The 72,089-nt window shown below is 39.0% G+C and overlaps 2 protein-coding genes across 2 annotated transcripts; one reads left to right on the top strand and one right to left on the bottom strand.

Annotated features, from left to right (window-relative positions):
* Positions 1-22,614: 22,614 nt before the first annotated feature.
* Positions 22,615-24,504, bottom strand: LOC150015240 (polypyrimidine tract-binding protein 1-like). Its single transcript, XM_090271720.1, is given in 3 exon segments — positions 22,615-23,410; positions 23,413-23,493; positions 23,572-24,504. Coding segments are annotated over 3 exon segments (1,590 nt in total). The 5' UTR covers positions 24,464-24,504; the 3' UTR covers positions 22,615-22,793.
* A 29,240-nt stretch (positions 24,505-53,744) lies between these two features.
* Positions 53,745-66,756, top strand: LOC150015239 (guanylate-binding protein 6-like). The gene is made up of 10 exons (XM_090269706.1): positions 53,745-54,357; positions 55,139-55,266; positions 57,068-57,177; positions 57,381-57,577; positions 59,219-59,464; positions 60,194-60,474; positions 61,176-61,388; positions 62,325-62,427; positions 62,747-62,940; positions 63,936-66,756. The coding sequence occupies exons 1-10, from the start codon at positions 54,171-54,173 to the stop codon at positions 64,161-64,163; spliced, it is 1,887 nt and encodes a 628-aa protein (XP_090125832.1). The 5' UTR covers positions 53,745-54,170; the 3' UTR covers positions 64,164-66,756.
* Positions 66,757-72,089: the final 5,333 nt, after the last annotated feature.

Genomic DNA, 72,089 nt, shown 5'->3' with positions numbered 1-72,089 from the left:
TGGCTCAAAAGGGGAAACGGATCAAGGTTCCAGTGGGAGAACTAAGCGACAAGGAGATAGCCAACCTAACAGATGAGGAGACAGACAACCTAACAAATGCAGAATTCAAAGCACTGGTGATAAATATGCTCACAGGCTTGACAGATATGCTTGAGTATGGCAAACGCATAAGAGAAGAAGTGAAGGCTATGCTAAGTGAAATGAAGGAAAATCCACACAAAATCAATGATGAAGGGAAGGAAACTGGGGTTCAAAGCAATGATTTGGAACATAAGGAAGAAAAAAACAGTCAACCAGTGCAGAATGAGGAAGCAAGAATTGAAAAAAAAAAAAAGTATGTCCCAAATTTTGCGAAGGAGATTGACATACAGGTCCAGGAGGCACAGAGGGTCCTGGGCGAGCTGGATCCAGAGAGGACCACAGCAGAACGCATCATGACTGAGATGCCAAAGGTAAAACATAAAGGGAGAGTCCTGGGGGCAGTAAGAGAGAGGTGGAGAGTTGCCTACAGCGGGGTGCCTATAGGACTATCAGCTGATTGCTCAGAGGACACTTTGCAGGCAGGAAGGGACTGGCAAGCAGTATTCAATGTGATGAAAGGCAACCTACAACCACGATTACTCTATCCAGCAAAACTATCATTTGGAACAGACGGGCAGATGAAGTGCTTCCCAGACGAGGTAAAACTAAAGGAGTTCATCATCACTAAGCCATTATAATATGAAATGTCAAAGGGACTTACTTAAGAAAAAAAAGATCAATCTATGAACATTTAAATGACAACAAACTCACAATTATCAACAACTGAATCTAAAAAATAAAAACAAAGTCCAACTAAGCAAACCAGAATAGGAACAGAATCATAGTATGGGGATCATTTGGAGGGTTACCAGCTGGGACGGGGGAGGGGGAGAATTGGGGAAATGGTGCAGGGATTAAGAAGCATAATTGGTCGGTACAAAACAGACAGGGGTATGTTAAGAATAGTATAGGAAAGTGTGAAGCTAAAGAACTTATATGCATGACCCATGGACATGAACTAAGAGGGGTGGGATTCTTGGAGGGAAGGGGGCTACTGAGCAGAGGAGAGCAAAGGGGGAAAAGTTGGGGCTACTGTAACAACATAATCAATAAAATATACTTTAAAGAAAAAGAAAAAAAAATGGAGATGGCCAACTATTAGATGCAGAGTTCAGAACACGGTGATAAGGATGCTCAGAGAACAGATTGAGTACTTCAAAAAATAAAGGAAGCAATGAAGGTTACACAAAGTGAAATAAAGAAAAATGTACTGGGAACCAACAGTTAAGGGAAGGAAGCCAGGATTCAAATCAATGATTTGGAACAAAAGAAAGAAAGAAACATTTAACCAGAAAAAAAAAGAAGTAAGAATATAAAAAAGTGAGGTTATGTTTAGGAACCTCTGGGACAACTTTAAACGTACAAACATCCTAATCATAAGGGTGCCAGAAGAAGAGGTAAAGGAAATTGAAAAGTTATTTGAAAAAATAATGAAAGAAAACTTCCCTGATTTGGCAAAGGAAATAGACATATATGTCCAGGAAGCACAGAGTGTCCCAAACAAGTTAGACCCAAAGAGGACCACATTAAGACACATCATAATTAAAATGCCAGGGGTTAAATATAAAGAGAATTTTAAAAGCAGCAAGAGAAAAGAAGAGAGTTACCTACTCTTAAGGAGTTCCCATAGACTATCAGCTGATTTCTTAAAAGAAACTTCGAAGGTGAGAAGCGACTGGCAAGAAGTATTCAAGGTGATGAAAAGCAAGGACCTGCAACCTAAATTACTCTATCCAGCAAAGCTACCACTTAGAATGGAATGGCAGATAAAGTGCTTCCAAGACAAGGTAAAGCAAAGGAATTCATCATCACCAAGCCATTCTTACATGAAATGTTAAAGGGACTTATTTAAGAAAAAGAAGATCAAAACTATGAACACTAAAATGACAACAAACTCACAACTATCAACACCTGAATCTAAAAAATAAAAACACAATCCAACTAAGCAAACCAGAATAGGAACAGAATCAGAGGTTTAGGGATCATTTGGAGAGTTATCAGCTGGAAGGGAGAAGAGGGAGAAATTGGGGAAATGGTGCAGGATTTAAGAAGTATAATTGGTCAGAAAAAATAGTCAAGGGGATGTTGAGAATAGTATAGAAAAGGGTGAAGCCAAAGAGCTTACATGTATGACACATGGACATGAACTAAGGGGGGAATTTCTGGAGAAAAAGGGGGCGCTGGTTGGAGGCAGGCAAAGGGAGAAAATTGGGACAACGGTAGCAGCGTAATCAATAAAATATACTTAAAAAATAAAGAATTCTATTCTTTTTCTCATTAAGAAATAAAAATAAAAGATTACTTCTCAGTTTTTAGTCCTACAACCAACTCATTCGAAGTGGTAACCTAATTATTATGAATTAACCTGTTTTATGTGTTTCTCAATGCATGACACATAAGCAGAAATTTAAGGAATCCCAATAAGTATGTTGACAAAATCATAATCTTATAGAAGATTATAAAATTAATACACTCTAATTTTCACAAAAATTTCAATTATCCTGACATTGTGGTATATGGAACAACATACAGCTATTAGGAATAAATTATATCATCATATAGGTAAAGATATCTGATGTGATTTGTAATCATAATGAAAGACAAAGTTCCTAAGTTTGGTTTAATGATCTGCTATTGCTGTCTTGAAATTATTAATAATTTTATCTTGAAACTTCTGTTTTTTTAAAGTATATTTTATTGATTATATTGTTACAATAGTTCCAATCCTCTCCCCCTTGCTCCCCTCTGCCCAGTACCACCACGCGCCCACCCTGAAACTTGTGTTTTTTAATTGAAGTGAGAAGGGATAATGAGTACATACATAAGCAGAGGAGAAAGGCACAATATGCGTATTTAATTTTAACTTTGTACTATTGATTTCTAGTTTAATTCTGTGTGGTGAGATAATATGCTCTCTGTGACTGCAATTTTTGTAATTGGTGATATTTTGTATGGCCCAGCAAGTTTTCAAAAAAAAGAAGAAAAAAGAAAAAAGGCTAACTGTAGTTGTTTGGTGCAGTGTTTCATATATCAATTAAATTATTATTGTGTTGATAAAAACTTCTCGACTTACTGATATTTTTGTCTGATGATTCTAGTTAACGAGAGAGGCATGCTAAAATTTTCCACTAAGCTTACAGACTTATGTACTTCTCCTTGAAGACTGATCAATTTTGCTGTACATTTTTTTTGGCTATATTATTGTTAGACACATACAAATTTAGAATTATTATAATTTCGTGGTGAATTAAACATTTTAAAAAATAAATGTACTCTTTTTAGAAATGTTTTTTTTTCTCTTAAAGCCTATTTTTGATATTAGTAGAGCTATATCAGTATTATTTTGATTGGAGTACTTACAGTATATCATTTTTTCCATCATTTTAATTTCAACTTTACTTTTATATTTTAAAATGTATCTATTATGAAGAAAATAATGTGCTTTTTTTTGGTAAAATTTTATTATCCAGTCTTGCAATCTTTCTTTTTTATTTGAAGCACTTAATCCATTTACATTTTATATAATTAATAATATATTTATATTAAAGTCTTCTGTCTTATTATTTACTTTTCATTTTTCCATCTATACTATGTTTTTATTTTCTCCTGTCTTACCACTTTTGGGGATTGTTTTTTAAAAATATTCATTTAGCTCTACAGACTGCTGATTAATAATTATTTTACTATTCTTCTAATAATAATCTAGAAATTATCATGTGCATAAAGTACAAAATAACACTTTTTCCTATCAGTGGTCAATTCAAAGAACAGAATGTTTGAACTCCATTTACATTTTCTCACAATTTAAATGTATTTTTGTTATGATTTTGATTTTTTATGTAATATAAACTTAGAGATACTATTTAAATTTTTACATTTTTAATTGTGGTAAAATACACACAAAACTTACCATTTCACTCATTTTTAAGTGTACAGTTCAGTGATATGAAGTGAGAATTTTTCATCTGTCATCTGTGCAAATACCATTTCTGCTTCATTCTCTCATTCTTTTCTCCTGAAACTCCAATCAAGCATATGTCAAACATCACTTCTTTATCTCATATAATTTAATATATTTGTCATTTTTTTGCTCCTCTATGATTTATTCTGGCTTTTTTCTTATGATCTATTGTCCTCCTTACAAATTCTCTTTTCAGCAGTAGTACAAGGTATTCTAATCTGCCTCTAACTTATCCATTGAGTTCTAAATTCTAGTGATTTTATATTAGCTTTAAATTATAGAATTTCCATCTAATTCTTTCTTTTTCTTTTGACCATTTTTAATGTGTACAGTTCAGTATATTTACATTGTTGTACAGCCATCACTACCATCCATCTCCAGAAGTTTTTCACAGTCCCAAACTGAAACTTTATACCCATTAAACAATGACTCCTTATTCTCCCTTTTCTCCAGACCCTGGCAACCACCATTTCACGTCCTGTTTTGGATTTTGACTACTTAGGTATCTCCTGTAAGTGAAATCACACAATACTTGTCCTTTTGTGACTGGCTTATTTCACTTAGCACAATGTATTTAGGGTTCATCTATGAAGTACCATGTGTCAGAATTTCCTCCCTTTTTAGAGTTCCTGCAAAATAAAAATGATTCTAGTCTTTGCAAACTTCAATTAAAAATTTTTTTCTTAATCATATTAATTACTTTTAAAAAGTACATATTTGACCATTATCTCTATCTCCTGTGGGTCTCTTTCTTTAAATTTGGTGTTTCTTTATCTTATCTCATTTGGTTTGTTACTTTTGATTGAGTATTGGACATTGGAAATTCTATTAGAAAATTATAGAGATCGTTAGAGGTTTAGGATGATGTCATATTCTTCTAGAGAGGGCTGGTGTTCACAAACCCAGATATCTAATCAGGAACTGATGTATTCAGACCCTGCAAGGTCTGTCCCTTTCTGATGCTTCCTTACTCCTATTGCAGGGTCCTTTGGGATTCCAGCGAGAAGACAATGGACTATCAGTATCCTCAATCTTTAGCAGTTCCCAAACCACAATTTTGTCCCAAAATCCTGGCTCAACTTTTCAGTCCCTCACTTGTCTCCAAGGGAACTGGCAGATGTCCGTAGGGCAGTCATTTTCAGTGTGCTACAAGAATTTTTAAAACATGCAATACCTATTTAATCAGGGGCACTGACCTCTTTTCTCTTAGTCAAATAAAAAAATGAAAACAGTCAACACAACAATAGCCATCCGGTGTGGATGACCTGTCTTAAACCATAAATATATAGGTCATATAATAGAGTTACATCTTAGTGGTCACATTGCATAATAAGGTCACATCTAATTGGCTAATTCTTGGTACCAGAAATCCTTATATACCAGCATATGCACCTCATTGTTTAAAGTCACTGGAGCAAAAAGGGTAGATAATTACTTTTATTATTTCTTTTGTAAATCAATAAAAATTATATTTATTTTTTGTCAGATTGGGAAGAAATATATTTTTTAGTGTGCCACAGAATTTTAGTAATTAGTTTATGTGTGCCATGGGATGAAAATGGTTGAAAATCACTGTCTTGGGGAAAAGTAGCCCTGGTTGCCTGCTTTAACTCTGCATTTATTTCTCCCAGAATTTGGTCACGTAATCTTTCTCTACCTTTTTAGTGCCCTGATGCCTTGAGACACATGTTTACGTGATTTTTTCCCACTTTTTTTTATTTTTCTCAGTGAGAGGGTAATCTGATTATTTTGTCATTGCTGGAAGTAGAAGGGAGGACTTTAATTGAATGTTTAAAATGTGGTATGTTCTGCATAAAGTAACACGTCTTTATAACAAAAGATGTAATTCTGATTTTGAGTAAGAGAAGACTAATGAACAAATTAATAAATGTGAGGGGGTTTCACATTTTATTCCTATGAAAAGTTTAGTTAATTAAATGCCTGTGCCATGCTTGTAATACTTTGTAAATAAATGTATTTTAATTTTACTGATATGTTTGAGTTGTTTCTATTCTATCCGGAGTTCAAGGCTTGACACAAAGGCCATTCTACCCTGAAAACTTTTTGATGTTTCAAGGCAAAGTAGTTGCCTCCTTTTTATGACCTCCCTATTAATTTATATAGCTGTAAACTTACACTGTCATGTTCTATCTTATCTAAATCTATTTTTTCCCACTATATAATTTAAGCTCTTGGGAAGAAAAAAATTGTCTCACTAAAATATATAGGCTCCAAAACACCTCACATAATATTTTGCATATAATGGTACTTAATATATATTTGCAGAATAAATAGAGTGATAAATAAATAAATAAAGATTCTGGAGGGCAGTAAAAGGAATGTTGATTAAAATAAAAAGAGCTAGGTTTGTGTGCTATCTCTGAATTGGGTAAGTGTTCTTTAAATGTTTTCAGTGTCCTCATTTATAATATTGGAATAAATGTCTATGGGATTTTGAGGTTTCAGAGCACACTTAATCTTTTTATTTATTTATTTTTTTGTTTATTGGTTTTAGAGAAAGAGGAAGGGGAGGAAGGGAGGGAGTTAGGAGGAGGAGGAGAGAGGGAGAGATTAGTTGTTCCACTTTTTAATATATTCATTGGTCGATTCTTGTATGTGCTCTGATCTAAGATGGGACCCACAACCTGGATGTACCTGGAGGATACTCTAACCAACTGAACTACCCAGCCAGGGCAGATCATAATTTATCTTAATGAGCATCATAGAAAGTGTACAAATATTATGCCACAATTTATATTTTAAAAACTGTGGGAAAGAGAAAGATATGCTTATAAAGGCATAAAATATCTTCCAAAGAATACACAAGAAACTCTAGACAAGGGAACTTGGTGGTAGGGGGATAGAATAGAAATTTGACTTTGAATATTATACTCATTTGAATTTTAAACCATATGAATATTTAACTATTATAAGTAAAAGAAACACAATTTAAGAAAAAAGATATTGCTATTTCATTTTGTATCAGAGAACCTGGTTCAGTAAAAACACTTTTTGTGCTGATAGTAATGATCAAGATCGAGAGCCTTATCTAAAAAATTTCATAGATAGAGGTTTAAATAATTTGTGAGTTAACTACTTTGATTTTATTTATTTATTTTATTTCTTTATTAGAAAGTTCTTACTTTTATTACTTGTACTCTAGCTCAGAGCCTGGACCATATAGTGATTATTCTTTCATTCATTACATAGTTTGAGTTGTTAGATTATTACATAATGAGATTTGGAAGGGTAAAAGTGCTGGAGATTACCAGAATGTGAGATTTCCTGCCATTTAATATAATTTAGAAAGGTTTCCTGAATACCCTCTTACAAATAGATTTTTTAGGTCATTCGGATGAGAGGCACGTACTCATGTATCCCTGGTGAGCAATCCTGTCCTCCTGGGATGACCTTGCAGCATTGGTAGGGATACATGTGAGTTAATTAAAAGAGATGGGACCCTCAAAGTCACGTCGCTCAGCTATCATCCTTGGTTTTAAATGGAGCAATGAATGTGCCATCCAAATGGCCTGCACCTCGAAAATTTCTGTAGAGGTTTTCCGACTCAATTTTCCAGCCATGTAAAGTATTTATTAATTATTCAGAAACCTTTCCTTGCTTTTGGCCTTATGTCCTGGTCATTTCCACTTCCACTAAATGACAAGAGAAGGCAGATAGTGATCTTGTTACGGCAGATTCAGCGAGAATAAACCACTCAGAGACAGTGGATAAGAAAAGCAAAGGGTTTATTGCCTGCAGCCGGGCCGAGACCAAGTCTCCAAAATGGCACTGACCCCGAATGGGGTTTAGGGCAGGGTTTATATAGGGTCTTTTCCTTAGGCGGGTAAACGACCCCAGCAGGAAGTGGGGGTGCAGCAGCTGCAGGTAGGTTTGTATGTGACATCCGGCAGCAACAGGGACAAAGTTTACGAGGTTATCTTCAGTTGTAGTTGGCTGCTTGGCCGGATTCTCTGCAGGACAGACAGCTCTGCAAAAAGGCCGGATTCTCTGCAAGAGAAATGCCTCAAAGAGGCAATCAATGCTAGCAGCAGATATTTACAAATTTTTACAGGCCTTAGGCAATGGGGCCCTTGGGGGATGATTAGAATTCCTTACAAGGAATGGTTGAAGCCCCTACAATCTGAAATCCAATCCCAGAAAATACTGCTCTCTTTAATTAGTTCTTGTTGAACTTGAATGGAGGAAGGCTTTAAAACTAATGCCTAGTGTGAGAATGGTGGTAGTTTTGGAGCTCATTCATCTATGTCCTTTCCAGGTTGGCAGGAATTTTTTAAAAAGTATATATGTATGTATGTATATATATATACATACATACATATATACATACATAGATGCATTCATACATATTTTTTTTTCAGATTTAATGTGTTTTATTGATTAAAATATTACATTTGTGCCAATTTCCCTTCCCTCTGCTCCCCTCCACCCGGTGGCCCCCCTCCCTCCAGTTGTCCCCCACTTTTAGATTATGTCCATTAGTTGTGCATACAGTTCCTCCCAACCTCTCTCCGTCTATTCCATTCCCTCCTACCTTGATCCCCAATTCCTATATCATCTCCCTCCCTTTCCCCATTCCCCCTCCCTGTTAACCTCCCCCCAATATGCTTCCCGTACCCACAGTTCCTTTTCCACTCTCGTTGCCTATTTAGTTTGCCTTTGTTTCATCTCCCTAGCTTCTGTTTTTTTAAACCAGTCCCTTTAACATCTCATATAACAGTGGTTTGGATCTAATGAACTCTTTCAGTTTTATTTTGTCCTGGAAACACTTTCTCTGTCCTTCTATTCTGAATGACAATTTCGCTGGATAGAGTATTCGTGGTTGTAGGTTTTGGATTTTCATTACTTTGAATATTTCTTGCCAGTCTCTTCTTGCCTGTAGGGTTTCCCTTGAGAAGTCAGCTGATAGTCTAATTGGGACCCCTTTGTACATAATTCTTTTCTTCTCTCTTGCTGCTTTTAAGATTCTCTCTTTATCTTTAATTTTTGACATTTTGATTATAATGTGTCTTGGAGTGGTTCTCCCTGGGTCCAGTCTCTTGGGAACTCTCCTTGCTTCCTGGACCTGCAAGTCTATTCCCTTCCCCAAGTCTGGGAAGTTCTCCTTTATTATATTTTCACTCAATTTTTCAAGTTCTAGTTCATCTTCCTCATTCTCTGGCAAACCAATGATTCTTATGTTGGGCCTTTTATAGCTGTCCCAGAGGTTTCTGATCCTCTCATTGTTGCTTCCCATTTCCTCTCGCTGCATTGGTTGACTGCTTGTTCCTTCTCCATATTCCAGTTTGTTGAAATGAACTCTGGATTTTTTTTTCTCACCATCTATCTCGTATGCGGTTTTGTTCCTTTCGTTATGAAAGTTTTTCGCTTCTTTCTTATCTTTTTCCTGCTCTTTTGTGAATTCTGTAAGCCACCTGATAACAATGGCCCAGAACTGAGCCTCTGACAGGTTTCTTATCTGTTCATCTGTCAGGTTCTCTATCTGCTGCCTGGTGAGTTGTGTCACCGGGATTTCTATAGTTGTCTGCCTCATTTTGACAGATGCGTTTTGTTTTCTTGGGCCGGCTGTAAGGGGCAGTGCCTGTGTATGCGTCACAAATCAGCGACCGGCGCCTGCCTGTCCGCGACCTATTTCGCAGCCCTGTGGTGCTTTCTTTGGGGGCGGGGGTCCAAGATGGATTCACACAGTTATTCAGCTAGGAGACCGGGATCCGTCCTCCCGCCCCCCTGGGCCTCACTGTTCAAGGCGATGCGGCGGCCGCTCTCCCCAGCGCCGGGGTCGCGCACCGCCGGGGGCTTGACCGCAGCCGGGATTCCTCGCCGCCCCGCCGCTGTCTCAGGTGCGACCGCAAACAGCACTGCCCTCTTTAACTCTTACCTGCCCAAATGGCACCGCTGGTTTATAACTTCATATGTTGGACTTCCGTGTAGTTTTATTTTCTGGAATTTCTAGTTATCCTTTGTTTTGAAGTAGTTGTATTCCTCTCTAGTTGTAGAGGGAGACCTAGCGTGTCCGTCTAAGCCTCCATCTTGGCCGGAAGTCCGCATTCATACATATTAATTTCACTGTCTCCAGTTGTTGTAAGATGATTTCCAACTTTTTAAAAAGCTTTTCTTATTTTCCTTTCAGATTCTCCAGCTTTAATAAATTCCGTTTTTGATGTTTTAAACTAAATAAACTAAAAAAGGCTTTGGGAGGAATATTTTCTGTTTATAATTTGTTTAGGTATCCCAGTTTCTCAATCATATCTCTCGAAAGACTTGGGTTTTTAAAATAAGCCTTTCAAAATCTGTTATATTACCCTGGAGAGGTAAATGGGATGTTTGTCCAGAGCCCTGCAATTTTCAAATTTGAAAACAAAAATAAGTCACTACTGGCATTGTCGTCGTCGTCGGCGGCGGCAGCCGTCCGTCTCGAGAGACGATGGTGTAGCTTCTTAAGAGTCTATCTGCACCGCCGAGAATGGTATCTGTCTCCTCCCGTGTTGAATCGACATCTTGTGATGACGCTGAAGCTACAGAGCCTGGACAGGGTAATATGGAGGGTCTGCTGTTGCCCATTGTATTAACAAAAAAATTTATAGCCACCACTGAGCTGAAAGTAATAAAAACTAATTTACTTTCAGCTTGATTAAAAAATCTAGTAAGTCTTATACATTCATGACTTTTAGTTCCGTTGCTCAGTGTAAAGTATAATATGAACCAGTTTTTTAGGTGTTTAATTGCATATTGCTTATGATTTGGGGTGGCTTATTACAGAGCAATAGGTGACTTAATAGGCAATAACAGCTATTCATGATTCTGCAATTTGGGCAGGGCTTGGTGGAGATGGTTTGACTTTGCTCCATGCTGGCTGGCGTGGTGATTCAATTGGACCTGGAAAATCTACAAGCTTCACTTACATGGCTGGTGCTTCACCTGGGTTGGCTGGATCAACTAGGGCTTGACTGGACTTCTCTCTTTTCCTTCAGAGTCTCTTATTGTTTAGGGCTTCTCTCTATACAATATATATCTGTCTATCATCTACCTATCCATCCATCCATCCATGTACCCATTCATCCATGTAAGTAGCTGCTCTCCCTAAATGATAGTTGAATTTCTTTATATGGCTGCTCCCTTCTAACAGAATGAAAATGGGAATTAACATATATTTTAAGGCATAAGCCTGGAATTGTCAAAGAGTCACTTCTGCATATACTTTTTGACAAAACAAGTCACAAGCACAGCCCAGATTCAAAAGGAAGAGAAACAGATTCCACATCTTCAGGATAAGTGGCCTGGATATCTATAAGTAAGAAGATGGTGGCTGTCTTTGGAAACAATTTACTATATCAAGACAGCAAGAACAGTCCATTAAATAGCTCTTTTTCTCTGACTGCTTTGGCTCAGTGCATTGAGCATTGTCCTGCAAACTGAAAATGTCAGGGCAAATGCCTGGGTTGGGGGTGTGCGAGAGGCAACTGATTGATGTTTCTCTCCCTCTCTCCCTTCCTTGCTCTCTCTCTCTCTATAAATAAATAAATACATATATACATACATACATACATAAATACTTTAAAAAACCTCTTTGATGAGTTCCTTTATTCCTGAAAAGGAATTAGTTCATTCCCTTAAAACATGTCTTTTTATGGAATCTGCCCTTTTAATCTTTATCTGATTAACCTCAATGTGCACAGGTTTTTTGTACTTTTTTGCATTGCAAATTAAATGTTTATGTTTGCCTTCTTTATTACATGTTTGTAATAACTACACATACTTTCATGAACACCATACCAACACACATACCATACACACACACACATAAATGGTTTCTATTATATAAAAAGAGAGATGGAGTTCTTAATTCCAGGTTTTATTAGACATTACCTGTATGGCCTTGGGCAATCTACTAAACCTACAATTCTCAGTTTTCTCATATGCAAATTGGATTGACAGAATTATCTTTTATAGCATAATTCTGAATTTTAAATGATATGGGCAGTATTTGATATATAAGCCTTCAAATGTTATTAACTATTATCATAACTTCTTTTATGAGTTCAAGGCCATTTATAAAATAATGTTTATTTTAACTCTTCTTTTTCAAGGTTTCCTATAGTTTGAGCAACCAGGCAAATGGTGGTGCCATTTAGTGAAAGTTTTTATTTCCTTCACCAAATTAGATGTTTTCTTTCATTATTTTTCCAAATAGATTTCCAATTTCTTGCTCTTTCTCTTCTTCTGGCACCCCTATGATGCAAGTGTTGGAACACTTGATGTTGTCCCAGAGGCTGCTTATACTATCCCTGTTTTTTTTTTTTTTTAATTCTTTTTTCTTCTTGTTCTTATTGGTCGTTTTTTGCTTCCTTATATTCCAAATCATTGATTTGATTCTCGGCTTCATTCACTGTAAATTGTTCTTTATTTTAATTAGTGTACCCTTCATTTCTGACTTGATCTCTTTTATGTGGTTGAGACCCTAACTAAGATCCTTGAGCATCTTTATAACCAGTATTTTGAATTCTGCATCTGATAGACTACTTATCTCCATTTTCTTTAGTTCTTTTTCTGGAGTTTTGGTTTGTTCTTTCATTTGGGCCATGTTTCTTTCTCTCTTCATTTTGGTAGCTTCCCTGTATTTGTTTCTGTTTATTAGGTAGAACTGCAAGACTTCTTGTCTTGGTATTGTGGCCTAATGTAGTGTGTGTCCTGTAGGGTTCAGTGGCACAACCTCCCTTATCACCCAAGCTGGGTATCTGAGGTGCACCTTTCATGTGGGCTAAGTACACCCTCCTCTTGTAGTTGAGTTTTGGTTGCTGTTTGCAGGCCAATGGAAGTGATTTACTCAGGCCAGTCAGTTGCAAGGACTGGCAGTGACCATTGACCACCAACCTCTGTCCTCTGTTAAGCACCAGCTGTGCAGGATCAGGATGGTGATGCTCCAACATGGTCTGTAACTGTCCACTGGGCAGGCAGGCCTTGAGGTTTCCTGGGTGGTGCAGGCCAAGGTCAGCCCTCATCTGTGTGCTGACTGTGGCCACCCTGCCTGAACTATAGAGCCATCTGAGATGGCTGCGACTTGTGCTAGACTTGGAGATTCCCAGGTGAAGCCAAGCTGTGAATCTAGGCTGCCTGTTGCTAGTGCTGGGCCAGGGGCCACTTAGCAAGAGGTATAGGGGCTGGGGACTCACTGAGACCAGCTGTTGCTTGTTTGAAAGGATTTAAGAAGTTCTGAAGCATAAATCATGACCAGTCATTGATATAAAAAAGCTACTGTTAATAGTAGTAAATTGGGTGGACAGAGCCACACTGGATCTCCAGGGTAAAGCAAACTGTGTTAGCCAGGTCGATGGAGTCTCAGATAAGGCGCCAGCCTTCCAGCTCTGTGACTCTTCCTATCCTTTTGTCTGGGAAAAAGCTGTCCCCCAGCTCTTGCCATGATGCCAGACACTTCAGTTTCTCCCTCTATGCCACTGGTGCCTTTCAAGCTACTATTCCAGGGATGAAGCTCAGAGGGAGTGAGTCTGAGTAGGTCTGTGTGTGGTTCTTTAAGAGGAACAGCTTGGCACTCCAGAAGCTTCTTTCACTGACTCAATCCCTGCTGGATTTTGCAGCTGGAAGTTATGGATATTTATTCCTAGCATGGGAACCCTGGGCTGGGGAACCTGTTGTGTGGCTGGGGCTCCTCACTCCCAAGATATTCCTCCCAAAATTTTATATACCACACATAGATGTGGGACCAGCCCATTCTGTGTCTCTGTCCTTCCTACGGGTCTGGTTGAATGTGGTTTCTTTAATTCCATAGTTTTCAAACTTCCATTCAACTCGATTTCTCATTTCTGAGTGATGGCTGTTCTATGATTTAGTTGTAATTTTGATGTGGTTGTGCAGTGAGGTGAGCCATGTTTACCTATGCCGCCATCTTGACTGTAAGTCCGATTAAAGGGTCAGGCAGAGAGTTTACCTTAATGTCTTTCTGGTCTCCATGATACATATTATTATTTATCACCTTCATGTAGTAGTCATATACTTTTTTACTGAGTTGTATTAACACTTTCGCTATAGAGATAGCTTGAGAAATAACCTGGAGACAACTTTTAAAGTTCCACGAATTCAGTTATTCCCAGGTCAAGTCATGCTTTTCATTTTATGAGTGCTTTAAATATCTTTATTTGCTTTCTCAGTATTTTAGTAGACTAAGGAAGTACTTAATATAAAGTATTCTCTTTCCTTAACGCCAAGAACTTCTATTAGAAATTGAACAAACAGGTATGTTTTGTTATTTATTACTGTTCAATACTAATGAACATTTATAGTTTATAAACCATTTTCATAGTCATTGCAAGATTTGATAATGATAAACTCTTGAAGAATCATCATTATGCCAACATGAAAGATAAAGAAATAAGCTAAGAAAGTTTAAGCATGAACTTAGCGTAGGGGTAGAGCTAAGACTCAAGCACCTGCCACCCGCAGAATCTATGCAATGATAAAAGGATTGCTAGAATAAGCAGCTTTTGGGTATATATGAATTTAAATTATGTCTGAGTTCTATTAATATGAATAATGTAAAATTACTACATACATTTTTCAAAGTTTCTAATTAAAATATTTTGGTAACATTCTTTAAAAGGTGCCATCTGTAATCCTTCAGAGGATTTGTGATTTATTTTAAATATATATTACTAATTACTGATATACTTGCTCACTGTGGCAAGGGACTCTTTTATACGAATCTTTTAAAATAGCCCCTCATAGGATAAATACATAATACATTTTTAATTGCATTCAGGGATATGGTTCTGCATATATTTATAAGACTTTGTATATACAGACTTCTTCCAAACACAACATCTCTACTAAATTTTTCTAAACTAGCTAGTGTTTTTTAATAAGCAGAGAAGGAAAACTCTGACTCCAAAAAACCTCCGCTGCCTTGCGGCATACCTCTTCAGGGGAAAGGCTAAGGGAGTAAACCCTGACAGAAAATCCGGAGCCGGAGTCCCTAAGGCGGTTTGACGTTGTAGTCAACACCGGCAACTCCTGCGGCGCACCTGAAGCCAAGCTGTATTGACTCCGTCTTTCCCTTGGACCCTTCAGCTGCGAAGAGAGGGGGGGGTCTGCTGCATGGGCAACAGCAGACCCTCCATATCACCCTGCCCAGGCTCTGTAGCTTCAGCGTCATCGCAAGATGTCGATTCAACACGGGAGGAGACAGATACCATGTCACTCCCGAGTCGGACTGCACAGTCATTCTCGGCGGTGCAGATAGACTCTTAAGAAGCTACACCATCGTCTCTCGAGACGGACGGCTGCCGATGACGACGACGACGACGACGATATTACTAATTCATAATCAAAGTGAACTATATTGCTAGTCAAAGGAATTTATCCCCAGATAAACCTATTATTAATAAGAGAATTTTAAAAAATTATTCTTTGGATAGTTATTAATGAGATTTTTGAAATTAAACTTACTCCCATTGTAGCAAGCTGATATTTAATATATGAGGTTGCAAAATTATTTTGGTTTGCATATTGTCTTTACTCATAAACTTACATGTTTAGGCATATAGAAAATCACATTAAGGAGATCTTCCTCCCTTCAGCAATTTGATACCCATGGTACAAAGCTGGGATAAAGTAATTGGATCTATATAGTATCTTTTGTTATTATTTAAAAATATAAACCTCCCTTCTAGCCAAGAAGAACTAACTTGAGACAGAGTGGGAGGTTGTTAATGTCAAGCAAATGGATATTCAATCCTGATGCTCACAATGTGTTTTCACAAAGCAAGGACTTAGTCAGTGTGAAAATGTCATGCTGGATTTTCCCAGCAGAGCATAACAATGCCCTGAATTTCAGATGGCAAAAATAAACCCAGAGGCTGTCACTCACAGTGAGAACACATATATCATTTGTCAATGTAACAATGGGCTCAAAATATTTTCTAATTCTCATTGTCCCTTCTTCTTGACCTATGGATTATTTAAATATATGAATATATTTCTAGTTATTTTTTACTTTTGATGACTAGCTTTACTTATTGGGCCAAAGATATAGTCTACAGTGGTTTCAACCCTGTGAAATTTGTTGAGAATTGACTCTGAGGCTGTTATTATAGGTATAAAATCTTGGCAATATTATATTTTTCTCATGAATTAAAAGGTTCCTCATTGTGAAATGACCTTCTTTATTTCCTTTCTTTTCTCCTGCCCTATCCCCTCCTACTTTTCCTTTCCTTTCTCCCTTCTTCTTCCACATACTATGCATACATTGCTTAAGACAAAGCAAAAAATGTTGCCTCTTTACTTAAAAAAGGTCAATACAATTGCTCTGAAGGAAAATGTAATAATTTATAAGAACCAGGTGAATCTCATGAAAAACAAATACCAGGTCCTACCTCATGTGAGTTTATATGAGAGATGCACTTATGTAAGAACTGGCTAATGGGAATGATCTGCCATGACACATAGCTTTTTCTTTGTGATTGACAATATATATTATGTCTGCTAACCACCTCACATCTTCATTTACCAGTATGGCTGGAGAAACCCCTTGGTACAAACTATCCTAATTCAACAGTTTTTATGTTAATTTGGTTTTGTGTTTTTCATCCTATAGCATGCTCAGTATTATACTGAAGATTATTCTTGGCAAATGGATTCTTCCCTAGCACCAAAATGCAGCAGCATGGAATTGTGGTTTCAGTACTATTTACTAGACTGGCTATTGCCCTAGATGCTGTTATTGACGATTAGAGCATTTGCTAGCTTATCTTCCTGAACAGCTACTGATTAAAGGCTCTTCTCCTGCTAAAAATAGCAAACATATGCTTATTAAGCCTCCAGCCTGTGCCAGGCATTATAGTTATATTTCATAGAGATATTTAGTTCCTGACATGGTATGATAGTTCTGTCTAACTTTTCAAAAAAGGAACTAAATTAGGTGACACAAATGGTGATTACCCAAGGGAATTTGAAACACTTCTGTCATTTGAAACACTTTCTGAGATTTATCTAACTCTCAGGATGGCTTCAGGGGCAGGTATTACAAGTGAGATCTCCCAATAGATGAAATTAAAATTTAGAGATATCCCTTCAGTGGTGGCAGAGTAGGGCCCTGAGGCACAGTGTAAAGAGCAAGGTGTCAGAGAGACTCAAGTTCAAGTTTCATCCTCTCTGCCATTTCCTAGCTCTGTGACCTTGGATGGGTTCCTTAAATATATCTGAGTCAGTTTCTTCATCTGCCATGGTTTTTATCACAAGGTTGTTGATAAGATTAAATGAACTAATGGGTGTGGAAGTGACTGTAATCTGAAAAGTGTGTGTGAGGGTTAGTTATAGCATTTAACCTTTGGGGGGGAGATTGAAGATGGCACAGGGTTGTAAAACACAACATTTGAAGTCAGATGGACATGACAGAGCCTGGGGGGCACAACACCAGGCTCTCAGGAGGCACTTGGTGAACATCAGGGCTCCTCTCTTAGGCTCCCAAACTTGGAGGTGGTGTGTTAGGACAGCACTGTCTCCGTAGAGAGCACTGAATGACTTAGTATAGTGTACAAGAGCTTTAATGGACTATGCAAGTCATTCTATGGATGAGAAATATGAGACCAAGAGAGAAAACTGACTTACCATAGTGACAGAGCTAATGGCAGAGTTGGAAGTTGAACTCAATTCTGATTTCAACTCCAATCTTTTTTTTTAATATATTACAATAACTTCCATAATAGCATTATTTGTACCTGCCCGTGCCTTGTGAAGGGATTTTTATCGAACAGTTCAATCAAACCTGAGTTCTTTTTCACAAATAGCCTGGCACAGGATGTTAAGCATAGTAAGGTTTCCCTGTGTATCTTGGACTATTCTCTGTAGTAGAACCACAGGCATTATCTGGTCTCTGTGCCTGGTGTTTACACTTGTGCTGCCTTGTCTACATTTCATTTAATTTCAAATTCCTTCTTGCTCCAGAGACTTATGTGCATTAATTGAACAATGTAGTGGAAAGAGCCTAGCACTAAGGCATCAAGAGACCCAGATCTAAGTTCTACAATTGGTGTTAACTAGTTGTTAGGCCTTGTTGGAAACATATCTAATACCCCCTGACAGTTCTAAAGGTCTTGAAGTGAGTCTGAAATAATTCTAACTGTATTTGTTTCCTATGGTTGCTATAACAAATTACTACAAACTTGATGGTTCTGGAGGTCACAAGTCATAAATGGGTCTCATGGGACTAAAATCAAGAGGTTGGCTCCTTTTGGAGGTCCAAAGGAGAATCCACCTCCTCGCCATTTGCAGCTACCAGAGGCTGGCTGTCTACTCTGCTCACAGCCTTTTCTGGCATCACTCCATCTCACTTTCATTCTCCCATCTCCCCTCCTCTATCTGAATCCTCCAGGGCCCCTCTTGTAAGTACCCTTGTGAGTACAGAGGACCCACCTGAATAATCTGGCATCAACTTCCCATCTCAAGATCCTTGACTAGGTCACATTGCACAGTCCCTTTTGCTACCTGAGAGAAATATTAAGAAGCTTGAGAGATTTGAGCATGGACATATCTGAGGTGGAGGGGAGCATTATTCAACCTACCCCAGCAGCCAAAGGGGTCAATGATACAGGACTGGGGAATGAAGTAGGGAAGAATAAACTTATTTTTAGTAATTTCACTTATTTCTTCAAATTGTGAGAAGATGGCAAGGAATATAGTGCATGAACTTCAGAGGCATATAGACCTTCATTCAGATCCCACTATACGACCTACTAGCTGTGTGACCTCTGGCAAATAGCATCATTTCTCTGAGTCTCTGTTTCCTTATCTGTAAAATGGGAATAATAATATGGGTTTTTGTTTTTTTTTTTCATTTGAAGATTGAAGGAAATAATGTATGTCAAGCTAATAGCATGATGACTAGTACAGGTGAAGGTCTCTGGGAATGAGGCTGTCAACATTACTAAAGCCCAGGCCTTGCTTCTAACTTGGTGTGTGACCACAGATAAGTTCTATTATTTTATTTTTAAAAAGTTGGACCTTGCATGAAGAGTTAAGTTTACTGCAGCCCTCAGTATTAGTTTGTTCAAGGTATCATTTTTGTTTAATTTTAATATAATGATTCTCATTCTCACTTCCTCCATTGCCTTCTCAACATATCTTCTCTAATGTGCTTGTTATGTGTCTGTGGATTCTTACATATTCTTTAAAAATATATACTATTGTGTAATACATGTATATGTTTTTAATCAGATGTTATAGATTGTACTGTAGTGTGTCTATTTCATCCCTTTTTACACTCATGATAGCATTATTCAGGATTTGTCCATCCCAGCACGGTAGTTATCAACTCTATGGTGACAGGCACCTATTCTCTTCTATGGATGAATGTCTATTCACATGCACTTTCATAGACGTGTGCCAGAGTTTCTTTGGGATATACACACAATAGTTGAAAGAAGTCACCAGATACGTATTGACAGATTGTTCTCTCAAAAGGCTACAGCATTTTTTCTTCCACCAGTAGAACTACTGTTTTTCTAAGACTTGGTGTTTTCTGACTTTGATTTTTGCCACCTGATGATTGCAAAGTACTATCATTTATTAATTTCTTTGAGCATTTGTGGAGTTAAGCCAAACTCTATACACTTTCTGTTTTTCAGGTTTCTCCATTTTATGGATACAAATACTATATAATTTATATGGATATAAAATCTTTTTTCATTTCTTAGGGGCTTAACTAGCTTTTTGTTATTTTTTGTTAATTTACTGGTGTTTCTTGAATGTCTTAGATGCTACTTCTTTGTTGGGGTTAGAAATTTCAGATTTCTTGTCTAAATCTTCATCTTTTGTTAACTTTATCTGTGATATATATTCTAGATATACTCAGCTATGAATATCTTGTCAATTTTAAAAGCTATAACTGCCTTTGCCCAATCACCTGTATTTTAATGTTGGGGATATTCCTTTGATGAAAAGAAACTCAAAATTTTTCCTCCTTATGGTGCCTGAGTTTGGGTCTTATTAATCTGTCCTTTTAACCCCAAGACAAAGGTGCTCACCTTTATTTTCTTCTACTGGCTTTATATATTCCTTTATACTTTTAGTTCCTAATCCTTCTAAGCTCACATTTGTGTATGGACATATTTCTCAACTCAATATTTAATTCCATCAATCTATTTGTCTGTCCCTATATTAGTACCATGTATGTTTAAAAATTACCATGGATATATAGTATGTCTTAATTCCTGATAGGCAGAGTTCTCCTCTTTGCTTAAAGAACAATTTTGGAACTGCATTTATAAACTTTTGTTCTCCTACATCCTAAATTTTCTGAGGTTCCCTAAAATGTCTATTGTAATTTTGATTAGAATTTAATGGAAATGACATATGTAATCTTGATTCTTGGCACTGGATGAGACGAATAATGTCTACATACACTGGACAGCTATTTCCAGCATTTACTATAAATTATTGAGGAATAAATAGTGATTTTATGCTTAGGGACTGGGAGTTATCTTTGAAATATAAACTGAGGCTTTTTGCTTAATCTGTAATTATAGCAGTATTATAATATTGTTTCTATAGTCATAAAATTATAGCATTAAAATAGTACTTCATGTCCTTTCATGTACAGACCAATTGCTGCTGATATTCTTTATATAATGTGAGCCCTGTGGGCTATTAGGATCCTTCTGATGTGTTTTTAGTCCAAAGCCTTAATGCTGGAGCAAGAGATTAAATGTATGCTTTTGGGTTGTGTATCTACAGTTATCTAAACATTTAGTTCATGCTGGAGGCATAGTTCTTTAAATATTACCATGCTATACAAGTTTTCTGACTATCTCACAAAGGCAGGTCTCTATTTCTAAGAACACATATTCTGAAAATTAATGCTACCATGGAAAAGTGCCAGTGAGAAAATACATGCTCTATTCTAAATAGAGTTGGCCTGGCATAAAACCTTGTAGTAGCTTCATCTGCCTTCAGTACACATCCTTTGTATAGATCTGGTCCATTTCCCATTTAGGTATTCACTCTCCCACTCCTCAGATTCTTTGTCTTCCTGTCCTTTTCATTTGACTTTCAGGGAGAATCTGAAACTCATTTAGATCAAGGAGTGAATGATCCGTAAGACATAATGGCTAGCTCTCCCAGCAATATCTGCATTAAAGCAGAAATCTCAGTCTCAAACTAAGATATGGATTGTCAAGGTGAGCAGTAATCCCTTCTGAAGCCACTAAAAGTGCAATTGCAATTCACATTTCATTTATGAGCAATCTCAGCCTTAGAACTAAGGAAAGGATGCCAGGAAAAAAACCAAAAAACAAAAAATAAACAAACCTGGCTCTACTTGCCATTAATTTTTTGTTGTTGTTATAAAATCGCTTTAATTCAGTTCTCTCCACGTTACAAGCCATCAGGTGGGCAGTGGAATGTGCCATGCTCCACTTTACAATACTGAGCCTGTAATTGCTGGTGTCAAAATATACATCTGTGTCACCATAAAAAAAAACACACAAAAAACTTCATTTTCTGCCCCTCATGTCTTACAACTGGTATACAAAAAATTATAAATATTTAAACCCTTGTCCCCACCCCAACATGAACACTCAGGGGGTCCAGGCCCCGGGAAGAAGGGCCGGCCAACAAGAGGTCTGTGCACAGGGCAGCCCCTTGGACCCGTGAGTGCAGCGCTACACAAGGTAAAGGAGACAGTTAAGACTCAAGGGCTGTTGTCCCACAGTGATGGGTCCCAGCATTAAGAGGCAGACAAAAAACAACTTTGGTCAAAAATTTGCAGGATAATAGAAACCCTGAAAGTTTAAGAGCCCTCGTCCTCCCAGACAAGAGGACAGGGTTAAGTGTAAGGCATCTAGGGGTCTCATGCCTGGGGCTTTCTAGTAAGAACCCAGGCTCCTCAGTGGCCCCCACTGCATCTGCCCTGGAAACTAGATCCTGCCCTGCAACTTAATTACAAGAAATAAAATAAAAAGCACAGTATACAAGGTCATATAAGCAGGAAATTTAGATTACACTCATACCATTTTTATCATCTTGCGATATAAAAGGTTATGTAAAACTATTTCTTTTGCATATAAATGAAGATTAGAATATTTGGTCAACTGGAAATATTGCTAGGCACAGATGTCTGCAACTGCATCAAAGCACAAGAGATTTACAATGAAACAAAGCTCCAAGCTGAAGATGTGCCAGGGATGCACCCTCAGGGCAGGGGTCTTAGCCCAGGAGGAGCATCTCAAGCCAGGTGTGGGGAGAATCATACACTTGATTAAAATGAGCAAACTGGGGTACCGGCAGATCCTGCAGCTGGCATCCTCCTGCCACACCAGGCACACGATCCCTGCAGGAGGCTGTCCCCTCAGTCCCCAAACCGCTATAACATTTGCTACTGCAAGAAGGCCCTGCCAGAGCAATAGGTTTTAAGGCACAAGAAAACTGAATGGAGGTTTGGGACTGCCTACCCTGCAGGCTGCAGAAGGCACAGGCAAGGGGCCAGGGAGGAGCAGCATAATGTCCATGCATCACCAAGAGCCTGAGGCTGGCACCCCATCTCTCTAAGGTGAGCAAGGTGAGTTAGATTTAATTTTTTAAAAACAGGTAAACTGATTTGATTTCTCTTTAAAAAAATAAAATCTCTGGTCTTTTAAGGTCACTTCAGCTGCTTTTAAAGTGGCTATTTTCTGGAATGATGGAAGTTGTCACCGGGACTGCCTGGCAGGCTGGTCCATGGTGGTGGAGCCTAGATGGTGGACTTGGAGAAGGACACCCGCAGGTGGTGGTTCTCACTCAGCTCATGGTTGTGCAGGCCGATGAGTGCCTGGATGGCCTCCTCCACTGAGCCCATCTGGATCAGCGCCATCTTGTGGTCCTTCTGGAAGAACTTGAACCCTTTCACAACTCCGCTGTTGCTGGAGAAGAGGATCTTGAGGTCATCCTCGGATATAGAAGGGGGGATGTTGGAGAAGTGCAGAGTGGCTGAGGGTGGGAAGATGTTCTGAAAGTTCTTGGAGCCAGGCTTTTTGAAGCGATGCAGGGGTGAATTCCCATAGTCCTTGGTGAGACCCTGGTCTTCCTGGCCCTCATGGGGCAGCTGCACATTCTGGTGCTTAGACAGCATGATGCGCACCGGCTTCCGGTGCAGCTTATGCCCATTGAGGTGGCTCATGGCCAGCTGTGCCTGGCTCCCGTCTGCCATCTGTACCAGGGAGTTCTCCTTATTGAACAAAATCTTCACCCGCTACACATCGCCATACATGCCGAAAAGAATAAAGAGGCTTTGGGGTGTGACTCTCTTGGGGTTGAGGTTACTGACCAGCAGGACAGAATTTCCAGCCTCTGCCAGGCTTCGAATGGCAATCGGCCTGCTGCCGCCACCGCCACTGCTGCCGATGGGACAGCCAGAGGGGCCAGGGCCCCGTGCACATTGGGAACAGAGAGGCCTGCAGCTTGAGGAATGGCAAAGGTGGGAGGGAAACCAGCTCCTGCATACGGAGAGGCTGACATTATACCAGGTGCACCAAAGGCCGCAGCCATAGTCTGGTCCAATGAGGGCTGGCTGTCACCGGAGGACAGGTCTGGACGAGTGTAGTCTCGGCTCTTGTCATTGTTGTATTTGACATTGAGGCTGGTGAGCTTGGAAAAGTCAATGCGGAGGGTGCAGCAAGCGTTGTAGGTGTTCTGCCCATCCAGTGACAGCTTGGTGTGTTGGGCACTGACGGGCTCAGCATACTGTAACAGTGCCTGGAACTGGTTGTTCTTGGTGAAACTGATGATTTTCAGAACTGTGTCAAACTTGGAGAATATCTGGTGAAGCACATCCAGGGTGACCGGGTAAAAGAGGTTCTCCACGATGATCCTGAGCACTGGGCTCTGGCCAGCCATCGCCATCCCAGCATCCACAGCAGCAGCCGAAGCAGCTAGCGCCAGGCTCCCCGACTGAACCGAGTTTACCGCGTGCAAGGCTGCCTGGGCCCGCACCTGGTTGGGTGAACTGTCAGTCTTAAGCTCCTTGTGGTTGGAGAACTGGATGTAGATGGGCTGGCTACGGAGCACAGGCGTCACCAAGGTGTAGTAGTTCACCATGGTGTTGGCTGCTTCCTCTGTGTTCATCTCGATGAAGGCCTGGTTCTTCCCTTTCAGCATCAAGAGATTGGTGACCTTTTCAAAGGGCAGTCCTAAAGAAATGACTTCGCCTTCAGTGACATCACTGGGGAGCTTCCGGATGTGGATCACTCTGGAGGGCACACCTGCACTTCTGTTGTCACCTTTGAACTTCTTGCTGTCATTTCCGTTTGCTGTGGAGGCCGAGTTGCTGCTCATGATAAAGGGCCTGTTAGTAACACAGACAGAGAAGAGCTCGTCCGATCCCCGCTTTGTACCAACTGCTATGTCTGGGACAATGCCGTCCATTGCACACAGAAGGGACCCGCAGGGGATGGTGTGGAGGTGCCGGAATACTTGCCATTAATTTTGATATGTACTGTTACCAGGTTGCCCCTAGCAACAGCAGAACTCAATGTAGTTCCTGTCCTGTTCCTCCAGCCCCAACAAGCTAGCTTTGCTGTGAGACTCCGCGAATGGTGTGAAAGTTGTCACCATCTCCACTCTCCTCCCCTCTGGGCCTCTGCAGGAGAGTGAGGAGGAATCCAAGCACAGAGAAGGGGACCAGGAATGCTGTGTGACCCACCCAAGCACATTCTAGCCTTGCTGGCCTAAAGCTCTTCTAAGAAAGACATGAGGATTCTGAAAGTCATGTCCTCGGATCTGTCCTAGATAATTACAACTGCCTCTAAAAGGAAAAGGAAACTATGGTTTTAGTCACTCTTTCTGAAAAGTAACCAGTCACTGAAGAGGTTCCTTCCAGCTAAATCAGAAAGTTCAGAAGAACTATCCCTTGACTACTATAGCAGTTTGACTGTAAGGAATATAATGGTGGTTTTGGTTAGATTTTACTCAAAATGATTTGACTTAAGCTTTGAAAAAGGCCTAGGTCAACAATTAGTCAGTACCTGGTTTCTGCCAAGTGTGAACTGAACTTTCTAAAGCCATGTTGGGGTTGGGAAGAGCCAATGGGAAAATAGGAGGCAAGGGGTCATGTTGAATTCAGCTAAGGATTTGGGGCGTGCTTTCCAGAACTCTGGGATTCTAGGCTGTCCACAGTTTAAGCAGTGCAAAATGATGAAAAAAGCTGCACCTATGTGTGTGTATTGAGGACAGTCAACCATTTAAAAAATGTTCTGACCGACAAGAATGCATTCCTCAACCATGGATCAAGAGAAAAATGATCATACTCCACAGCTGATTTTGGACATGCTCTCCTTGCTTATGGTGAAAATCTCAGAAAGTTAATGGTGGAGCTAAATACCTTCCACTCTGTTCTTTCCTGGTTACCTGGAAACCCTCACAGATAGAGACAGTGGCTTACTTGTTTTGACTCCCTAACATTCAGCGCAATGTCCAACACATAATAAGTGCTTAATTAACATTTGTTAAATGATGGGGTAACACCAGCAGACTAATGCAGGTGAGTGACTTCATAACCTGGCTATGCTATGAGGCCCCCCAGTGTGGAAGCACGCGAAGATATAAGTTCACTGGGGGAAAAAAGCCTTCTAACTTACAGCCAGCCACTTTTGTGCTTAGAGACCAGGAAGTGTAAAACACACGGAGCCATGGATGAGCTCTGATCAGGAAAGGTAGCTATCACCTGGCATTGAATCCAAAGGAATGTCAATATATAGGACAGAGTGGAGAGTGGAAGTGGTGGGGAGGGGCTCTGAGGACAGAGAAAAGAAAAGGAAATACTTGACAGGAAAAAGGATTAGAATACTTAAGATATTAGAAGAGGCTGGTCTATTCCAGTGGATAGTCAGACTTCTGGGTCTGCTAGACTTCCTGGATTTACAGCAGTCTGGAAAGCAGTAGCTGATGGTCTTGTTTTAAATGGAACATTCAATAAGATTCAGACAGATCTCCATTAAGCAATAAGAACAGTATGGAAAAAATGAAACCCCCCAAATAGACAATGCACCAAGTTTACCTTCCCCATGATAATGCTTCACCCCCTTTCCTATTAGACATTATCTGGAGTATTCCCACCTTCTTTTCTACCACCTTTGCTCCTGTGATAAGAGAAATGGGTGAAAGGACTTTAAAGTGAAAATCAAAGGGCCTCAGTGACTCATACCTGGGTAATAAACCTCAGGGGTAAAAATCAGAATCAAACATGCTTGGGGAAGGGTGGGAATTCTTGATCTCCTTCACTCCTTTGTTCTTCCCATCCTGCAGTTGGTGAGGGTCTCTGAGTGTGAGGACTCTGAAGTTATGCAATAAGAGGTCATCATCACTACTGGGGGAATCATGTTGTAAATGAGCCTCACTTGAACACTCTAAAGACACACCTTTGCTGTTGCAATTTTCAGCCAGAAATGGTTGTCCTGGGCCTAACATAGACCTATGTAGGCCTTTCTGGGCTTGACCTTTGGCAACTCTGGCCTTGATCTCATTTGCCTAAAATGACAGAACCATTGCTTTCTGAGGTCTTGGTTCCTCCCTGGTCCTCAAGCTTCAAAGACCCACATCTTTTCTTGTCACTTCCAGACCCCACCTCCCAGGGGAAGCCCTTTTTCTGGGCTGGGGAAAGCCTTTCTATCCTGTTTGCTTCTTCAAAGATGCTCTGCCTCTAATTTTCCTTTTCCTTTTCCTTTTTTCTACAAATCTTCTAAATTCTCTCATGAGTTTGGGCTTTGTGAAATAAAGCCTGGAAATTGTTACTTTTGGCTTTGCTACGGACCTCTCTGAAAGCAATACAATACAGAGGCAGCTATTATTTTTAAAGAGGGAGAAAAAAGGAGAAAATAGAGGGACAAGAAAAGAAACTCATAAATTAAAGGCTTAAAAATATTTTTTCAAGAATATTTGTCTTTGTAGGTGCTCCAATCTCAAATCATCACAATAAAATTTAAAAAAATTAAGTATGGCAAACACATAAGGAAAGAAATGAAGGCTACACGAAGTGAAATAAAGAAAAATCCACATGAAACAAATAGTGAAGGAAAGGAAGCTGGGTTTCAAATCAGTGCATTGGAAAATAAGGAAGAAATAAACAATCAACCAGTACCGGGTGAAGAATGAAGAATCCAAAAAAATGAGGAAAGTTTAAGACTCTGGGACATCTCCAAAAGCGCCAAAACCAAATAAATGATAGGGGTGCAAAAAGGAGAAGAGGAAGAGCAAGAAATTGAAAACGTATTTTAAAAAATAATGAAAGAAAAATTTCATGATTTGGTGAAGAAAATAGACATACAAGTTCAGGAAGCACAGAGACTCACAAACAAGTTGGACTCAAAGAGGACCACACCAAGACACATAATAATTAAAATGCCAAAGGTTAAAGATAAAGAGACAATCTTAAAAGCAGTAAGAGAAAAGCAGAGAACTAACTACAAAGGAGTTCTCATGAGACTATCATTTGATTTCTCAAAAGAAACTTTGCAGGCAAGAAGGGATTGGCAAGAAATATTCAAAGTGATGAAAAGAAAGGATCTACCCAGCAAAGCTATCATTTAGAATGGAAGGGCAGATAAAGTGCTTCCCAGACAAGGTAAAGCTAAAGGAGCTCATCATCACCAAGCCTGTATTATATGATATGCTAAAAGGGACACATTTAAGAAAAAGAAGAATATCAAAACTATGAACAGTAAAATGACAACAAACTCACAACTATCAACAAATGAATCTAAAAAAACAAAAACAAACTAAGCAAACAACTAGAACAGGAACAGAGCCATAGATGTGGAGATCATATGGAGGGTTATCAGCAGGGAGGTGGAAGGGGGAGAATGGGGGAAATATACAGGGATTGAGAAGCATAACTGGTTGGTACAAAATAGACAGAGGGGTATTAAGAATAGTAAAGTAAATAGAGAAGCCAAAGAACCTACATGCATGACTCCATGGACATGAACTAAGGGGGGATTGCTAGAGGGAAGTTGGGGTACCTGGAAGAGGGGAGCAAAGGGGGAAAACTGGGACAATTGTAATAGCATGATCAATAATAAAATATACTAAAAATTTTGGGGCACTTGAACAGGAGACATTCATAGACAGATAAGACTTATGGGGCCCTTCAGATGCCACTATATTTGCAATTGTGCCCAAGTGAATACAAATATAAAACTACCCTTGAACACAGTGTCTTGGAATATTTGGAATATTTCCAGCAATTTCCCAGAAAGTTAATCTCTGTTTTTTTCCTAGATTTTTTTATCATCCCGTTTTTGCTTTACTAATTGCAGGTTTGGGTGGATCAACTTTCCTTACCTCTTCTGTCTACCACCTTTGGCTTATTTGCCCTGATTCTCTTCTAACAAACTTTACAAAAAGCTTAAAAATTTATTACAGACATGCTTTTTTATAAAATTTATTTTAAAATCCCCTCCCTCCCCTCCCTCTGTCCTCTGTCTCTCCCTCTCCCTAAGTTCTCAGTCCTCTCCCTCAAGTTCTGTAAAAGGAGCTGCAGCCCTTAAAAACAAAACAAAACAAAACAAAACAAAACAAAACAAAACAACCACCCCCCATCTAATCCTCTTCTGCCCTCTTGTGGATGTCTTCTGATTAGCAGGGATCCTCTTCAAAGCCAGAGGAAATTGGGTAAAGAGGTTATGAGAATTGGTGGGATTTACCACCTGCCTCCCACCAGTGGGCTTGCTTCCCTCTCTGGTGAGAGCAAGGTCACTGACCCCAAGTTACAGCTACACTAGACCTTTGATTTAATTTGATAGACTCGGCTAGTTTCCTGTTGCTAATAACATAAAAGTAGTTTCTCTTCCCGTCTGTACAAGGTTTGGAGTCAAGGAAGAAAGCAAAAGCATTCCTTTGTTAAAACGTGGAGAGTGGACTTCTCACTTTGAATGGGGAAGCTTGACACTTGCTGAATTATTACCAGATGGGATCAGAATGGTCCTAGGATGAAGCATAATTTTTTTTTTATTCTTAAAATAACATGTTTAGTTGTACATTCTTTAAGAAAGGCAGGGAAACAAACAATAAAGGTCACCTGTGAATGTCAACATGCTGTCATGCTGACAGTTTGCACGGGATCATCCTATTTGTATATGTATCTCTGAAAAACTGAATCCCTTCTAGCCTGCAAAGTTTCTTTTGAGAAATCAGCTGACAGTTTTCTGGAAACTCCCCTGTAGATAACTCTCTGCTTTAAGATTGTCTCTTTATCTTTAACCTTTAGCATTTTAATTATGATGTGTCTTGGAGTGGGCCTCTTTGCATCCATCTTGTTTGGGACTCTGTGCTTCCTGGACTTGCAAGTCTATTTCCTTCACCAAATTAAGGAAGTTTTCTTTCATTATTTTTTCAAATAGATTTCCAGTTTCTTGCTCTTTCCCTTCTCCTTCTGGCACCCTTTTTATGTGAATATTGGAGTGCTTGATATTGTCCCAGAGGCTGCTTATACTTTCCTCATCTTTTGGACTCTTTTTTCTTCTTCTTGTTCTGGTTGATCGTTTCTTGCTTCCTTGATTTTATTATAAGTCTCATCCACTCTACTGTTGTTTCCCTGTAAATTGTTCTCTATTTTAATTAGTGTATCCTTCATTTCTGACTGCATCTGTTTTATACTATTGAGATCCTCACTAAGTTCCTTCAACATCTTATAACCAATATTTTGAACTCTGCATTGATAGATTGCTTATCTCCATTTTGTTTAGTTCTTTTCTGGAGTTTTGATTTGTTCTTTCAATTGGGCCATGTTTCTTTGTCTGCTCATTTTGGCAGCCTCCCCATGTTTGTTTCTATGTATTAGGTAGAGCTGCTTTGACTCCATGTCTTGGTAATGACACCTAATGTAGTAGGTGTCTTGTAGGGCCCTGTGGCACAGCCTCCTCTATCACCCAAGCTGGGTATTCAAGGTACATCCTTTGCATGGGCTGAGTACACCCTCCTCTTGTAGTTGAGCCTTGGTTGCTGTTGGCCAGTCAATGGGAGGGATTTACCCAGGCCAGTCAACTGCAAGGATTGGATGTGACCACTGACCACCAACCTCTGCCCTCTGTGGAGGACTAGCTGTGTGGGGACAGGGTGGTGGTGCTCCAATGATGTCTGTAGCTGCCCACTGGGTGCGCAGGTCCTGGGGATTCACAGGTGGTACAGGCCAAGGTCAGCCTCCACCTGTGTTGTTCTGGGGCTACCCTGCCTGAGCTATAAAGCAATCTGAGATGACTGCTACTTGTGCTGGGCTTGGAGATTCCTAGGAGAAGCCAAGCTGTGAATCTAGACTGGTGGCTGCTGGTGCTGGTCCTGGGGCCACTAAACAAGAGGTACAGGGGCTGTGGACTTACTCTGTGGCTGTTGCTTATTTGAGAAGATTTAGAAAATTGTGAAACATGAGCTAAGACCAGCCATTCGTATGGAAAGTGGCTTGGGTAATTCCATAAGTTGGGTGAGAGTCTCTAGGGATCTCTAGGGCAGAGCAAACAGTATTAGCCAGTTTGATTGAGCCTCTGATATGACACCCACTTGCTGGCTCTGTGGCTCTGTGAACGGAGGGCTTAGAAAAGGGACAATGACCTCTGCCTGCTTTTATGCCTGGGAGAAAGCTGCCCACCAGCTTCTGCCATGATACCAAACCCTTCAGTTCTTCCCTATATGCCACTGGGGCCTTTCAAGTTGCTACTCCATTGCTGGAGCTCAGAGGAAGTGAGTAAGTCCGTGTGTGAGTTCTTTAAGGGGAACTGCTTGGGACTCCAGAAGTTTCTCCCACTGGTTTTTGCAGCCAGAAGTTATGGCAGCTGATCTTCCTGGCACTGGAACCCTGGGCTGGGGGGTCTGGTGTCAGGCTGGGAATTTTTGTTCCTGAGATATCTTTCCTGAATTTGTATATACCACACATGGATGACCAGCCCATTCTGCATCTCTGCTCCTCTTTCCAGCCTGAATAAATGTGGTTTCTTTAATTCCATAGTTGTCAGACTTTCATTCAACTCAATTTCTGATGGTTCTGAACATGCTTATTCTATATTTTAGTTATAATTTTGATGTGGTTGTGTGAGGAGGCAAACCATGTTTACCTATGCCACCATCTTGACTGGAAGCTCCATGTTTATTTTCTCACCCTCTTTCTCTGCATATGTTTTTTGATTAACAATTTTAAAAATAAGGCTTCATGATTGTTCTCCTCTAAATACTTCAGAATGTGTCTCCAAAGAAAAAAATAAATCTCTTAAATAAATACAATGCAAGTAGCATACCAAGGGAAATTAATAATAATGAATAATTCTATAATATAACCTGATAGCCTATATTTAAATGGTCCCAATTGCCTCTAAATATAGGTTCATGGCTGTTTTATTTATTTCAATTTTTGAACGAGATCAAACCAAACTTCATGCCTTGAATATTTATATATATATATGTTTATACTCAGTCTAGAAGAGTCATCCTGTGTTTTTATTTTTTTAATTCATTTTTTAATGACATTGAAGTTTTAAAAAAAATAACTTATTTAGGACTTAAAAAGATGGCGGCGGAGTAGGGGCAGTGTTCTCTGCTCGCTTCTGTTATGGAGGGACTTCTGGAGCGAATGCTGAGAGGAGTGAATGAGTGAGTGTGGATCTCAGCGTGAACAGGGAGGGGAGAGTGGGAGCAGCGTGGAGGGAGGTGGAGGGGTTTACCATGCACTACAGGCTGAGTCACTTTGGGACCTGGTGTGTCTGCAGTACCACGCCCGAGGGCTCGTTAGCCGGCAGCTGCTTGGAGGCTCCCCCAGCTAGGGGCGCACTGACCAGTGAAGCCTCATAGGGAGTTAGGGAGAGGATTCGGCTGAAAAAGCCAGAGGTGTGGGAGAACAGTGAACAACGAGGACTGGGAGAAACTGTGTGGTCTGAGTCTAGAGGGAAACCTCCTCAGATGCAACCTCCGACTGAAAGCTCGGCATTCGGGGCACGCGCGTGGCACTCGCACTAGGGCCCTTCAGAACAAAGGGACAGTTTGGGGGCAAGGAGACAGGCCAGCGTGGAAAAGCTGCTGCGGAACTCCCAACCAGGGGAGAACTCCTGGGCTGGAGAGCACTGCATGCCCCCGGCGCTTAGAGCTATCGAGCTAGAACCCCACAGAACAAAGGGTTGGGTCTGGGGCAAAGAAAGAGGTAGCTGGCCCAGGGCCTGTAGGCAAGGAGGCGAGCAGAGGCTGTGGCTCGGGAGTGGAGACAGTTTTGGGGTGGAGAGAAGGGCTGGCACAGAAGGACCGGCACAGAAGGACCGCTCTGGAACACCAGACAGGGGAAGAACTCCTAAGCAGGAGAGCGCTGCTCAGCCCGGCGCATTGATCGATCACACTAGCGTCTTGCAGAACAAAGGGACAGTATTGGAGCAGGGAGGGAGGTAGTGCATGCAGGCATGCAGGCATATAGACAGGGAAGTGAGTGGAAGCTATAGCTCGGGAATAGAGACAGTTTGGGGGCAAGAAGAGAGGCCCACACAAGAGAGCCGTGGCAGAACTGCGGACAGGGGAGAGCTCCTGGATAGGAGAGCACTGCTAGCCCCGGCGCTCTGACTGGTCGCACTAGAGTCCTGTGGAGCAGGGGGATCGTTCTGGGGGAGGGAGAGAGGTAGCGCGCGCAGGCGAGTAGGCAGGGAGGGGAGCGGAGGCTGTAGCTCGGGAGTGGAGACATTTTGGGGGTGGGGAGAAGGGCCCGTGTGGAAAGGCCACTGTGGAGCTCCAGACTGGGGGAGAGCTCCTGGGTAGGAGAACGCCACATTGACCGATCACACTAGCGTACTGCAGAACAAAGGGACGGTGCTGTGGCAGGGAGGGAGGTAGGGCGAGCAGGCCTATAGATGGGGAATCGAGTGGAAGCTGTAGCTTGGAAATAGAGACATGACTGGAGGCAAGGCGGGGATTGCTGGCAGGCACAGGCTAGTCCAATGGTGGGAAGGCATAGCTGGACAAGCCTGAGGAGGGCTGGGCAACTAAACGCAGCTCATAGCAGAGCAGCGGTTGGCCCACAAATAAAAGACTAGCAACCCCAGAATCAAGCAGGATCTTCCCACAGTCAGCCAACCAACCAGAAAAGATTTGAAACCCATGGAATTTTGAATAGGGGTGGACCCAGGAAGGAAGGAAGGAGAAAAAAAAAAATCAGATACTGTGCCTAAAAGTTGAATTGAGTTAAAATCATTTCATTCTTTCATTTCTTACTCCCTTTCTTACTGCTCCTCCCTTTCCTTCTTATTCTCTCTTCTCTTCTCCCCTCCTCTTCCCTCCTTTCTCTCTCTTTAGCATGTCTCTCCATCCTATTCTTTGTTAATTTTTTAATTTAAATTTTTCCCCTTTCCTTCCTATTCCCTTCTTCTTATTTCCTTCCCACCCCCTTATCCTCGTCCTCCCTCCTTTTCCTTTCTCTCTTTCCTTCTTCCGCACTACTTTGAATTTTATTAAATTTCTTTCTTTATTTTGTCCCCCTTTCCTCTCCATTCATTTTTTTCTCTTCCCTCTCCCTTATTTTCCTTCTCTCTCTTTATATATTCTCTCTTTCTTTCTTTCTCCATATTCTACTTTATTTTCTAATCTTTTAATTTTTAAATTTTAATTTAATCTATTCCCTTCCCTCTTCTCCCTACCCTTCTTACCCCTTTTCTCTCTCCTCCTCACTCCTTCTCTCCTTTCACTCTCTTGTATTTCTCTCCTTCATCCTATCTTTTGTCAATTCTTTAATTTCAATTTTTTCCCTCTCTACTGTCTCCTCTTCCTTTCTATTTCCTTCCCTCCTCCTTATTCTCCCCCCTCCCCCTTCTCCTTCTTTCTATTCTTCTTTCCTTCTGAGTACTTTTAATTTTATTAATTTGTTCTTTATTTTGCCCCCCTCTTCCTCTCCATTCATTTATTTTTCTTCCCTTTCCCATCTCTTATTCCTCTCTCTCTCTATATTCTCTCTTTCTTTCTATCTCTCTATTTTATATCATGTTTTAATCTTTTAATTTTTTTAAAATTTAAATTCTAATTTATTCTCCCCTGTCTCCCTCCCCTTCTTTCTTTCTCTTTCCTACCTTCTTCTTCTCTACTTTCTCTCTCTCTTTTCTCTCTCTCTTTCCTCTCTCTCTTCCTTTCTTGCTATTTTCTATTCTGTATTTTTATTCTTGAAAAATTCTTTCTCTAATCTGTTTTCTACCTTCTAACTCCCACATCCCTCTGCTTCAATTTTTGGCCATCTGCCTGCTTGGATGTCTGTTGTGTCTATCCTCCCTTCCACACTAAACATATAGCATATACCTACTATATAAACCTAATGCTATACACTTCCACTTTCTCACTCCATACAGCAACCCTCTCCTCCTTTTAAAACATACAGTGTAAATGTTAATTGCTGTCTTGCATAGCCTTGACCCAACTGCTAATATTATTACTCTGTCACTTTCCCTCTCAAAAATCATGCTTCCTTCATTTAAAACAACTCCTATCTGTTTCTCCTATGAAATAAGAGTCTTAATATCTCTACAAGTATATTAATACTGGCTCATTTGCAGCAGATAGTGAGATTGTAGTTGGGGGAGATATTAGAGGGTGTGGGTTTCTTGCCTGGGTTGTGTGATTACGTTCTAACAGCACCTCCACAAAAGAACTCAAGACAAGGTGGGCAGAGTGACTCTCAATCAACTAACCAGAGGAAAAGACTCACCAAAGAGTAGTTGAAATACAACCAGACAGATTAAACAAACAACATAAAGGGCAACACAAGATCATCAGGCTCAGAAGATCAAAGAAACTGCACCACCAAATCCCCCAGATCTCCTATAAAGAATCTCATATCACAAAAGTGAGAAATCAAAGCAGACAAATCTAATAAACAAAAACAAACAAAAAGAATTCAACATGGGGAGACACAGAAGCAACCTCCCAATGAAAGCAAAAGAGGAATCACCAGGAAGAGAGATAGATAGAACAGACATAAGCCAACTATCAGACACAGAATTCAAAAAAATGGTTATTATGAAACTTAATGACCTGGACAACCTCAAAGAAAACTACAACAAACTTCAGGAAAATTACCAAAAACTCCAAGGAAACTACAAAGAACTGCAGGGAAGCTACAAGGGATTTACAGAGAACTACACCAGCATAAAAAAGGAAATAGAAAATATTAATAAGAACCAGGAAGTAATGAAAAATACAATCTCTAAATTGAAGAACACAGTAGAATCAACCAAAAGCAGGCTAAATGAAGCAGAAGGTCAGATCAGTGAATTAGAGGACAATGTAGGAAAAAATTCCCAGACAATACAACAAAACGATAAAAGATTAAAAAAGAACGAAGAGAGATTAAGAGAACTACAGGAAAACATGAGACAAAACAACATTAGAATCATAAGAATACAAGAGAGAGAAGAAGAAGAAAAAGGGATAGAAAACCTGATTGAAAAAGTAATGATAGAAAATTTTCTGAACTTGTTGAGAGGAAAAGTCATGCAAATCCAGGAAGCACAGAGGGTCCCAAGAAATATAAACCCAAACAGGCCCACCCCAAGACACATCATAATTAAAATGGCAACATTCAAAGACAAAGTGAGAATCCTAAAAGCAGCAAGAGGAAAACAGCAAATAACATATAAGGGAGCTCCGATAAGGCTAGCAACTGACTTCTCAACAGAAACACTACAAGCCAGATGGAAATGGCAAAAAATATTTCAAACAATGAAAAATAAAGGCCTACAACCAAGAATACTCTACCCAGCAAGGCTCTCATTCAAAATGGAAGGTGAAATAAGGAGTTTCTCAGACAAAGGAAGACTAAAAGAATACATCTCCACCAAACCAGCAATGCAATAGATACTAAAGGGAATGCTGTAAGAAAAAGAAGAAAACAAGAGAAGGAGAGGAACACAAGTACAAAGGGAAATGAATAAATACCTGTCAATAATAACCTTAAATGTAAATGGATTATATGCTCCAATTAAAAGACATAGGGTAGCAGAATGGATACAAAAACAGGACCCACATATCTGCTGTCTATAGGAGACACACCTCAAAACAAAAGATTTACACAGACTGAAAGTGAAGGGATGGAAAAAAGTTTATCAAGCAAATGGACATGAAAAAAAAGCTGGGGTAGCAATACTTGTATCAGACAAAACAGACTTCAAAGCAAAGGCCATAAAAAGAGACAAAGAAGGACATTACATAATACTCAAAGGAAACATCAATCAACAAGATATAACACTTATAAACATATATGCACCCAACATAGGAGCACCCAAATATGTAAAGACAATTTTGAAAGACTTCAGGAAGGATATAGACAACAACACATCCATAGTAGAAGACTTTAACACACCATTGTCAACAATAGACAGATCTTCGAAGCAAAGAAACACCAAAGACATTGAGGCATTAAACAACACCCTGGACCAAATGGACTTAGTTGATATATACAGAACATTTCACCCCAAGGAAGCAAAATATACATTTTTTTCAAGTGCACATGGAACATTTTCAAAGATAGACCACATGGTAGGACACAAAACAAGCCTCAACAAATTCAAGAAAATTGAAATTATATCAAGCATCTTCTCAGATCACAACGGCTTAAAATTGGAAATCAACTTTAAAGAAAAAATTCAAAAACATTCAAACTCATGGAGAATGAATAACATGCTGTTAAATAATGAGTGGGTTGACAACGACATCAAGGAAAAAATCAAAAAGTTTCTGGAAACAAATGGTAACGAACACACAATAACCCAAAACCTATGGGATACAGTGAAAGCAGTCCTGAGAGGACAGTTCATAGCAATACAGGCCTACCTGAAAAGGACAGAAAAATCTCTAATAAAAAATCAACCCTACAGCTACAAGAACTAGAAAAAGAACAACAAGTAAAGCCCAGAGCAAATAGAAGGAAGAAAATCATCAAGATTAGAGCAGAATTAAATGACATAGAGACTAAACTAACAATTCAAAAGATCAACAAAAGTAGAAGCTGGTTCTTTGAAAAAATAAACAAAATCGACAAGCCTTTAACCAGGCCTATCAAGAAAAAAAAAGAGAGGACCCAAATATATAAAATCAGAAATGAAAGAGGAGAAATTACAACTGATACCATAGAAATACAAACAATTGTAAGTAACTATTATGAACAACTGTACCACAAGAAATGTGACAACCTAGATGAAGTGGACAAATTTCTGGAAACATATAATCTGCTAAAACTGAATCAAGGAGAAGCAGAAAGCCTGAATAGACCAATAACAACCAGCAAAATTGAAACAGTAACCAAAAAACTCCCAGCACACAAAAGCCCTGGACTGGATGGCTTCACAGGTGAATTTTACAAAACATTTAGGAAGGAAATAACTCCTATCTTTCTCAGACTATTCCAAAAAATCCAAAAGGAGGGAAAACTTACAAACTCATTCTATGAAGCCAGTATTACCCTAATTCCAAAACCAGGTCAAGACACAACAAAGAAAGAAAACTACAGGCCAATATCGCTGATGAATAATGATGCTAAAATCCTCAATGAAATATTAGCAATCCGGATCCAACAACACATTAAAAGCATTATACACCACAATCAAGTGGGAATCATCCCAGGGATGCAAGGATGGTTTAATACTCGCAAATCAATAAACGTAATACACCGCATAAACAAAATGAAAGAAAAAAACCACATGATTATGTCAATAGATGCTGAAAAAGCATTTGACAAAGTACAACACCCATTTATGATAAAAACACTCAGCAAAATAGGAACAGAGGGAGCATGCCTCAACATAATAAAGGCCATATATGAGAAACCTGAAGCCAACATCATACTCAATGACCAAAAACTGGAAGCATTGCCCCTGAGATCAGGAACAAGACAAGGATGTCCACTCCCACCACTCCTATTTAACATAATCTTAGAAGTTCTAGACACAGCAATCAGACAAGGAAGAGAAATAAAAGGCATCCAAATTGGAAAAGAGGAAGTAAAATTGTCATTATTTGCAGACGACATGATAGTGTACATAGAAAACCCTATAAACTCCACGAAAAAACTACTCGACTTAATAAATGAATTCAGAAAAATAGCAGGGTATAAAGTTAATGTTCAGAAATCGAAGGCATTTCTGTACACCAACAATAAAACATCAGAGATAGAAACTAAAAGGAAAATCCCATTTACCAGAGCAACAAGAAAAATAAAGTACCTAGGAATAAACTTAACCAAGGAGGTAAAAGACCTTTACCCACAAAACTACATAACACGGAAGAAAGAAATTAAGGAAGATATAAATAAATGGAAACATATACCATGTTCATGGAATGGGAAGAATCAACATCATTAAAATGTCCATACTACCCAAAGCAATTTATAGATTCAATGCAATCCCTATTAAAATACCAACGACATATTTCTCAGACCTAGAACAAATACTTCAAAAATTTATATGGAACCAAAAAAGAGCCCGAATAGCCACAGCAACCTTGAGGAAGAAGAACACAGTAGGAGGTATCACAATACCTGATATAAAACTATACTACAAGGCCACGGTAATCGAAACAGTCTGGTACTGGCATAAGAATAGATAGACATATAGACCAATGGAACAGGATAGAGAGCCCAGAAATAAACTCAGGTCTATCTGGTCAACTAATATTCGACAAAAGGGGTAGGAACATAAAATGGAGTGAGAAGAGCCTCTTCACAAATGGTGCTGGGAAAACTGGACAGGGACATGCAAAAAAAATGAAACTAGACCACCAACTTACACCGTATACCAGAATAAACTCAAGATAGATCAAAGACTTAAATGTAAGTCATGACACCATAAAAGTCCTAGAAGAAAACATAGGCAGGAAAATCTCAGATATCCCACATAGCAACATTTTCACTGATATATCTCCTAAGGCAAGGGAAATAAAGGAAAGAATAAACAAATGGGACTACATCAAACTAAAGAGTTTCTTCTCAGCAAAAGAAAACATCAACAAGATGAAAAGGGAACCAACCATATGGGAAAATATATTTGCCAATGATAACTCAGACAAGGGATTGATCTCCAAAATATATAAAGAACTTATATGACTCAACACCAAGAAGACAGACAACCCAATTAAAAAATGGGCAAAGGACCTGAACCAACATTTCTCCAAAGAGGACATACAGAAGGTTCATAGTCATATGAAAAGATGCTCAACATCACTAGCCATCAGAGAGATGCAAATAAAAACCACAATGAGATGCCACTTCACACCAGTCAGAATGGCCATCATCAAGAAATCAACAAACAATGTGTGCTGGCAAGGATGCGGAGAGAAGGGAACCCTGGTGCATTGCTGGTGGGAATGCAGACTGGTGCAGCCACTATGGAAAACACTTTGGAACTTCCTAAAAAAACTAAAAATGGAACTGCCTTTTGAACCAACAATTCCATTGCTAGGACTATATCCGAAAAATTCTGAAACACCAATCCAAAAGAGTCTATGCACTCCAATGTTCATAGCACCACAATTCACAATAGCCAAGTACTGGAAACAACATAAGTGCCTGTCTGTAGATGAGGTGATTAAAAAACTGTGGTACATTTACACAATGGAGTACTATGCAGCAGAGAGAAGGAAGGAACTCCTATCATTTGCAACAATATGGATGGAACTGGAGAGAATTATGCTTAGTGAAATAAGCCAGGCCATGAGAGGAAAATACCTTATGCTGTCACCTATTACAGGACACTAATGAACAACACGAACAAATGAGCAAAATTGAAACAGAGGTATGTGAACAAGGAGCAGACTAACAATGACAAGGGGGAAGAGGGGAGGGAGAGAAGGGGTAAGAAGGGGAAGGGTCTAGTCAAAGAACATGTATAAATGACCCATGAACATGGACAACTGGGTGGGGACTGACTGTGGGATAAGGGGTGGGCAGGGAGTGGGGAAGCAATAGGAAAAAAAAGTAGGACAAATTTAATAGATAAACAAACAATTTTTTTCCCTTCTTTCTTTCCTCTTTCCCTCTCCTGGGGGGTGGTAAGAGGAGGGAAGGAGAAAAAAAGAAAATATAAAGAATGAAAACATAACTACAGTGAAAATTAGAAGGACAAAGATTTTCCTTCACGCTGTATATTTTTCTCCCTACCTGATCCCTCCAGAAATTGGCACCCTGAAGAAGTAATGACATAAGGTTCTTTGCATGAAAACAATAAGATCAGTGGTTTGGTTAATAGAGGTCTTGTCGCCCAAGACTGACTGAAATGTCATGCCAAAAAAAGACATCCGTGGGCTCTGGTTGTTACCAAAAGCCCTAAGGAACCAAGGGTGACCTTAGGAGGTAATAAAAGCCCACGAGGAAAAAGACCTGGTACTGTTACGGCTACATAAGTGAGATTGAACACTCTGGAGCAGTGGATTAAAGCAAGCAAAGTTTTATTAAGCCGGCTGTCGGGCAGAGACCCTGTCTCAATAGTGCACCGATGGGGGACTGGGGTTTTGGGCAAGGGTTTATATAGGATTTGGCTTTCTTTCTTTAGTGAGATGCAGCTTATTGGGGAGGAGGGTGGCAGGACAGGGCTGCAGGAGTGTCAAATAGAAATAAAGTTCTCAGGGCCAGAGGTTCTGCAGGGCTAAAAGTTTGCAGGGCCATAAAGTTATCTCCGGCAGCATAACTCTTCAGCCAGGGAGGAATTCTCTGCGGAACAATTTATCTTCAAAGGGCTGGATATTCTGTAAAATATAACTTTTCACAAAAGTTACAAACAAGACACAAGCAAATGGAAGATGATAGAGGCTGTGGTGCTTTTAGCTTATAAATCACCAATTGCTACTTCTCCCCACATTCCTCTCTCCAAGGCTTTTAGCAAGTCCTTGCTACTTCTTGCAAAGAACATTTGAAGCCCCTACATATTTACATATTTAGCAAACCTCTGCGACTTTTCTACAGGGAATAGCTGATGCCTCTACGTACCTAGGCTGAATGTGCGGTCCATGGCAATCTTTCCAGGGAAGGAATGAAGGTTGCTTTCCTGAAAGATGGCTAAAAGGGACCTTAAAGCACAACGGAAAACCTGAAGGAGTTGGAAAAGACAGGTGTCTACAGACAAGGCTGAATGGCAGGTACATGGCCCAACTTCAACGCCCTGAAGGGCAGACTGAAGGTCACCCTAAGTGTTCCATGTGTAAGTTCCAGCAAAGCAGACTTAAAGATCATAAGTGATCATTTGCTGCTCTTGTTGAGTTCATGCAAATTAACAGGATAAATTAAAAATGGAAATAATACAGTCCCTTTAATGACAGGGGGGGGTAAGCTGAGGGAGAAAAATCGTGACCCAAGGAAAATCACAATGCCCATTGGTAGACTATAAAGTAATACAGCTAACCGTCATTAAAGTCTCTTCATTTAAAGTTATCTAGCATTTGTAAATCAAACTAGATCTGTGACATCATCAAAGATGATTAATTTACAGGCAAGAAGAATGTCAAATGCCTTGCAACTGGATGTCTTCCCATCAAGACAGGCTTACAAAATTAGAGAATGGTTTGTGGGTTATACTACATAAATTAACATGTGTTTTCTGTTTTCAAAGGGTATAAGCCTAGGATCTCACTACCTGAGTGATTGTATGTACATATAGGCCTCATTTAATCCTGTCTGCATCGCTGCCTCCGGAGACTGAATGGTTTGGCTGTACCAAGTGGCTGGGTTGGTGAAGAATGAAATGGTCTGTGGGCTTCACCTTAAAACAGGATTCTCTTTTCTGTTCCAATGGCTTGGACAGAAAAGACCCAGAGGTCTAAGAGGAGGGAAACCTAAAATATTTCCCTCAGCCTAAGCTAAATATAATGGACAAAAGGGTTCTGGGTGGATATGATGTGCCTGGCACACCTTCCTCCAAAGAAGCCCCTCTTTTTTTTTCCCTAATTGGGGGCATTGAAAAATTAATCCCTGCCTTTTGTCATCTAGTGGTTATGGATTGAAAGATGCCTTCTAATCCTGTTGCTATATCTGTTGCCCCCAGAATACAACACGGACGCCAGCCTGTTAAACCAAGCACGCCAAGGTCTGGGGACTGCCAGCTGACCTGGAGTCTGCACGACCCTTCCCCATTTGGGAAGGCCACCCTCCCCTCCACACCCCCACTCTTATTAGGGATTTCTGGACCCAAGGATAGGTAGGACGACGACCATGCCCAGCTTGAAGCAGCTAGAAGAGCAGGAGACCATCGCCCACTCTCCTCTATAAGATTACAAAGGGTCTAAAGTCTGAGGGGGGTGAATGATACTTTTCTTATTGTTATAAAAAATCAATTAATGAAGTAATTCTAAAATAATGGTAACATAGGAAAGGGAGGAACCTGAGAGATTGCATGCAGGAACCATGGACATGGACTGGGGAAGGGAGGGGTTGCTGGGGGAGGGAGGTTCTGGGCGGGGGGGGTGACAAAGGGGAAAATATGGAACTATTGTGACAATATAATCTATAAAATGTAATAAAAATTAAAATTATTTATTTTTTTGTTGTTTTGTTTATTTATTTATTTTTAGAGAGAGGGGAAAGGAGAAAGAGAGGGAGAGAAACATCACTGTGTGGTTGCCTCTCATTTGCATCCCCAACTGGAGACCTGATGTGCAACTGAGTCATGTGCCCTGACTGGGAATCGAACCAGCGACACTTGGCTTGCAGGCCAACACTCAATCCACTGAGCCACAGCAGCCAGGGACATTGAGTTTTTGAAGAAACTGGGTTAGTTTTTTGGTGGCATACCCCCTAGGATCTTCCTGCTCATTTCCTTGTGAAGTCATTTACCTTGTTTTTCCCTCCTCATGTTTCCTAATGCAGGAAGTTAGATCTAGACACTTGCCTGGGTTATATGATTATAATCACTTATCGTCATAATTCTATAATCACATATTGTTTCAAATTTGTCCATGGAATGCCCCGTTAAGCTAGCTTCTCTATCCTTTTTGATGTGACCCCATTAACTTTAAGCATGCTCTTGTTTTCTGGCACAGAAACGTGTCAGAGTCATAGCTTCTGTTTTTCCCTTGCACTTGAAATATGTGATTTTGAAAGAAGCACTGTTTGCATTTTTTTTTCTTAGAGTGAACAAAAATTATTTAAAAACAAAAACGTGTGTGCTGGATTTGCTCATTATTATAAGATTGCTATTGCTTCAAGGACCATTTAGTGGGCTGAACTATTATATATACACTTAAAATTTTTTCAATTCAAATTTATATTATAAAGGCTTTTCTTCTTATATTTTATATTTTTATTTTTAACTTTCAGCAACCAAAATACACCAAGGAAGAAGTTAGATTTATTTAGCCTGTTGTAACAAGGGAAAATGCACACAATAGAAAACCATAGGGCCTCCCAAAAGAAGGGCTTCAGGGAGGTTGAAGTGTGTTGGAGTTAAAAGTGAGATAGTCTCAGCAGGGATTACTTAGATTTGTAAAGTAGTTAAGTTGCTGATATAGTTTGCCATTTTATCTTTAGAACACATGGTTCCCTGAGGAATTATTGTTAGATGAGCAGGACTGCGGTCTCTTCCAAAAACTATGGGCTGAAATGAGCTGGCATTAAGAGTTAGAGCTTAGGTAATTTGTCTTGTATGTTAGGATTTGGTACAATTTATCTATTTTATGAACCATAGCACAGGTAGGTAAATCGTGGTTTCAGTTTTAATTGTTAATTCTCCCAAACTGTGCTTTTCACAAACCAACCAACCAATGCATAGCCCATATGCCAACCACCTCCTCTATCCACTCTCACACTCTGAGCCACTATCCACCTGCTCTAATCACCTGAGGGTCAGATATCAAACGACTATACACACCCTCTATGCCCCAGAGCCTGCTGAAATTATTCATACCAGCCAATTCTAGCTATGCTGACTGTGCCTCACCTGTTCATTCTTGTAGAAATAGCAACAAAAGCTCTTGCCCATATTTCACCTCTCTCCGTCTGCCTCCTCATGCTTCCCTTTGTGGTCCTGAGTGGCATGGCAGGCCCCCTCCTCTTGCGGACTGAGGAGAAAAATACTTTTTTAATGGCAATTGTCTCCAAACCTCTTGGTCTCATTGTATTTGGATAATAATAAAAACATACATTTAAAAACAAACCCCAGGTTGCAAATACATGATAGCCAGTTTGTCATTATAGTTCCTCAGGGATCTTTTATTTTTCTTTCCCCTTTGCTCTTCCTCTTTTCCAAATTGTATCACATCAATCTTGGGCATAATCCACTGGGAGTGAGGGACAGATTTACTTCTAGTTCCCACTTGCTTTGAAGATTTACTCCAGTTTTCTGCCTCCTTGCCTGAAATTAGAATCACCTGATAGGACATCTTGAAAAAACACTAATGCTCAGCTCCAAGTACAGACCTATCAAATCAGAGTCTCTGTGATGGATCCATAGTTTAAGTAAGAATTTTTTTTTAAAGCACCCCAGTTGATGTTAATGTGCAGCAAATGTTAAAAATAACTGATTTGTCTTTTAACATCTAAAGGAGCCTTTCTACTAGACCTTATTTTTTTGGGGGGGGGGTGCACTCCAAACACCCTCTACTAATAAAGCTTAACCTTTGGATATTTTTCAAAAGAAAAATATTTAAAGGGTTTATCTCTATTTTGGGGGAGACAGGGAATGAAGGTAGATTTAGAGTTGAGAGGCAATGAATAGATAAATAGCATTATCACACTGAGAACCACAGGAGGTATGGTGGTGAACATGCTTAATATGTTAACATTGGACATATTTAGCACAGTATCTGGAATATAGTAGGCGATTAATTTACATTATAGAACTACTGTATTTCTTATACATCACACTCTAGTTTTATTAATGAATACAGCTGGGGTTCTAATTAATCACTCTTAGGAGATGGGAAACCATGGATAATGTTCAGAAGGATGAGACAGTATTTGTTCTCTGTAAAGCTAAAAGAAAATAGGACAATTACTTAATTACCCTATGTAGGTTAGGGAGCACCCTGATCCGTGATTGTTTTTTAAAACAGAAGTGTAAGCCCCTAAAATATCAGCAAGACTACTTTGCTAGGGCTGTAGTACGGGGAATTCCAAGCTTAGAATTTTTAGTATTCAAACAAAACATATTTCTTCATTAATAAAGACACTTTCCTACTGAAGTTTCATTGACTATTTTTGTATCAAATGGAACTGTGTTGTCATCTCACTACTTAGTCATCTTGAGAGGCCAGAGTATAGAATTATCCGTCCTGTTTAATATTGTCCTTCTCACAATTGTTTAATATCATGTTATTAAACCCCTTTTCTTTTTCTTTTTTTTTTTTTAAAGAAAGAGATAGGAGAAAAGAGGGAGAGAAACATCACTGTGTGGTTGCCTCTCACTTGCGCCCCCAACTGGAGACCTGAGTGCAACCTAGTCATGTGCCCTGACTGGGAATCGAACCAGCGACACTTGGCTCGCAGGCTGATGCTCAATCCACTGAACCACAGCAGCCAGGGCTCCCTTTTGTTTTTCTTATTGCTAGCAATAGACTCGCAATTTTTGATCCAGAATCACATTATTTTGTTAATTTGATATATGGATTTTTGTACTAATTTTTAAAATTGAGATATAATTCACATTTAACATTATGTTAGTTTCAGGTATACAAAATAATGATTTGATATATGTATATGTTGCAAAATGATCACAACAATAAGTATATTTAACATCCATCACCACAGTTATAATTTTTTTCTTGTGATAAGAAGCTTTAAGATTTATTCTCTTAGTAATTTTCAAATATACAATAGCGTATTAACTGTAGTTACCATGCCGTATGTTAGATCCTGATAAACTTTTTACTTTGAACAAACTCTGGCTTTTGAACTCTGGCCCCTTAGGACAAAACTAATGGTACATTCCCTTGTTTGGAATGTGCTATTATGCAAAAGCAGCTTCAGTGTTCCACCAAACTCTTCAGGTCCCCACTTTCTCTTGGAATTTGGCTTAGTAGAGTCATTCATTACTACTTTGCCAATTTTTAAATTGCTTTTGAAAAGGTTAAACTTTTTTTAATTCCAAATTTTAAATATTATTTAAATTTGCCAATACCTAGGCTTCAGTGTTTTCTGATACTTATTGTCTGCTCATTCTCTTTCCTCTGCTCTCAAACCTACTGTTAACAGTGAAGTCATGGCATGAGGCTGAGCTGCCTCCAACACTGCGGTTTGGTTGGAAATGTCTCTGTCCAGCAGAGGTTTCATGACCATAGTGGAATAAATTTTTCCAGGACACTGAATTTTGTCTGGGGGGAATGGGAGGCGGCTAATCTCTCTGGTGGAGAAGGGCACAGAACTTCCGTCTTCTGTGCCTTTTATTGAGGAGGGGATTTGGGAGATACAAGGTCAAGACTTATGAATCATGAATAAGCTTTCAGATGCTTGTCTTACAGTTGACAGTTACTGATTACAGGTATCAACATAGAGAACACAGTGACCAGTCTGTGTCAGGGTCTGCTGAACATCATGATGCCATGCTGACATCAGGGGCAAGGCTTCATACGTTTTTAGCTACAGACTGCTTATAGTTAACTAAGCGATAAGAAAAGCAGAGCAAGCTCTAAAGCATAATATACATTCTTTAAACCCAGTTCCCATGGGAACCCTCTGAGTGGCCTTTGGTCCTGTGTGCTGCACAATCTTTCAGTTTTCTGCTGAGACTTAAAGACCTTCCCAGGTGGGTGGGGTGGGCCTGGCTCACGGCTTGGGCTACAATTTCTGAAACCACAAGGAGCCATTCCCTACAATGGTACCAGGTAGCACAATGCTATCACAAATGTTTTTCTCCTCTTCTCTTTCAGGCTTTTCTTTATGCTATCAAAAACAGTCCGTTTTGCACAAGCAAAGCCTATAAGTTTAGGGAGATTGAATACCCCTATGACAACTCTCCATCAATGAGAAACACGGGTTATTGGATAAATCCCCACATTGCCCTTTGAAGGAACAATTCTGAAATGGATTCTATGTTGTTCTTTGGAATATCTATTGTGGGATTGATTTTCAATTTCCCAAAGTGGTACCTCAATAATTAACCTTTTTTGATTTTTTCATTTTTGCTGTCTTATTCTTTCTTTTCCTCTTCTCTATTCTTCTGGCTCCCTGCCATCATTTCCCAAATAAATTACATGCATCCAAGTAAAAACCCATTCTCTCCATAGAAACTTAAGACCTTACCACTTTCATAATATCAAAGAACCTACAATTATAGTCAATGTTTATGTCAGGAAACATATAGAAGCAAAATTATCATTACATGCATATTTGTATGTGTGAATTTATACTTTATTATAATCATATTTCTATAAATTCTCTATTTATATCAATGAAGCAATTTTCAAAGACAAATTTGTGATGCCAAGTTGCCACATGATGGCAGTACCTGCAAGCCTTTGTATTTTAGATATGGCCTTGTGCTGTATCTATGGGAACTGTGCTGTCCCTAATCTGTGTGTGGGAGGGACAGGCCACATCTAGAAAATGCAGGCAGAAATGCCCCTGTTCAGGCTAATTGAAGTCACCTTGACATGTACCCAAATGCTAGGCTTCCTGGCTCACTCACAAAGGCCTGTAGACCTGAACTGGTGTCTCCCCACTTCCTCCCAAATCAGCTTCTTCCTTGTTACCACTGACTACATTCCATCGCCACAAGAGCCTCTTTGGCCCAGCTAGAAGCTACTGGTACTGCTATGTTGTTGGGAGTTAGACAATTAGTTGTGCAGACATGTGGATGCATGTCCCAGGCACTGGGATGATGCTCAGACAAATGAAGTAAACATATTCCTCTTCCATATTTCTGTTCCAAAACATTAAGAACTTTTTTATACCGTTTCACCCAAATTTCCCTAGGTGCAGAAACAAACAGATTCTGGAATAGGAGCATTGGCCTATTAAGACAATGATACATGGGTGATCACCCTATGATAAACCCCAGCATGTAACACTATTATATTTACCTAAATCAGGGATGAGCAAACTATAGCCCATAGGCCAAATCTGTCCCATTGCCCACTTTTGTAAATAAAACCTTATTGGAACACAGCCACACCCATTTGTTTACCTATTGTCTATGATGCTGTTGCAGAATAGTTGTGAGGGGACCCTATGGCCTGCAAATCCTAAAATATTAATTTCCTGTCTGGCCCATTATGAAAATGTGTCCATAGGTAAGGAGGATGGTGAGGTAAGTGCAGAGGAAGAGGAGGAAGGAGAATTCTCTTCATCCTCACACAGCCCAGCTTGCTCAGGTGACCTCTCATTTTCCTGTTGTACATGTGGTCCATTCTTTCCTCACAAACAAAATATGCACAACTGATCACTTTCTTATCTAACTGAATCAGCTCCTTTGGAACCAGGCAGTTGGCTAAATTTCTGTAGACAAGGGGTACCTATGTTAGGAGAGGGTCCAAATAAATATAAGGATAAATGCTGGGCAAAATGTCAATACCTTTTCTGGATAAAGCAATGAATGGTTATTCATTTTTATCTTACTTATCTTTATTTTCTAATGATTATATTGTAAAAAATACTTGTTTAATTAAATATATCTTGTTTATTTATTTTTAGAGAGAAGGGAAGGGAGGGAGAAAGAGAGGGAGAGAAATATTGATCGGTTGCCTGTTATATGCACCCACAAACCAGGTATGTGCCCTGACCAGGAATCGAACTGGCAACCTTTTGCTTTGAGGGGTGACACCCAACCCACTGACCCACACTGGGCAGGGCTTTATTAAATATATTTTAGGGAACATATTCAAAATGTTGTTAATAAAACTCTTAGGCCCCAGGAATCCCACTAAGAGAAAAATGCTGGAAATATGCTTGGATTATACAGCCTTGCTTACATTTCTGCTGTGAATTTTCTATTTTTCTTGTGTGCCAAGGTAAATTAACCAATTAAGAGAGGTGTATTATAAGACAGGTCTTGAAAGCCTTTCAAGATGGGAAGGACACAAGATGGCTTGTGAAGTGTGTTTGCTAATGTGTGACTGCCCAATAACTGAATTTTTGTAACCTCCTCCACGCTGCACCCATAACATAAAATCATGCCCTTCTCAGCTGTTTCAACATGTTCTTGCTAGCACTAACTATTCTATGAACTGCTTTTACTTTCAATTTCAGTTTACTTGAATCATTTTACATTTTATTGGACCAATGACTCACTGCCTCAGTCTCTTTCAGTTCCTATAAAGGAGAGACAGAAAAGTGGAAGGAGCAAGTAAGAGCTGAGAGGCTGCTGAGACTGTACTTGGACCCGTGTTGCTGTGACGCAAGTAAGTCCATCTTTCACATGTCACTTTGTCTGGAACTCAAGACTTGATTTCTGATTAAGAATCACAACTGAAGAGTGGGCAAGAAGGGCATCTTGCCTATTGTCTGACCTGCAAGGGTCTGTGGCTAGCTTTAGTTCTGAGGAAGCTCAGTCTCGAGTCAGGTGCAGGTGTCTCCCTGGATGTGCTGCTCCTGAACCTCATCTTACGGCAGCAGCAAGTAGGGTGGAAAGAGCTCCCATGGGAGCCTGCCTGCATTGCTATGTCAGTCTCTGGGACAGGCATTAGAATACACAGAACATGACAGTCCCTGTCAAGAAACTTACTGGCAATTATAATCTAAAGAGATAATTTCTACTAGTTATATGTAAGAAAGCTCTGTAGTGTAATAAATGTAGTCCCCACATCCCTGATCTTTATTAGTTAAAACTATCTAGTCGAAACTCTCTCTCCCTTTCTCTGCACCCGAAGCCCACTCCCAACTCACTCTCAGATTCTTTCTCTCTCTTTGGTGTTTGTTTTTCATAAGAACATTGGAGTCACTTGTAGCATCTGGGTTTAACAGTCCCTTCGGGGTTCATCAGTGTTATAACATGTTTCAGAAGATTCTTTTTACAGCTGAATATTTTCCATTGAATGTATATATACTGCATTTTGTTTATCCATTTATCCCTTGATGCACATTTGAATTGTTTTCATCTTTTGGCTATCGTGAATAGTACTGCTACGAACATTGGTATACAAATATCTGTTTGAGTCTATGCTTTTAATTCTTTTGTATATATACCCTGAAGTGGAGTTGCTGGATCAAGTGATAATTCTATGTTCAATTTTTTGGGGAACTGCCATAATGTTTTCCACAGTGGCTGCCCATTTTATATTCCCACCAGTAGTACAAAGAGTTCTAATTTCTGTACGCCCTAGTTAGCATTTGTGTTTTTTTTTCCTTGTTGTTGTTTGATTATTTGCTACCCTAATGATTGTGAGGTGGCACATCTTCACGGTTTTATTTGCATTCCCCTAATGATTAGTGTTATGGGCCATTTGTTTACCTTTTTATAGAGAACTGTCTATTCAAGTCCTTTACCCATTTTTAAAAAGTATATTTTATTGATTATGTTGTTACAGTAGTCCCAATTTTCCCCCCTTTTCTCCCCTCTGCCCAGTACCCCCCTTTACCCAGCAACCCCGCACCCCTTAGTTCATGTCCATGGGTCGTGCATATAAGTTCTTTGGCTTCACCTTTTCTTATATTATTCTTAACTTCCCCCTGTTTATTTTGTACCAACCAATTATGCTTCTTAATCCCTGCACCATTTCCCCATTTCTCCCCTTTCCCCCTCCCAGATGATAACCCTCCAAATGATCTCTATACCTATGATTCTGTTCCTATTCTGGTTTGCTTAGTTGGGTTTTATTTATTTATTTTTTGATTCAATTTGTGATAAATACGTATTTATTGCCATTTTATTGTTCATAGTTTTGATCTTTTTCTTAAATAAATCTCTTTAACATTTCATGTAAGAATGGCTTGGTGATGATGAACTCCTTTAGCTTTACCTTGTGTGAGAAGCACTTCATCTGCCCTTCCATTCTAAATGATAGCTTTGCTGGATAGAGTAATCTTGGTTGTAGGTCCTTGCTTTACATCATAATGAATACTCCTTGTCTGTCTCTTCTTGCCTGCAAAGTTTCTTTGAGAAATCAGCTGATAGTCTTATAGGCACCCCTTTGTAGGTAACTCTCTGCTTTTCTCTTGCTGCTTTTAAGATTCTCTCTTTATCTTGAATCTTTGGCATTTTAATTATGATGTATCTTGGTGTGGTCCTCCTTGGGTCTAGCTTGTTTGGGACTTTCTGTGCTTCCTGAACTTTATACCTATTTTCTTCACCAAATTTGGGAAGTTTTCCTTCTTAATTTTTTTTACATAAGTTTTCCATTTGTTGCTCCTCCTCTTCTCATTCTGGCACCCCTATGATTCTGATGCTGGTATGTTTAAAACTGTGCCAGAGGTTCCTAAGCCTCTCCTCATTTTTTTCAATTCTTGTTTCCTCATTCTGTACTGACTGAATTTTTTTCCTTTCTTATGTTCCAAATCATTGATTTGAACCCCAGTTTCTTTCCCTTCACCATTGGTTTTGTGTGGATTTTCCTTTGTTTCATTTAGCATAGCCTTCACTTCTTCCCTTATGCGTTTGCTTTACTTAGGCATATCTGTCAAACCTGTGAGCATCTTTATCACAAGTGTTTTGAACTCCGCATCTGTTAGGTTGGCCATCTCTTCATTTCTTAGTTCTCCCACTGGAACCTTGATCTGTTCCATCTTTTAGGCCATACCTCTCTGTCTCATCTTGACAGGTTCCTGTGTTTTTTTGTCCCTTTGCCCATTTTTAAATCAGATTGTTTTTGTTGTTGGGTTATAGGAGTTTTTTATATATTGTGGATATTCATTCCTTATTATATATGTGATAAGAAAATATTTTTGCCTGTTTTCTGTATTGCCTCTTTACTGTTAATGGGGTCTTTTGATGCACAAAGGTCTTTCATTTTAGTAAATTTCAATTTATTTTTAAATTTTTACTCATGCTTTTGGTTTTATATTTAAGCAATTATTGCCAAATTCAGTGTAATGAAGCATTTACCCTGTTTTTTCCCCCCTCTAAGTCTTTAGTTTTATCTCATGTTTAATTTATTGATCTATTTTGAGTTAATTTTTGTACCTTAACACTTTAAGGTAACAATCCAGCTTCATTCTTTTGCATATGAATTTCTAATTTTCTCAGCCCCACTTATTAAAAAGACTGTCCTCCACAGGTTAAGCACTCTGTCCCACAAAACTGCCCCATTTTAAGTGCCAAATACAAGTGCAGGTTGTTATCTGTACTTCTGTATAATTGAGTATAAATTGGAGGTGCTTATGACCTCCTCCTCAAGTTTAATAATTTAACAAAATGGATGATAGAAGTCAGAAAAAAATTACTTACTACATTATGAGTTTATTTTTAAAAAGGGTAAAATTCAGGAACAGCCAGATGGAAGAGATGCATAAGGCAAGGTTCAGGAAAGGGGTGTTCTGTGCTCTCCCTAGGCATGCCACCCTCTGAACACCTCCATGTGTTTTCCAACCCAGAAGCTCTCTGGACAATTTCAGTTAGGGTTTCTTATGAAGGCTTTGTTAAATAGACATAAGTGAATAAATCATTGGCAAGTGGTGATTAACTCAACCTCTAACCCCTCCTCTCTCCTGAGAGGATAGGAGGTGGCAGTGTGAGGCTGAAAGTTCAACTTTCTAATCCCATGATTTGTTTCCATAGAAATTGAGTTCCATTCTGTGATTATCTAGGGGACTTCCAAAATCACCTCATTAACATAAATTTAAGTGTGATTGAAAGGGGCTTGTTATAAATAACAAAATAAAGTCATACCTTGGTACTCATCAGGAGTTCTGGAACAAATTAACAATGAGTTACCAAGGTACCACTGTAGTCTTTTTTCACCTTTATTTCCCTGGAGTTCTTTCAGGATATGAGGACAAAAGACCAAATAGTGTAACAAAATACATTCCCATCATTTTCATCCCTTAGAAAATTACAAGAGTTTTAACAGCTATGTGCCAGTGACAAGAAGGAAGACAAAATACATATGTATTTTATTATAAATCACAATATTATATACCTGTAGTGTCTTGACATATGTGTCCGTAGGTCGGTTTCTCTGCAGTTTTCCCAAGTGGTACCCATTGTTTTTCCATTACTGAGATCCAAATTAGGCAAAAGAGACAAGTCTGGGAACCCCTGCTATGTTAGAACAGGGTAAGCAAATTATTTTCTGCTCCATTCAGTTTGAAGGAGGGAATTGGGAACTGAGCTGTTGCCTTAGATGGTCTGTTTTCTGTCTTCATTCATAATCTCTTGGCCTAGGCTTCTGGGGGGTCAGTTCAGCTGTGGTTTTTCTCAGCAATGCCCTCTACTTCTTTCCACCTGAGATATAAGTTATACCACTATCTCCTCATCTGTGGCCTTTTTGAAATCCATGTTAGGTGAAACAAAGGCACGAGGAGGTAGCTTCCAAACAAGTTTGAACATTGCAAATAGGGTCTGCACTATTCCTTCTGATCAAGGGAGGGATCTGAGAACTGGGGAGTCACCTCCTATAGACAAATACTATACCACATTGCGGAGTTTGTAGAGGAAGGGGAAGCAAAAGCATCACAGAATTTCCAGCCATTTGGAATGTGGCTTTCTTTTTTAATGGGTATTTGCTTGGTTACTTTAGGCCTTTGACTACTTTTTGGAAATAATATAAAGTTCTTTTAGTCATTTTTGGGGTTTGTTTTTTGTTTCCATGGGAAACAATTAATTAAAACTTCCTAGTCTGCCATTTTGCTTGATTTTCTAGGTTTTAATCCTGGCTCTATAACTTACTTATTTACTCAGCCTTTGTGAGACTCATTTATCTCATTGGAAAGTGGTTTTAATAGCTTTTATCTTGCAGGTTCTTGTAAGTACCCATGAGGCCAGGTATGCAAGGTAAGTATCATAGATCTTGGTGTATTGTAGCTCCTCAGTGTATGGTAATAATTGTTTGAATTTTATTATACTATGGAAGTGAAACTTTGCAAAGTGATAATACCCTGTATATTATCACTGATGTCATGCAAGATTTGGGGGAATGATAGAGCAAGCCCTCTATAGTCTGCTATTTAAGGTTACATTACAGAAGTCTCACTCAGTCCTAAGTTGATGGGTGCTTTGTATAACTCTGAGTCAGAACAAACTTGCAATCTTATCTCTACAATGAAAGTCTTCTACGTTGGCAGGTTGCCTTAATGTCTGGATCCAACATGATGGCCCCAGTTTGTCTGGTGGAAAACAATAATGAGCAGCTGTCAGTGAACCAGGAAGCTCTACAGATTCTTGACCAGATTTCTCAGCCAGTGGCTGTCGTGGCCATTGTGGGACTGTATTGTACAGGGAAATCCTACTTGATGAATTGTCTCGCAGGGCAGCACCATGGTGAGTGTTGTTTCAGGCAGGGGACAATTCTTTTTCTTAGTTTTCTTCACTGGTCCCATGAAGAGAGAGCTAAACTCTTTTAAATGAACCAAACTTCTAATTCTAATTCTTACTAATAAATTACTACCTTACTGCAACCTGTTACCATATTTCTTGTTTTATTTCTGTTAAGGAAAATCTCTTTTACTAATTCCCAGATTCCTACACTCTTTTATCTGCGCAAGCACTGGGCTCTTGCAATTTTGTCTCCATTGTCTCACAATATATTTTGCTTTCTTTGTGGAATATTTCCACCAGCATAGAGAGATGTTTGAATATCTATTATCTTAAAAATCCTTTGTGAGTTCATATTACATTGTGGTTACTAGCCCCACCTCCTTTTTATCACTTTGTTTGGCAAAAGAATACACTTTCTCAATTTGCTTTTTCCACTTTTACCATCCAATGTCACTCTTTAATTCACTCCCTGCCCCCTCCCCTTCTCAGCTTTGGGCTTCAACATTCTTTCTAAATGTTTTTGTTATGGTTAGCAATGACCTATATTTTGTCTGGTTCATGGATACCTCTTCTTCTCCATCTGGAGCTCTGGCTTGGTATCATTTTCACTGTTAACATCCCCTTCTCTTTGAAATAGATGACATACAAATTAGGAAATTAAGAAACAGAGAAAAGAACATCCTGTATGCTGGGTTACTTAGATATTAACAAGTCTGATATTGTAGCTCCTTGACTGCTTAGGTTATCCGCTGTTACATTTGTTGCTTTTTCATATTCTTTGCAGGTTTCCCTCTGGGCTCCACGGTGCAGTCTGAAACCAAGGGCATCTGGATGTGGTGTGTGCCTCACCCCGATAAGCCTAACCAGACCCTGGTCCTTCTGGACACTGAGGGCCTGGGTGATGTAGAGAAGGTAAGTCAGAGAGCCACAGATATATCCTTTTCAATTTTATTTTCTTTTTTTTTAAAATAATATTTGGTAATTTAACTGCTGTGACTTATTTGTGAAATGTAGAAATCCAACTATTACAATGAGACAAATTTTGGTTTCTTTGACTTTCATTTCTAGTTAAGGTGTCGTGGTATATTGGGTCAATTTTTTTCATTATTTCTTGGCATTGTGTAAATGATTTGATTCAATTTAATAAATATTATTAAACACCTGACTTCTAAGTATCTGGGATTAGTACTGTAAATATTACTGACTAAAGTAAAAGTTATGCCCTCAGAAGGTCTGCAGTTCTATGGAAGAGTTCATCAAGTACTCATAGAGCATTCTGCAAGGCTTTGACACAGTTCTGAATGAGCTGCTTCTATAAAAGCATGTGTTTGTCCTACAACAAGTATTTTAAGGTGGATTTTTGATATTGTAACTTTATACTAATGGGTGAAATGAATGATTTCTTCATTTTTGGCTTACTTTGAGATTTATGAAAAATAGTATCAAAATTTCTTTACTGGTCTATTTCCACCCAAAAAGGAGACAGAAATTCTGCATTAATTTTTAGTTACATATCATTAAATGCTATATAGTCTGGGTGTCTAAACACTTTATTGTTGTTTGTTATCAGTGCCATTTATTTTTTTCTTAATTGATTATTTTGAAAGCTGGTGGTCAGAGAAATAAATTAATAAATAGGTTTTTTCCCTCCAAACTCTTGTATTAAGTCTTTCAGGTATAAAACCCAGTTTTTACATTTGCTCTAGGGAATATCTTTTGATACCATTTATAATAGAAATAATTTCTGGATTATGCCATTATTTAGACAATGTTATAATTTCTATAAACAAATTAGCTTGGTCTGTAAGGCCCTTTGTCTGGCTGGACTAGGCTCACTATCCAGCTTTAACTTCTGCACTTAACCTCTGGTCTAATTAGATCAAATAACTTAAAAAGGCATGTATTCGGCCATCTCTAATTTTGCATCTGTGAGACTCTCTATTTGTGGGATTATTTTTATTTCTTCAAGTCCACATTCTAACAATTCTTTAACACTCAGATCAAGATTTTGATGAAGACTTCATATTATGGACTCTTTTCCAACTTTCAGAGATCTGTTCTTCCTTAATGGACTTCTAAATTTCAATTTAATATTATAGCTATAAGTTTCACTGCTTATATACATTATTAAGATGTAAGCCTCTTATAGACCTTTTCATCACTGTTGCTTCATTGTTATGGATATTGGTCACCATTTTGAAATGGTCATCTTAAAAGAAATAGTCATTTTAAACTTTGCTTTTTACATTTAAAAACAGTGGGAAACATCGAGTAGCTTCCCATGAACATTTGTTGAATTTAATTGGACAGAATTTGAATTCCTGGTTATGTTCACCATAGTATATTATATATATATGTGGTCTATGACCTACAAGTATGTATACAATGAATATATGCTAATACCCACCAGTGAGTACCTCATTGCACTCCAGGTACTCCATTAGTTTTTCCATATATGTTATTTTATTTCATCCAATAAAATTTAAAGAAGACCTGTGGAAACGAGAATCCTTTTATCTATGAAAAATCACAGTCACCAGAAATGCCTTCGTAATTGTCAAAGCTGATATTTGTATTTATGTCTGTCTTCAAACTTGCTTCTTTGCATGGTGAGTATGTTAGCTGGAATAAAAATGAGAGACTGATAGGCTTAGTGTCTGAATGAATTTCTACATGTAAATTCCTATATGTCTTGCCCTAATGTGCTTCCTAGGGTGACCCTAAGAATGACTCATGGATCTTTGCCCTGGCTGTGCTTCTGTGTAGCAGCTTTGTCTACAACAGCATGAACACCATTAACCATCAGGCCCTGGAGCAGCTGCAGTATCCTTCCAGGAACCACATCACTGTGTGTCATGGAGCCTATGGGAATGGAGATCCAGTCAGTTTCTCCTTCGCTCTCACTTAGTTGCCTTTGGCGGAGTACAGGGAACCCAGGGAGAAAGATAATGTTTATAATAGTTTTTATTAGAGAAATGTGTGAATTGTTTGTAGTCAGTTTTTTTTTTTCCTTAGCCAAGTCCTAGTTATGTGACGGAGCTGACAGAACTCATCAGGACAAAGTCCTCCCCTCCACCAGATAGAGAAGAAAATTCCATGGAGTTTGTGAGTTTCTTTCCAGACTTTATCTGGACTGTTCGGGATTTCACCCTGGAGCTGAAGTTAAACGGTCACCCTATCACAGAAGATGAGTATCTGGAGAACGCCTTGAAGCTGATTCCAGGTAACAGAGCCTGATTGTGCTGTGGATGGTCCAGTACAGGGTGAGAGGTGCTAAACACTGTCTATCATCTCTGGAGCTGCATTTGCATTTTAGACTAGATGGAATCTGTAGAATGGTGGCTGGGAGATGGATTGAAATGCTTTAGGGCCTGGAGTTTAAGTTCACTTAGAAAAAATAGAGCCTAAAGTATAGTATAATTACTCAAAACAAATGTTTTTTTTTACACATTATAATTTAGCACCTGATTATAACTTTGAATACAGTGGTACTAAAATTTTCTAAAGACCAGACACTTGTGTTCTTTATTTTGGCTTCTTCTTTTTTGTTTTGAGCAAAACAACTAACCAGATATTTGTTACACATGGAATTACAATGAAAAACCTATTTAAATGAAAAAAAAATCATGCAATTAGATTATTACTTTTCTGAAATAAGGATATAATTTCCTAATGACTCTATAGATATATCATCTAGAAAAATGACTTTATGTTCTAGAAAACCTGAAGCATGCATTATTTCAATCTATACTACTGTCATATGGCTGATACCAGAATATTCATTTTATTTTTTTATATCATAACTTTAAAAAAATTCCCACATTTACCCATACCATAATTTCAAAACAGGACATTATTTTAATAGCTTACATTTATGTGAGTGTGTATCTGATGAAACCTTAAGAGAAATATCAATTCTGATGTATTCGTTCTTATTTTCATATTTCTACTTATGCTTTCTCAAAACAATGAGAAATTGGCTAGGCAGAAGAACAACACTGTCAAATCAAATATACTTTTTTATATTAAAGAGTTTAAAGATTAGTGGTGACATTTTAAAATAACATTAATCACATATACTCTACAAGCTTTTGCTAAAGAAAAGGTAACACTGTACACATTATTGTTATTGTTGTCATTATTCTCACCTGAGGATATCTTTACTGACTTTTTACAGAGAGAGGATGGGGATGGGGGAAGAGAGAAAAAGAGAGAGAGAGAAAGTGAAAGAGAGAGAAAGTGAGAGAGAGAGAGAGAGAGAGAGAGAGAGAGAGAGAGAGAGAGAGAGAGAAAGTGTGAGAGAAACATGGATTGGTTGCCCCTGTAGGTGCCCCAACCAAGGATCAAACCTACAACCCAGGTATGTGCCCTGACTGAGAATCAAAATCCCCAACTTTTGATGTACAGGACAAGGCTCCAAACAAGTGAGCTGCCTGGCCAGGCTGTACACATTATTCTTTTAACATCAAAATAGTTGTACATAAATAATCAGGGTATCATTCCCTTTATGCCTTGTTTGTTTCTCTTCCTTGGTTCCGCAGCTGAGTTTTTACCTGGGATCAAGTAGACCAAAAAGTTGCATTTGACCTTTTATTCCAATAGTAAACCTATACCCTGTTTAGGTCTGGAGGTAGCAGCAATAGGCTTTTTTTTTTTTTTACCCTAAGTTAAATCCCTCCCCAAATTTCTCCCTAGGTTTGTATCATTGATAAATTTGAGATTTAAAGAAGCATTGGGCATCTATGCTAAAGGAGTTATGAACATAGAAGATGGCAAAGATACAAAAATCACTGTCATAAAAACCTTTGTGTTCCTTGTCCTAAGACTGATCTTACTGTAATCTGTGGGTCTTTTTATCTATCAGGCAGGAATCCCAATGCCCAGAAATCCAATCTCCCCAGAGAGTGCATCCGGCACTTCTTTCCAAAACGGAAGTGTTTTGTCTTGGCCCGGCCAACAAATGACAACAAACTCCTAGCCAATATTGAGAATGTTCCAGAAGACCAACTGGATTCTAAATTTCAGGAACAAAGAAAGAATTTCTGTTCTTACATCTTCAGCCAGGCGAGAATCAAGACCCTCAGAGAAGGAATCATGGTTACTGGGAAACGTGAGTCTCCTTTTCACATGCTGAAGGGTTCAGTATATGTTAAATAAATTATATGATGTGCTTCTAGATTTTTGTTTGATACTCTATATAATTTTGGGTCTGAAGATATTCATACTCCATGGAAAAATGTGTGTGTTTTATAGTTATCACACTTTTTGGGGTCTACAAGTTCCTGTCAAAAATTTAAAACTTTATTAGTAATATATATGGACTTTGCATATCTGAAAACAAATCCTCTACAGATAACAATATATCTAATTAGGTATAAAGAAAGAACACACTATTTTCTTAAGGTAAGTCCTATGAAATATGTGTAATTTGCAAGAAGAATACAGAGGATATTTTGGGAATTTAGAGTAGTTGAAGAATAACTATCAGCACAGAAATCCTTGAAAATCCATTGGGAGCTTCAGTGTTAGGAGTAAATATATCTGATTTCCCTGCCTCATTTTTCTATCTATGTAAATAATTTTGCTCTTAATATTTAAATAGGAAATTACGTTTTGTTCAGATAACCTTTAGTAAGTTAGATGAGGTAGACACTGACTTTTTTTTTAGTTCTGTGGCCTGAAGAACCATAAAAATTAAGAGTCAGTAGGATAATGAAGGTGATAACAGTAGAAGGAGGTAGAGTGGTTGTGTGTGTGTGATTCAGAAAGGTACTCTCATATACTTCAATTTGTTGAGTGATAACTTGATAATTTCCCCTTAAATTCCCTGGCTTATTAGGGCTGCAGACACTGGTGGTGACATACGTGGATGCCATCAACAGTGGAGCAGTGCCTTGTTTGGAGAACGCGGTGACAACTCTGGCCCAGCTTGAGAACTCAGCAGCTGTGCAGAAGGCAGCCGACCACTACAGCCAGCAGATGGCCCAGCGAGTGAGGTTCCCCACTGACACGCTCCAGGAGCTGCTGGACCTGCACGCGGCCTGTGAGAGGGAAGCCATTGCAATCTTCATGGAGAACTCCTTCAAGGATGAAAACCAGGTGTTCCAGAAGAATCTTGTGGTACTTTGTCTTAGCACTTATTTACCCTTTGTGACCCTCCCCTTGAAGAATGATGCCTAGAAGTGGTTCTTTTCTCCCTCATGGATCAAGTAGTCTGGATCCTCATGAGGGATAGATACACTTTCAAAGGGCTACATTTTCTTCTCCTACTACCCCTACCCCCAAACCTCATGTACTTTACCAAAACTCTCTGATCTCTGAGGCATAATCAGGATAGATATCTTTCTGAAGGAACTACTGCTATTGATTTCAAGCCTGCACAGAACACCCAAAAGCCATTCCTAGGCTAGTTGCTTTTTTGAGAACACTCCCATTCCCAGGAATCAAATTTCTCTTAACAGTTCCTCTTTCCAGGCTATTTTTAACTTCTGTTGCTCCTTGTTGTATCTTTGTGTCAATGAAGATAGAATCACTGAATGTTACAGCTGCAAGGAACCATAGAGATAAAGTAATGCAACTCCCACAGTTCTGATGAAGAAGTTGAAATCCAGGGAGGTCAGGATGCGTTTTCCTGGCTCACATGCAATTTGCAGGATTACGAGTAAACCAAGTCTCATAATTCCTGTTTTATTCCATGTCCTTCTCCAACAGAATGCTTTTCTCATGAGGACCAGAACTAGACTTCCTTCTACCAGATTCTTTGGAATTTTATCTCCTCTGTTCTTTTCTTCTGGTGACATCCCTCTGTGCTTCCCTTTCAGGAAATCATCAAGGATAAGAAGGATGATTTCTTGCTACAGAATGAAGAAGCATCTGAAAAACACTGCCAAGCTAAACTTGATGAGCTTTCAATGGCCTTAATGGAAAGTATTTCAGCAGGAACTTTCTCTGTTTCTGGTGGTCACAAGCTCTACTTGGAAACAAAGGAAGGAATTGAACGGGATTATTGGCAAGCACCCAGGATGGGAGTGAAGGTGAGGATTAGGGGGAACGTGGGGATCCTACAAATTAAAGTAAGAAGGGTCTCCTGAAAGTCTGAGGGCACAGCACCCATTGTGGGTAATATGAAAACATGGGAATATCATGATAGCTTTAGCTTTTGAAGTCCATTATTTGATCTTCCTTCTTGAGAAGAGTAGAAAACTCAACTCTAAAACATGAATGTGGATTTCTGAAATCCCTAAAAGACAGGAGAAAAATAATAATTTCTTCACCCAACAACATGACATTCAGTATGCCAAAGGCAGACAATTTACAAGTTAAAGTCAGAGTCTTTGTATTCAAAGCTGAACAAAAGAGAAAAAGAAGTCAAGAATTTAGACAATTGCATATAGGGTTGTAATACTTATGAACCTGAGAAAATTTGCTACATAGATGGTGATGACACATAATAATATTAAAAATAATAATGATAATAATGATGCAACGAATATATATTGAATTATTATTATCTTGGCATTTTAATTTAATCTATCAAGTAGCTTTAAGAAGCATCTACGCTTTTTGTCAACGTTTTACACATCCGAACTGAGAGGCAGAGACAGGTTAAAATGACTTGCCTAAAGTTGCAACCAGCAATGGCAGAGGAGTGGAGCAGCACTAATTAGAGACAACATTTCATTCCAGGGAGGCAAATATAAAAAAGCACAAAAGTCTGCGTTTGTAGAACTGACCATGGGTCTCACTAGCTCAAACCTAGAGTACGAAAAGGAAGAAGGAGCACTGGGAGAGAGACTGGAGGGAGACAGGATGCAGGGGGTATGGAGAACTCTGGTCACTGTAAGAAGCATGGACACTGTGTGGAGCCAGCATACAGTTTTAATCATAAAGGAAAAGTACATGGACTTGTTTTTGTAGCAGTACTCCTCTCAGTGGAAATTGAAGTACTTTGCTCCTTTTTGATTCTTTAGGCAAACGAGGTCCTCCAGAGATTCCTGCAGTCGCAGGTGGCAATAGAGGAATTCATCCTGCAGGCAGACAAAGCACTCACGGATGGGGAGAAGGCCCTGGCAGGTACGGGCCGGGGCTGGGCTCATGACAGGCGATCATGTTCCTGCAGTGCCCCTGACATGTGTAAAAACAAAACCTCCCCAACACAAGGAGCTCTTTTTCTTCTGTGAAACAGATTCTTCAGAATCTGAAAACAACCAGGGCCCATCAGCCAGTCAGGGCCTTTCCCATCACAGTCTGAAATGTGCTGTTTATGTTGTTGACAAGGGGGGAGTTCAGAGATTTCCTATCTCACCTCCAGTTTGGTTTAGTCTCTGAGCTCAGGAGGGTAGAATCAGAATTCACTTACTTTTCTTCCTTCTCTCACACCTCCCTGGGGCAGTGGAGCGGTCCAGGAAGGAGGCTGCTGAGAAGGAGCAGGAGCTGATGAGGCAGAGACTACAGGAGCAGCAGCAGCAGATGGAGGCTCAGAGAAGGAGTCTTGAGGAAAACATAGCCCAATTGAAGAACAAGATGGAGAGAGACAGAGAGAACATAATAAGAGAGCAGACTATGATATTGGAGCATAAACTGAAGGTAAGTCCTGCCGTGGCCTCAGTGGTGCTTGATGGTCATTGTCCTGGGCCCTCGGGTGGGAAGCAGAAGGTTACAGCAAGACCATGGAAGGATGCATAGTTACTACTTCTGATTTACTAAAACCTTGAATCTTTAGACAGCTTCCTCTTCCACCTGCTCTTCTTCCTCCTTCTCCACTTCCTTCTACTTCTCCCTACCACTCCCCCTTTTGTTCCTCCTCATTTCTCCTCTTTCTTCTTCAAAGCTTTTGAATTCAACCTGTAGGTAAACTCTGGAGAAATCAGGACAAGTGTGTTCCCGCCAATTCTTGTAGAATATAAGTAGGGTTTGTGCTACTATTTGGGAGGATTTTAATTGATCTCATCAAGCCTGATTAAACATATATTTCCATCATGTATATATCATATGAGCAGTAACTTTTATCAGGAACCCTACTACCATCCAAAGCCCTTGAGGCAGGTCTATACTTACATAAAACTATCAAAAATGTTCAGTCTTCAAAGCACAGGAAAGTAACAACTTTTAAGCTTGTTGTATTGTCCCCAAATGTGGATAGTCTACCCAAGTTATCATATACTATAGGGGAAATGCTCTGATTATCTTTCTGGACATGTTTATAATAGATTTTTGGTTGACTATATTATCCCAAGTGGGACCGAGAATTAGTGCTAGCAGATCAAGGTTACGTCTCAACTGGTATTATTTGTCTGGAACATATTATATTTGTTCTTGTGTTAGGCTTAGCATTCTTACAAAACCCTCATGATACATGAATGTTAGTAAGGCTGTGAACTATGCTTCCTGTCAATGCTCATGCCTCAGCTAAGACATAGTCCTTGTTCCCAAATTCTCCTTGATTGTATAAGAGAGTAATTTTAGTATTAAAACAAAGAAAATTTGGCCAAGTTCTTAAGTAAAAAATATATTTCTTAGAAAATTGGGGATTTTAAAAGCTGTACTTTCCTGCTCACTTTTTTTTTTTTTTTTTTTTTTAGGTCCAAGAAGATCTGCTTAATGAAGGATTTAGAAAGGAAGCTGAAAAGATGAATGAAGAAATAAATCAGTTGAAAAATATGATTGATACTATACAAAATGATGATACGCCCTTTCTTGCACAAGCTTTGGAAGCAATTGGCAATGAGTTCGCTTCAATATTGTCTGGCGCCGCTAAACTTCTTCGTAAGATTGTGGCAGACACAAGCTCACTACTTAAAGAGAATTAGCTTTTCTTTTTCAAAAATTATGAAGTGTTGATACATACTCTGGTCCATTTTTGGTGTGTATGCTTTTTGTTTTTATTCAGTCAAATTTTGAACAAATAAAGTGCCTACTAGAGGATATCAATGACTGGCCCACATTAGATAGGATAATGCATGTACACTTTGAATAGTGTGTTTACTTTTGGGAAATATAGGTGTGCAAAATCATATATTATACATATACAGGCTGGAGCATAAGTAGGTTTATAATTGTATCCACTTTTGAAAACTAGTGTCCTTGGTAATTCTGGAGAGAACTGAGTGACATTGAGGTGGAAAAGAAACATGCTTTTCACTTTATACACTAACTTTTGAATCTTGTAAATAAAGCTTGTAATACCATTTCATAAATAACAAGAATATAAAGTATAACATTATTACTACCGATAAAAGGAATGTGAAGTTGGCTATTAGGTGGTGAAAGTGCTCACTGCTTCTAGAAACAGCTTTGACCTGTATAATGAAGGGTCTAAGACTAAGATCAGAGTATGAGGCAGCACAAAATTTGCATCCTAATCTTATTTTTATTTTTATTTTGGTTCTTAATCTCTTATATTTGCTCAAAAAACTAAGATACAAACTTTCATGTTACCCTTTGAAATTGCAGAAGAGTAGCCTCTGCTTCCTACCTTTGAATTATACTTTTAAGGTATTAGAAGTAAATTACTAAACATTAAGAGTATGCAATCATGAGAGGAATTCTATCATCCTTAGCCATGTAGCAGTGGGCTCTCTGCTATAGGCAAGAATGGACGGGACATGTGCTGTTGCAGAAGTGAATGGCCTGATAGAGTTGGAGATCATAAACCCTGACACATGGAGGCCAGGTGTTGGCACTTTAATATCAGGAGCCAGGTACATACAATGATAGTAATGAGCATCATGGTTTGTCTTAGTCTGCTCAGGCTACTATAACAAGTTACCATAGACTGGGTGGCTTAGACAACAAATCTTTATTTCTCCCAGTTCTGGAGTCTGTTGATCTGAGGTCAGTGTGCCAGCATTGGTGGGTTCTTGGTAAGGGTCCTCTTTCTGATTTAAAGAGGGCTGCTTTCTTGATGTATCTCCATGTGGTGGAAAGGGTAGGGGAAGCTCCAATGATTGTTTGCTGTAAGGGCAGTGATCAGGCTCATGAGGGCCCTACTCTCCTTACCTAATTACCTCTCAAGGGACCTACTTCCAAATACCATCACATTGGCACATTGGAGGTTAGGGTTTTATAAAAACAAATTTTAAGGGAACACAACATCCACTTCCAAACATGGTTGGAGTCACAGCAAGCTAGGCCTGATTAGAAAGAATTCTGAAATGGTGAATACAACAGGGCATGTGTAGGGTCAGAAGGGATGAGGAGAGAACAACTAAATGAAATCTAGATATTATCAGAAGGCCGACGGGTAGTCAGGATAAAATGTCACAATCCCTATCCTTGATCTGAGCCAGTTTGAGATACTGACCCTTTCTCTTGGAGGACAGCACAGGATCTCAAGACAAAGGACCCTAAAACCGCAGAACAAGGAATAATAATAATAATCTTCCCAGTCTTTCTCTTGGATATCCCTGCCCATTTCTTTGGTACCTGTGTCCTAAGGAAATGGGAATGACTAAACAATTTGAGCACTCTTGGAATCAGGATCCAAGTTGGCAGTGATACTGGATATAAGAAAGACATCAGTCTCCCTGTTAAAGTAGAGGCACAGGGTTTTCAGATAATAAATTCTGTCCTGGCCCATGTGCAACTAGGTAGTGCCTTGTATTTGTTTTCAAATAAAAGAAGTTCATCTGATGACAGGAACCATTACATATACATATTTCTGCACATCTCCTTGGAGTATGTTTAGGCACAGAATGTCTAAAAATACCTTCTGGAAAAAGAACAGGCTGACACTTGCATGAATGTTTTTAATTGCCAGAATTCCATGAACACATCAAATATTTAAGGCAATAGTTAGCTTGGATTTTTGATATCAGATTAAGATCTCTAAGGTGATCTAAAGATTAGCAGAAAAAAACTTTTCTGGTGTGGTTTCCTCTCTGTGACCTGTGTACCATAGTCATAGTCTCTGTGCCTCTGTAGAGATGTTAACACATCTGTTATGGAAATTTTAAGCTGCTCCACCTAGCTGTGACTTTAAGTGTTCAAAAGAAAGAATGACTTTGCCTGTTAAGAAAGAATTCATATGGTAATGAATGTGATTAATATAAAATGAGGTTTAATGGAAAAGCAAATTATTCTGTAAAAATATCTGTTCCCATTGAGAGCTTGAATTGATGTTCTCATCCTGAGGGACACCCTGGATTAAAGAACAAAAAGAAAAAGGCTTGACTACTTTAACTTGCACATGTAAATGATATCACACAGTACTTATTTTCTTTTCTGTCTGGTTTGTCTCACTTAGCATAATGTGCTCAGGATCCAACCATGTTCTTTCTCACGGCTGAATAATATTCCATTGTGTATGTATACCATATATATTTTATCTATTCATTTGTTGATGGGTTTTTCATTTGTTTCAATATCTTGGCTATTGTGAATAATGCTGGAATAAACATGTATATGCACATATCTCTTCGAAATTTTATTTTCATTTCTTTTTGATAAAAAGTGTTTTTTTAAAGCAACATGTATGGATCACTTGAAAACCAAAGAAAGACTTTTGAAAATAGTTAGCTTTATTCACACATCTATTCTAATATTTACTAAAGAGTAGTTAGTTTCAAATATTTGCACTGTTCTCTAAGTTGTCATTTTTCACCTGCTTTTGTTCTGTATTCTGTGAAGAGAGAAAGGCAAAGATCATGTCCTCATGCAGTTTATAATCTATGGATACCTTACAAAATAAGTAAAAATAAATAACATTTTTAGGGAGCAATAATTGCTATAAATATAAATTTCTGCAGTGGAAAATAATTAAAGCTCAGAATAGAAACCAATACTGTTACAGAGTGGGGGTCCCCCAAAATCTCCAGAGCCTGTGAGTTGGGGAATGGGGAGAAGGGAACAGCTTTCAAGATGCCTTTGTATAACTATGGCTGGTACCTAGTGTCTTAGTTATGCAAATAGCTTTGGTTCTCCCAAGGCCCCAAGAAGATGGGAGGGGTTTTGATAGGAAAGAGTGAGGAAAGAGCAAACAAAAGCCTGAACCAGTTACCATGCTGACTGCATCACAGGATGCAGTGAGGGATTTAAAAATAGGCGGCAAGCATTTTGGCTAGGAGAACTCCATGCGGCTTTGAAAGGGAACTCCTTGTGGTTCTGCTTTAAGAGCTGGAGGGCACCACAACACAGGCAAAACCTCTCCAATCGGGATCGAATGATTGGGAGCTACTGGTAAAACTGAACTGTGTCTGGGAATTAGGAAAACTATCGCTGACTTTTCTAGAACTAGCCTGGTTTGGTAGGGGGAGGCAGAACTATGTGTTTGTGGGTGTTTTAAAGAAAATAAGATTTAACAACAGAAATCCGCCTATAATCTAAATCTGTATAACCTTTAAATAAACAATTCTTTTTCTTTTCACCAAACTCTGGCATTGAGAGTTATGTTTCTGGCAGCGGGCAATCTGACCCCTCAAAAATGAAAAACTCATGGGTTCTGTTACAATACTACTTCTTTAAGTTTATCTTCAACCTAATTCTAATTGTGTTGAAATATAATTGATTGTTTCTTGAAGAACTATTTGTTATTGAGTTGTAAGGACCAAATATCATAATATTAAAACATAATGAAACCCAGGGTGTGTGGTGATTGAAAGAATAAATAAATAGACGAATGGTAAGATGAATAAGTGTAACATTTGTTTATTATTTAGAGGGATGATAAATATCTCCTCTATTACTTATGCTCAAAAGAGTAAAGACTTTTGCAGAGAATGTTATGTTCTCAGGAACAATGCAATCGAAACACAGGCAAGTTCCTAGGTAGAAAGATCACTTTACTAGGCTGACGCAAGGCTCTCCATAGCTGGATTGGAGGAAGCAAGTACCATGTGCAAGCTCTCTCACAGAGTAGGGTTTGGGCTTTATAGCTCAGAACCCCAGAGTCCCAAGACAAAGTTAATCCAGAAAATTCTGACTTCCTTAATATTCAAAATGATTTTCTATTTTAGGACTGAGTGATTATCAGAAGTAAATCTTGCTAAAATGGTCTCACGAATTTTTCTCAGCCCTTTATCTCATAGATACTTTTCTCTATCTCTAACACCAGTATTTGGGATGGACATATTGCTGGTCTTTGCCTGTCTGGCTCTGAGATCATTCTGCTCCCTTTTCTGCCACTCCCTATTGCAGTGGAAATGGCATCCGCAGCACTATATTCCACCTCTTTGGTTCAGCTGGCTTCCTGCTGGATTCAGCCAACATATGAGGCACTGGTTGAAAATTGTGAATGGTGAAGGAAGGGACAGTTTGGGGTTTCCCAGACTTCTGTGTGCCTCACATTGTACCTGAGTGCAGGTTCGACTCCTCCATTGCTTGAAGTCCCAAAAGATAAGCCCTGTGTAATACCACACTCCACTGTGAAGCTCAGGTCTCTGGGTTTTTGTATCATCACCTTGTGACTTGCCTGTCCAGCCTTAGGTTGTTGCTTCTCCCTGCTTTGCTTCTAGCCCTGCTTGTGTCTCAGTTCCTCTATCAACTCTACACATGCATTATGTTTCAACAGACTAAAGTGGTTTCTGTTTTCATAACTATACCATGACTTCTGATATCAACTCTAGAATGTTCTTTTTATTATCTCTTTTTTTGGGAAGTGTAGCTTCCCTACTCAGCAGTTATTTAAATGGAATCCCTCTCGCTTTAGACAATCTTTTTTTTTTTTAATTAAATTTATTGGGATGTCATTGGTTAATAAAATTCTATAGGTTTTAAGTGTACAATTCTATATTGCATTGTGTGCTTACCGCCAAAAGTAAAATCTTCCATCTCCACATATCTGACCCCTTTGACCCTTTACTATCCTTCTCACCTCCTTCCCTGATACCCACCATACTATTGGGTCTGTGTGTCTTTTTTTCTGCAAATGTGATAGTGTTTTTATTATTGTCACTTTGTAGTGTAATTTGAAGCCAAGAAGTGTGATACCTTCAGCCTCGTTCTTTTTTTTCCTCAGGATTGTGTTTTGATTATTTGGAGTCTTTTGTGGCTCTATACAGATCTGATGTTTTTATTTTTATTTTTGTTCTTTTTCTTTAAAAAATGCCATGACCATATTTTTGAGGTCATTTGTCTCATGCTGGACTGAATGTAGTACCCACTCTTTGCCCAGTTGATTGGGCCAGATAAAGCCCCTGAGAAACGTGAATTAATGAATAATTTTCCTTGATATTTGAGTATTTTGACTAAGAGAGGCTAGTAGTCCATATTGAATGCTCATTAATATATAAAATACAGAAACTGTCACATTTTCTTCTCCTTCCATTAAAATACTTAAGATTTTTTTTATTGTGGTGAAATATACACAACATAAAATTTAACATTTTAACTATTTTAAAGTGTACAGTTTTGTGAAATTCAATGCAACCATGACCACCACCTATCTCTAGATTTTTTCATTATTTCAGACCAAAACTCTGTATCCTTTAAACAAAAGGTCTCTATTTCCCTCTCTGCAAGTTCCTCCTAATCACTAGTCAATTTTTTGTTTCTTTGAATTTAACTACTCTGGATAACATAAACGGAATCATACAGTGTATCTTTTTTTTTCCTGACTGGCTTACTTTACTTAAGTAGCATAATATTCTTAGGTTTATTGATGTTGTAGGATGTTTCAGGATTTCCTTCCAGTTTCAGGCTGACTGTTATTCCATGACACATGCATTTATAGTTGACTAATAATGTTGAGCGGCATAGCCACTATCGAAAACAGTATGAAATTTCCTCAGAAAACTAAAAATGGAACTGCTTTTTCATCCAGCAATTCCATTGCTAAGATTATATCCAAAGAATCCTGAAACATCAATTCAAAAGAACCTATGCACCACTATGTTCATAGCAGCACTATTTATAATAGCCAAATGCTGGAAACAACCTATGTGCCCATCTGTAGATGAGTGGATCAAAAAACTGGTATATTTACACAATGGAATACTATGTAGCAGAAAGGAAGAAGGAACTTCTACCATTTGCAACAACATGGATGGAACTAGAGAGAATTATGCTTAGCAAAATAAGCCAGGCAGTAAAAGAAAAATGCCATATGATATCACTTAATACAAGAGACTAATGAACAACACAAACAAATGAGCAAAATTGAACCAGAGGGCATAAGCCTATGATCTCATTACCTGAGTGATTGTCTAATACAACAAGGATGCCAGCCTGTTAAACCAAGCATGCCGTGGTCCAGGGACAGCCAACTGACCTGGAGTTTGCACAATCCTTCCCCCTGTGGGAAGGCCACCCTCCCCTCCACACCCCCACTCTTATTAGGGATTTCTGGATTCAAGGGTAGGTAGGACGATGACCACGCCCAGCTTGAAGCAGCTAGAGGAGCATGAGACCTTTGCCCATTGTCCTTTATAAGATTATAAAGGGTCTTAAGTCTGAGAGGGGGGAATTGTTATTTTTTATTGTTACAAAAATGAATGAATTAATTAATAAAAAATAATAATATAAGAAAGGGTGAAGCCAAGGAACTTAAATGCATGACCCATTGACATGAACTAAGGGGGGTGGGATTGCTGGGGGAAGAGCGGTACTGGGCAGTGGGGAGCAACAGGAATATAATTGGAACTATTGTAACAACATAGTCAATAAAATATACTTAAAAATAAATAAATAAAAGATCACACTCTAATAAAAATATAATGTTGAGCAAATTTTCATTAATCTGTTGAGGAGTTGGGTTATTTCCACATTTTTTTTCATTTTTTAAATTTTATTGTTGTTCAATTACAGTTATCCCAATTTTCCCTCATTGCTCTCCCCTGCCCAGCACACCCACTGCTCCCACAATCAATCCCCACCCTGTTGTCCATGTCCATGAGTCATTTATACTAGTTCCTTGACTAGAGCCTTCCCCTTCTTTCCTCCCTTTTCCCCCTCCCACCTCCCAACTGCTTGTAGTCAGTTTGTTCCTTATTTCCATGTCACTGGTTCTATTTTGCTCGTTTGATTGTTTTGTTCATTAGACTCCACTTATAGGTGAGATCTTATGGTATTTGTCTCTCACCACCTGGCTTATTTCACTTAGCATAATACTCTCCAGTTTCATCCATGCTGTTGTGAAAGGCAGGCGTTCCTTCTTTCTTTCTGCTGTGTACTGTTCTATTGTGTAAATGTACCACAGTTTTTTGATCCACTCATCCACTGATGGGCATTTAGGCTTTTCTAGCATTTAGCTGTTGTAAATAATGCTGCTATGAACATTGGGGTGAATTGGTTCTTCTGAACTGGTGTTTCAGGATTCTTAGGGTATAATTTCAGCAGTGGGATCACTGGATCAAAAGGCAGTTCCATTTTTAGTTTTTTGAGGAAATTCCATTCTGTTTTCCATAGTGGCTGTACCAGTCTTCATTCCCACCAACAATGCACTAGGGTCCCCTTTCTCCACATCCTCTCCAGCACTTGTTATTTGTTGATTTGTTAATGATGGCCATCCTGAGCAGTACAAGGTGGTATCTCATTATGGTTTTAATATGCATCTCTCCCATGGCTAGTGATGTTGAGCATCCTTTCATAGGTCTATGGGCCCTCTGTATGTCATCCTTGGAGAAGTGTCTGTTCAGGTCCTTTTCCCATTTTTAATTGGATTGTTTGTCTTCCTGGTGTTGAGTTATATGAGTTCTTTATATATTTTGGAGATCAAACCCTGTCTGAGGTTTCATTGGCAAATATGTTTTTCCTTATGGTTGGTATCCTTTTCATTTTGCTGTTGTTTTCTTTAGCCATGC

This window comes from Furipterus horrens, unplaced genomic scaffold (assembly GCF_987537825.1).
Source record: "Furipterus horrens unplaced genomic scaffold, mFurHor1.1.pri manual_scaffold_3, whole genome shotgun sequence".
Taxonomy (NCBI): domain Eukaryota; kingdom Metazoa; phylum Chordata; class Mammalia; order Chiroptera; family Furipteridae; genus Furipterus; species Furipterus horrens.
The sequence above is the reverse complement of the archived record's forward strand: the minus strand, read 5'-3'. Positions and strand labels throughout refer to the sequence as shown.

Bases quoted from the DNA above. Each gene is read 5' to 3' on its own strand.
- LOC150015239 (XM_090269706.1), top strand. From the start codon at position 54,171: ATGTCTGGATCCAACATGATGGCCCCAGTTTGTCTGGTGGAAAACAAT. The intron at 61,389-62,324 runs GTGAGGATTAGG...TTGATTCTTTAG, and splicing joins CACCCAGGATGGGAGTGAAG to GCAAACGAGGTCCTCCAGAG. The intron at 62,941-63,935 runs GTAAGTCCTGCC...TTTTTTTTTTAG, and splicing joins TATTGGAGCATAAACTGAAG to GTCCAAGAAGATCTGCTTAA.